At 43.5% G+C, this 72,089-nt stretch overlaps 3 protein-coding genes across 3 annotated transcripts; 1 reads left to right on the top strand and 2 right to left on the bottom strand.

Moving 5' to 3' along the window:
- Positions 1-13,064: 13,064 nt before the first annotated feature.
- LOC147427639 (uncharacterized) lies at positions 13,065-46,043 on the top strand. The gene is made up of 3 exons (XM_086497560.1): positions 13,065-13,375; positions 45,332-45,457; positions 45,604-46,043. The coding sequence occupies exons 1-3, from the start codon at positions 13,283-13,285 to the stop codon at positions 45,613-45,615; spliced, it is 231 nt and encodes a 76-aa protein (XP_086353686.1). The 5' UTR covers positions 13,065-13,282; the 3' UTR covers positions 45,616-46,043.
- Positions 46,044-47,962: 1,919 nt separating this feature from the next.
- LOC147427638 (dirigent protein 23-like) lies at positions 47,963-48,900 on the bottom strand. Its single transcript, XM_086496917.1, has one exon. It carries the CDS (start codon positions 48,883-48,885, stop codon positions 48,286-48,288), a length of 600 nt encoding a protein of 199 aa, XP_086353043.1. The 5' UTR covers positions 48,886-48,900; the 3' UTR covers positions 47,963-48,285.
- A 2,779-nt stretch (positions 48,901-51,679) lies between these two features.
- On the bottom strand, positions 51,680-67,522 carry LOC147427637 (nuclear transport factor 2A-like). The gene is made up of 3 exons (XM_086496293.1): positions 67,154-67,522; positions 52,107-52,186; positions 51,680-52,000 (listed from the first exon to the last, which is right to left on the bottom strand). The coding sequence occupies exons 1-2, from the start codon at positions 67,448-67,450 to the stop codon at positions 52,112-52,114; spliced, it is 372 nt and encodes a 123-aa protein (XP_086352419.1). The 5' UTR covers positions 67,451-67,522; the 3' UTR covers positions 51,680-52,000; positions 52,107-52,111.
- Between the last annotated feature and the right edge of the window lie 4,567 nt (positions 67,523-72,089).

The following is a 72,089-nucleotide window of genomic DNA, read 5'->3' as shown; positions in this document are numbered from 1 at the left end:
TGTCTTGGAATTTCAATATTGATAAACCTTGTCGCATAACTTGATCTGAAAAGTCACAGGCCTTGCATTGCTTGCCTTTGTTTCCAGACAACCTCATCCTCAAGTCTTAGCTTGTGGCCCATGACCTTGCCAACTCGAGGGCACTTGAACAGGTGCTCCCTGATGGTTTCCATACTCAAAGCATAAAACATTTACATCAATAGCGCAAACAAAGCACACCTGAGCCGCCATTTTTGTAAACAAAAACGATTAAGATGTCAAGCTAGTCCCCATGGTAAATTCTTCAAGCAGTCTCATGATGAAGCTTTGAGATCGTAAGTGGGTCTCCTTCCACGGCCATGTCCAATTGTTGACTTGTCGAACTATGATTACCCTAGAATTTTCTTTGCTTGCCTAACTTGGAATACAGAGAGATCGCAAACGAACGATTGAAGGTCTCATGCTTGGATGAATCTCAAGCCTTGCTCGACTTTTGGCACCTTGCCGAATTTGCTACGCTGTGAATAGGGTGTGTGTATCCCCCCTTAAGGTTGTCCTCCTATGGCTTTGGGCGTCCAAGTGAGAAATACCTAAAAAAACACAAAAAACACCGCGATTCCACAGTAGCTATGGCGAGCAACTGCGCTGTTGGAGAACTCACAGGCGGATGCGCTCCTCACCTAGTAGAAGAAACGGATTGTCTTCCTCTTCCCTGCGCGATCTCAAAGAGCCCGCCCCAGCCTGATTTGGTGGAGTTCAAGTTTGGCTCTCTTCTCGGTCCAAGCCTGCGTGCACGCGGGCCTTCAACCTCTTCCTCGGCTTGTCAAGCACCTTTGCACACGCCATGAACTTCGACCCCTCCCTCTTGCTTAGCCGCTTGCACACCACGGCTTGCAATACCATGCATGTTTTCTGCTGAACGAGGGAGAGAGGGTTGCCTTTGATTGAGAGAGAGAAATCGAGAGAGAGAGAGAGAGAGAGAGAGAGAGAGAGAGAGAGAGAGAGAGAGAAGAAACCGATCATGCATGCCTCATGCCATCAATCTCCTTCTCCCCTCCTCCATGGCTCCTCCTCCCCAAGCTCTGATACCAGTGAGCCGCCATTTTTGTAAACAAAAACGATTAAGATGTCAAGCTAGTCCCCATGGTAAATTCTTCAAGCAGTCTCATGATGAAGCTTTGAGATCGTAAGTGGGTCTCCTTCCACGGCCATGTCCAAGTGAGAAATACCTAAAAAAACACAAAAAAACACCGCGATTCCACAGTAGCTATGGCGAGCAACTGCGCTGTTGGAGAACTCACTGGTGGATGCGCTCCTCACCCAGTAGAAGAAACGGATTGTCTTCCTCTTCCCTGCGCGATCTCAAAGAGCCCGCCCCAGCCTGATTTGGTGGAGTTCAAGTTTGGCTCTCTTCTCGGTCCAAGCCTGCGTGCACGCGGGCCTTCAACCTCTTCCTCGGCTTGTCAAGCACCTTTGCACACGCCATGAACTTCGACCCCTCCCTCTTGCTTAGCCGCTTGCACACCACGGCTTGCAATACCATGCATGTTTTCTGCTGAACGAGGGAGAGAGGGTTGCCTTTGATTGAGAGAGAGAAATCGAGAGAGAGAGAGAGAGAGAGAGAGAGAGAGAGAGAGAGAGAGAGAGAGAGAGAGAAGAAACCGATCATGCATGCCTCATGCCATCAATCTCCTTCTCCCCTCCTCCATGGCTCCTCCTCCCCAAGCTCTGATACCAGTGAAAGGGCATAGGGAGATAGACATGCCAATAACCACCCAACCATACCTATATATAGGCCCTTTGCCCTCCTATATATAGCCCCTGTACTGCATGTGTATCCAGCCCTTGGCAAGGACCGTGCCATCCTATAGTCCTAGCCTTGGCATGACAGGTCCTCTAGTGCAATTGTGCTTTAATTGTAGCTAGAGTACCCATCTAAAAAGATATAAGCTTCCTTCCCTACGACTCTTTCAAGCACATGTTCCGAATATGGAAAGGGGTAATGGTCTCTCCTAGTGGCCACATTGACCTTCTTGAGATCCATGCACACTCTGAGTTTCCCATTCTTTTTTGGCACATTAACTATTGGAGACACCCATTCTGAGTGCTCAATAGGGTATATGAATCCGCAATTGACAAGATTTTCAATCTCTTCTTGAACAATCTTTGTATACTTAGGATTCATTGGGTAGGGTCGTGGTTTAGCCATGCTATTCATGGGGATTGTGTGTTGCACCACTGAAGGTGGAACACCTTTCATATCATGATATGTCCAAGCAAATATATCCTTGAATTCCTCGAGAAGCCCTTTGAGTACATATTCCTCAATTTCTGTCATATCTTGGGCAATGAAAACAGGTTTAAACTCCTCATTTGGGTCCGCTAACTCTATTTCCTTAACTATCACTGGACCATCATAGACTCCATTACTTCCATCGATAGGTGTTCTCTGGGCCTTTGTATTCACAACCTTACGCTCCTCCTTGGTGTAAGATTTGAAATGATGAGGTGTAGGGTGTCCGCGGGATCTTGTTGTTTTGTGGACAGTGATTCGTCTTCCGCTTCCTTTTGTTGTTGAGCTAGCTCTTGATTTTTTCGTCTCCTTACAATACGGCTCAACTTTGGCTTCTCTGTAGCATCACCGATATGACACTTCTCTGGGTTGAGTTGTCCCCCAAATTGATGGAGCCTCTTAAGCCCCTCTTCAACCTTTTGATTCGCTCTAGGAAAGGATCAAGCAATCGAGTTTGTACACTCCAAGTCAAGATTCTATCGCGACACCACAAGAATACACTTCAAAACAATTCACAGTTCACAATTGATTCGACACTGGCCCGGCGGAGTTCCGTGCCTAGAGATATTGGCCCCAAAGACTGGCACCCCTTTCGGTATTTCTTTTTGTATTTAATCCCTTGAATGTTCCAGTTAGAGTGCGCCTCTCATCGGCGATCACTCTTACCCTTTTCCTATTGGACCGACAAGCCCGGTACCTGACTCTACCGAATAAATAATACGACGTCCGTTGTAGGTGATAGGAATGCGTGTGAGGGTTAACATGCCCCCCTTCCTGATGTAGATTCCGTCCTCGAAAGCTATTGAGTTGAAGCTCATTCGTTGAGGTGGAAGAGCATCTGACATGAATGTCCTTAGCCTCCTTTAGTCACTGCAAAATCAAACAACATTGGTACTGTAATTGCATTCTCATAAGCAATTAAAAAGCATATGCAGTTGTAGGCAGACAATTTGATTGGTAACAGAATTTTAAACCTTTTGTCAGCAATAAACATTAAATTGCAATATAATCAAACGCATAAACAACTATAAAGGTAAAAAATTAAACAAGTCCGGGGTCGCTAATTTAACGATCGAAAGGCACTAAAGATCGACTATTAATCCCATGGGTAAGCTTCTTGATTTTCTCTGGTTAATTAAGTTGTTTAATCGCGAGAGCCAAGTATTTCATGTTCGAGGGCTGACTAGAGGCTATACCTAGAAGACATTGTAGTTAAGCTACGATAAAAGGATTTTCTCATGAAATCATTGCCTGACTGATTACCTTTTCTTTGACCCCCCAAAGTCTTTTCACAGTGATTCAATTTTGATGTGTGTGCTTATTTTGTATGCCTTGGGTTTTTTGCTTTTCAAAGGAAAAGCGCCCACACTGGGAATCTCTAGGGCTCTAGTACCATAGGCGATACATGTGAGTGAAGTACCAAATCAAGCTGAGATTTCTCTTCCAGGTTAAGATTTTACATTGTGGCACTTGATTTTTTTTGTTTTTTTTTTTGTTTGTTTTCAGCATTTTAATTTTGTAACTTTGGGGGGCCATATAACACTGTTACACCTCCCCAAGCTCATTACACTAGTAAAATCCCTTTATAATACTTAAGCTAAAGGTCAATAGGGTCAAGCCCACTAGAAAGCCCTAGTACATTTCACACAATGCTGCCTAAATCGGATTAAGAACCTAAGTAACCATTAATTATTAGGAAGGCATTCCCCATGGTATTAAGAGAAGATCTCTAACACCTAGCTTGGTCAAACTACCTTAGTCGGACTGCTTTCTTTTTAAACCTAGACAAGTGATTATGACAAAAAATTACATTGAATTTAATGTTTGATACTAAACAAATAGGTTGAATATTATGCCACCAATCACAATTAAAGCAGACAAACATGGATGCAAAAAGATAAGGGTCAATGCTAATGGACAAGAAACACCTGTTTGTGTTGATGATCGCACTTGATTTGAAGAGTGAGTCGAGATAAAGATTCCATGAAGGTCCAAATCCTAACAACAGAAACACGCTCTTGTACACACTAGGAAACACAAAGAATACCTCTAGGAGGCACATCAGTGGGAAAAAAGAACTTTGCTAATCACTAAACTCTAAAACAGAAACACTCCTATCGTACTAATCCTACCTACTCTCCATCAATCGAGTGATGAGACCAAAGGTGTTTTATGACATAGGTTTCTGTTTCAGTGTATCGGATGTGAATGTGTAGGTCTGGGTCAATGTTTTCACTTTTATTGTGCATACTTGTTTGCTAATTGCTCTTGCTCTTTATTATTTTTGTTTTTTGTGAGTATAAGGCTTTATATATACATTCCCTAAGATTGGGAGTTTGAGAGGTCAGGGAGGAAGGTTGAGAGAAGAGTAAGTGAATGATGACTGTCAGCAAACACTCCCCCTTTCGAACTTTCCCATAGGCGCTATTTAAATTAATAGGGTATCGTAGAGGTGTGCCAGAGTCCAACCAATCATCTTCTGTTTCAACGTGAAATGCATGTGTGACTCCAAGGTTGGCCTCTCGTTGGTGTCTAATACGTTGATGTCGCTCCTTAGCCTCAGCTTGAGCTTGTATCTTCTTCAATTCTGCTTGTGCCTTGGCTGCCTTTTTTTTATGGATGGCACGGAGCTCCTCTTGGCTTAAGGGATCATAATATCTTTTAGATTTACTCCCATTGAGGAATCCAATGGTTTCAACTCCATCAAGAGTTTCCACATGAATGGTACCTTGTGAGGTGATTTCGCATACTCTATATGGTCCTTTTCCCGCATATTTCAACTTTTTCTTCTCTTTGTACACTCCATACATAAGGACTTTATCTCTAACCTTGATATCCTTGTTCTTTAAATGACGGTCAACAAACCACTTCTTTCTCGTATCCATGTGTAAATGGGTGTCCAAGTGTAAATGGGGCGAGCTCATATAAAAGTCAACTAAACCTAAAATTCACTCATTCTCTCATTTGTGCAATCGAAGAGTGCTCTTGCTCCATCTCCATCTTCTTCTTCTTCATCTCCTTGTGTGTGTGTATATGTGTGTGTGTGAGAGAGAGAGTGTGTGTGTGTGTGATTGAGCATTGCGACGGCATGACTGCGGTGAGGTGGTTGAGCGCAGCGTAGCGGCGTCTCCCTCTTCTTCGCGGCGAGAAATCCTCCACGACAGGAAGCGTAGAGCGGTGAGTGACACACCATCTCCATCTTTGACCTTACTAGTTTAGGCTTGTTGTGTGCTTGGAGTCATTTGTGGTTCGCACACGGTGTATCGGCAAGTTCCTTGCATTAACACGTGCGACATACACGCACAACGGGAAGGGAAAGATCACAAAACACTATACACCTGATCCGGAGCTAGTTTGGGTACCAAAGCGAGAAAGGCTTGTTTCACTCAGCTCAAACATAGAAAAAACAAATGAAGCTTCTTGCTCTTCATGTAGTTCATATACGGAAATACAAGCTTCGACACAACCTCCACCTACGATTGTAAATATCCATACAAACAAGAAAGAATTTGCACCTCCCGTTGTAAGTTTACCACCTACAAAAATGTTGCAAGTAAAAGCATGGGAGAGTACCTTACCACCCTTGCAACTAGATGAAATGCCTAGGGCGGTCCAAAACTATTGGTCAAAGTCGGCATCCATAACAACTTGGAACAATTGGTTTCAAACGGTGACGACATCGTTTCAAAAGGTACGATCTACCCAAGGAAGGGGGGAGTGTTTGCTGACATCCATCATTCACTTGCTCCCCTCTTAATTTTCCTCCCTGACCTCTCAATCTCCCAATCTTAAGGGAATGTATATATATAACCTTATACTCAAGAAAACAGAAAAAAAAGTAAAAGAGAAAGAGCCACCAAACAAAAAGATTGAGACCTACAAATTCTAGTACAAGTCCCAAAAATCATAATAACACATTATGCACAAGGACACGACATTTTGACATGACCCGTAAAATATTTGCACACTAACCAGCATCTATCTGTGTGTACAAATATGGCTAGTACGCTAGAGTCATCCACTCCTACCTTGGGTGAGAGGTACCCTCTTTACTTTTCACAAGTGTTTCACATAGTCTACCCAGTGCTTGCCTGTGAATGAGATTTGGTAGATACACTAGCGTGTGAGAAGAATTTTGAGGAATTATGATGGCTAATATGTCTCTTGACCACGATTGATACCTACTTATCAGAGAACGTCTTTTCGATTTCACAAGCTTACCCTTTTGACCAAGATGACTATAGAGGCCTAGTGACATTCTTAGTGAACGTATATGCTTCTATTGATGAGGAAGATTTACATGATTACATGGATGGCACGTATGGTCTCATGGATGATAATTTGTTTTTTTCAACGATGATGAGGATAGGGATTTAGACCTAGGTTTACCCCCCCCCCCCCCCCCCCCCCCCCCATCTATTCAATATCTTGATTTCTTGACTCTCTAGGGGGTGCAAATAATTAGGTTAGGGTTCCTTATGTTGTTTGATTGTGTTCAATGAAGGTTGGTACCTCTTCCCACTAATGTGTCTCCTAGAGGTATTCCTTGTGTTTTTTAGTGTGTACAGAAACACATTGCAGTAATTGTGATTTCGAACTTCATGCAATCTTGTCTCGTTCACTCTTCGAATCGAGCGTGATCATCGGCACGATCAGGTGTTTCTTGTCCATTAACATTGCCTCTTGTCTTTTTTTTAGTATCCATGTTTGTCTGTTTTAACAATGATTGGTAGCACAATATTCAACACATTTGCTTAGTATTAAACATTAGATTCAATATACTTTTCTTTCATAATCCCTTATCTAGGTTTAAGAATCAAGCAATGTGACTAAGCTAGTTTGACCCAGATAGACATTAAATATCTTCTCTTAATACCATGGGAAATGCCTTCCTAATTGTCAATGGTTACTTTAGGTTCTTAATCCGATTTAGGCAGCATTGTGTGCAATGTACTAGTGCTTTCTAGTGGGCTTAACCCCTCTTGACCTTTAGTTTAACTATTATAAAGGGAGTTTACTATTGTGATGAGCCTGGGGAGGTTACAAAATTGAAAGGCAATGAAAAACAAAAAAACAAATAAAAGAGGGCAAGAATGTAAAATCTTAATTTGGTACTTCACTCACATGTATTAGAGCCCTAGAGGTTCCCAATGCGGGCGCTTTTCCTTGAAAAGCGAAAAGCGCAATGCATACAAAATAAGCATACACATCAAAAATTGAATCAATGTGGAAAAACTTTGGGGGGTCAAAGAAAAAGAAATAATTCAAGCGATGATTTCAGAAGCAATTCTTTTATCGTAGCTTAACTGCAAGGTCTTCTAGCCCTCGGACATGAAATACTTTGCTCTCGTGATTAAATAACTTAATTGACCAGAGAAAATTAAGAAGTCTGCCCATGGTATTAATAGTTGACCTCTAGTGCCTCTAGATCGTTAAATTAGCGACCCCTGACTTGTTTATTTTTTGACTTTTATAAGTGCTTATGCGTTTGATTTTATTACAATTTAATGTTTACTCATGACAAATTGTTTAATATTCTGTTACCAATCAATATGTGTGCCTATTCACTGTATATTCTTTTAATTGTATATGAGAATGCAATTACTGTGCCATTTTTGGTTGATTTTGCAAGGTTTGAAGAAAGCTATTCACCTCAGATGCTCTTCCACCTCGACGAATGAGCTTCATCTCAATAGCTTCTGAGGACGGAATCTACATCAGGAATGGGGACATGTTAACCCTCACCGACACCTTATCACCTTCAACGGACGCCTTATTATTTATTTGATTGAGTCATGGACCGGGCTTGTCAGTCCAACAGGTGTGTAGGTGATCGTCGATGAGAGGCGCACCACTTATTCCATTTTTACATGATTTTTACTATGATCGGCCACTGTGAACGCCCATGTGTGAATGGGTCAGACTCTTATAAAAGGTCCATTTGACCTAAAATCCTCAGTCTTTGAGGTGCAAGCTAAGAAGTGCTTTTGCTCTACCTTTGTCTTCTTCTCCTCCGTGTGCTCATGTGTGTATGTGTGTGTGTATGCTTGAGAGAGAGAGAGAGAGAGAGAGAGAGAGAGGGGGGGGGGGGGGGGGGGGGGGGGGGGGGGGGGGGGGGGGGAGAGTGTGATTGAGCATTACAACGGGATTGATGACGGCGAGGCGCTTGAGCGCGGCGGCGACTCCTTCTTCGTCACGGCACAGGATCCCACGACGAAAGAATTGAACGGTGAATGACACACCATTGCCCCCTTTGAGCTTGCTAGGACTGTCTAGTTGTGTGCTTGCAGCCATTTGTGGCTCACACACGATGTTTTGGCAAGTTCCCAGCCTCCGACATGTGCGACAAAGCGCACATAGAGGTTCCTCAACATCATGTAAGTTAGACACAGTCAAAGCATAACAATTTGATGCATAAGATGCATGGCGAGAACCTGAACGAGTACGACTAGACAAAGGTGCATCCAATTTACTATCACTCAAAGTATGCACCATCCATTTAGGCATACCTCTAGCCAGCTCATTCTCAGTCCTTTCCTCATCAAGTACATCATGTACATCTGCATCAGTAATATGCTTATCTGCAACATTCTCAGAAACCCCCATAGGCTGTACATTTGCCTCATTGGAATTTACATTTGAACTTCCACCATTGAAAAGAGGCAACAAAGTGTCATAAATGTCCTGTGAGCTGACATTATTGTCTTTAGTACATGACAAGAAGGGCTGAACAGAATCTTCCACAAAGACAACATCCCGTGAAACCAAAATATGCTTTGTTTGTGGATGATATAACCTGTAACCTTTTCTTTCAGCACTACAGCCAACAAAAATACATTTGACAACCTTATCATCCATTTTTTTGCACTGTGTTTGTTGCACCAAAGCATATGCCAAATAGCCAAAAACACGCATGTGCTCAATAGAAGGCTTTCTATCATGCCATGCTCAATATGTAGTAACAGACTGCAAAGCTTTCGTAGGTTAACCCTTGCAACAAGACCTGCAACATCGTCAACATTGCCTACATCCTCAGAACCAGGACATACATCAATGCCCTGCACAATATTCCAGACACTCTTTGACACAAGAACATGTTGCATCATGTAAGCCCACATAGGGTAATTGTCCCCATCCAATCTGTCCTCAACAACAAACATCTTGAACACATCTGTGTCGTTGTCAACCATGGCGAATGCATGCACCTTGTGTGAAAAGTGCTCGAAAAGAGGAGAAACGAAGCGAGAACAACATTTGCCGATGACATGGGATCTGTCGCTTCAAGAGAAAGCGAACCCTACACCTTTAAAACCTTACCCTCTCAAACAAGAGAACGAGAAGCTAAATAAAAAACAAGAGCCGTGCCATCACAATGGAAGGTGACTCCAAAAATGATAGTTCCATGAGTTTGTATGAATTGATGTCAACACCCATTTAATGTACCATAACGATGGCAGAATTGTTGAAAACGGGACCATATGTGTGGACGAAAGTGGGAAAGAATTTAGAAAAAATGGGCATAATTTTTCTCTTCAAAACCATCAAAACAAAAGTGAAGGAGTTAAAATGTTCGAAAACAAAACCCATTGAGCCTGTGTATATAAGTAAAAAAGGATAATATTCTGAAGGAGAAGAAGGAAGAACCACCATACTAGTAGAATATGAGAACGTTCAAATGACAACTATCTTAGATAGCAGAAAAGGAGTAGCCACAGCCATGAAGGAGACATGGGAGAGGTGGGGAAAAACCAGCCCTAAATGATCCATTGTCTCGCTTCTTCAAATTTTTAGCATGTTGTTTTAGTGTGTACACAAGGACCTAATCACTCACTGAAAACTCTTTGCTTTTGATGCTTTGGTCATGGAATTCTTTCATACATTGTTTTTTAGTATAAATACGTGCAATTGTTTTTTACTATAAATAGATGCAATTGCTCGTAATTGTGTTTTGTCAAGGGGTTCAACTTGATCAAGTCATTTTGAGAATTCATGTCCCGTCCATTCAAGCTATTTTGTTATTCGCATGAAATTCATGTCCCATCCCTTCAAGATGTTTTGCTATTTGGCATGAAATTCTTTCATATATTGATTTTTAGTATAAATACGTGCAATTTTAGTATAAATACTTGCAATTGCTTGCTTGCCAAGGGATTCAATTTGATCAAATTTTGAGAATTCATGTCCCATTAATTCAAGCCGTTTTTTTATTTGCAATATGGGAATCAGAAATTCCATATGGCATTAAGTCCAAAGACCATGTTAAATGGAGTCGTGTCTATAAAAGTTTTGAGTGCTATGCAATAAGCCCATACGTCAAAGTATACTTTTTTATCCCAATCGATGTGTGAGTCATTGACGATCTTGGTGGGTATGGTGCACATGATTTTATACTACTCTCTACTTGCCCATTTGCTTGAGGGTCGTATGATTTGCATTTTTTATGGATCACTAGAAATTCATCTAAGAGACATTTTATCACTTCGTTTGAAAATTGCGTCCCTAGATCACTAACTATCTCAATTGGTAGGCCATACTTAGTGAAAATATTTTAATACAAGCACTGCGATATTATTCTTACATCATTTTTTGGCGTGACCTTGGATTTTACCCATTTGGTAAGATAATTGTTGCTACAATACCCGGGGGATTCACTCTATATACAAAACGAGACGCCACCTACGAGCGGACAACTTTGATAAAACCCCTATATATGAATCATATTAGGAAATTTGACCCCCCTTTCTACACTTACACGACAGTCAATGAAGGAAACTATCATACCCCTATCTTACATATAAAATTTAGGTCTCACATGATCTAACTGAGTAAAACTAGTCAAAGAGTGTGTAGCATATTGACTGGCAACGCACTAAGAAACCACTTCTATTGATAACTATATGTACCCTCAATGTGTCTTAGTTTGACTTTCAAACTATGTGTCCGATCAGGCTGCACTCTTGCTACTTGTCCAATTCTGACCCATCCAAATCTGGTGTAAATCAACCCTTGACCTACTCCAAATCAGCCCTTATCTATGACCGGCTTGATGCAAAATTTGATATGTAACCTGATAACCCCCCCCCCCCCCTAAATTTATTCGAGTTCTAGTGCCCATCGCTGACCAATTGTTACGAGTAATCAACCCGAGTGAGTCCCCCCACACCCCCCCCCCAAATATGATACCCCCCTCCCTTATTTTAAGCTTGAGAGATAAATTATTGGGGGCCTTCCCCTAACTTATACGCTTATGTAACTTGTTAGAAAACCCCCCTCCGCTGCACTTACGTGGTGCGGTAGTTTTTCCATGGTGAATCCCCCGGGCTACAATAATGTACTCGCCAATATGATGGTGAGTTTATTAGTCCTACAAAATCAAATCCTCACTTGGTAAAAGCTCTTGCTCCTATAATTGTTTTAAGGAACATCTCGTGTATCATCGAGGTGGCAGCAGCCCATTGGGTCAAGAAAGGAGGTGCAAATTTTTGACCCACAAAGGAGACGGGTAGCCTTCCCCTTCAGACAAAAGAGTGTCCAATCATTCTTTAGTCTGCATCCACTAACCCAGTTTAAAGGTATCACTTGATGATATGTACAATGGGCAGATGGCTATGTCGAAAGACCCATGGGAATATTGGAGCAAGTGATAGTCACCTCTTGTGGAATAGAATATAAGCATACATTTACCATAGTCCATTTTGGAAAGGAAAACAATTTTGATATCATTCTGGGACGTCCTTCATTTGTCAGCTCAAGATGGTTCAAGATTGGTCTTATGAACGCATCCGTCGAAGGCATGACAAAATGACCACTAGGATGAATTTGAAGACAACTCCAATAAAGACATCACGAAGACACTTGTTGAGAAATTTGAGTCAAGTACCAAGGGCACTAACCAAAAGTTTCCATGTGGCTACAATCCAAGAAATCCATTTGGATGTGTGGTGCCTTTGAGTGTGAAGACTCTACATTGGAGAGGATAGTAGAGGACAAATTGTACATCCCAAAACCTTTTTCTAAACATCTCTTTGATGGGTTTAGATGGAATAGCTACTCACCACATTGAATGCATGTGTGAACGTAGTGACTCCTACCACATTGAAGACGGACATAATATACTTTCCCTACAAATGGTTCAATAGGGCAAGAAGACTTGAGTAACACACCAAGGGATTGCATGAAAAATGAAACATCCTATGCGTACAAGAAAGATGAAATCTCCATAAGAGATTTCTTTTAAATAAAGGAACCTTATATAATCTTAGTGAGCTTCCATTCTTACAAGAAGATGCAGACGATGAGATGACAAGTGTATCTGAGATGAAAAATGCAGTTTTGGGAACCAGAGAAAGATTCTATGATTTTCCTAACTAGAAATCCAAACACCAAAGACGATGCAAAGCAAAACAAACCAAACACAAGGAAAGAACTAACCAAAGACCAATGCCAATAATAAAAAGAAAAACTTATCACATGGTATTTGTAGGGGCAATGGACTGTGTGATAAGGCAAAATCTTTGGCCACATTGTGTCAGAAAATGGCATATCTATAGATCTGAAAAAGTTTCAGTAATTGTCAATTTACCTAAACCGACAACGATAAGGGAGGTACAAGCCTTCAAGGGCCATTGTGGATATTATCGCTAATTTAACCAAATATACACAATCATTACACAACCCCTTTACCAATTGATTACCAACTTTGATTGGACCAAGGAGTGTGACGCAACTTTTCAAAAGCAAAAGAACAACTCCAATCTTGAAAGCTCCTAACTGGTGGATCAGCTTATACTATAAGGTGATACGCACCTTCTCCTTGTGATGTTCCGGGGCCAGGTAGTCTGGACACTGCCTTAGAGCTGAGAGGGTGCGCTTTGTGGACCCTGTTCGGAGGTCCGGAAGGAGCCTGTGGGACACTTGCAGCTAATCACAGACCGCCATGTGGAGGTGATTCAGCTCGTCTGAACCATATCCGTCTGCTCGCAACTCTCGCTCTCTCTAGCTTTGGGAAGTATGGACCCAGTTCAAATGATTGCTCCCATCTTCGGTATCGCGGCAGCAGCTGCTGTCACCTTCTATGCAGTGAGCTTTCTTCAAATGAGCCAGGCAAGTGCGATGGTTTTCCTGCATTTGACAATTCTACTCGCTGTTTTCTGTTTTCCGTTTTTCCTACTCCAAGCTTTGCATAGGGCCATGTTGCCAGTGCTCAATGCAAGCTTACTTAAGATTTTAATAGCAGAGGTTTGTATGGTATGTACTATGACGGTCTCATTCTGTTGCATGTGATTTTGGATCGATAGGGGCTCTAATTATTGACAGGCTCTAACTCCTTATCTTGAATCGGCCTTGCATATGTGACACCGAAGGCATCTAGATTGCTTAAGAGTTTTATTTATTGTATTTTTTCCCCTTCTTAATTTTGTGTGTTTCTCGTTGAACAGCACCATCTATATTTAGATTGGGGTCTTTGTTATGTAGATTAAATTGCAGAACCCCGTCATGCATCCTCACAATACAAAGTTTGATCGTGTTTGAGCTTGTTTGAGCTTGTTTGCTGTGCATGGCATTAGCCCAGAAGCCTATTGCCATTCCTACAAAATGAAGAGCAAAGACCATCACTTGCACACATTAATAACTTGAGGAGCTAAATCACTTGATAAATGAAAAGAAACACTATCAAAGAACTTACCAGACTTCTCGAAAAGTGATATAAGGTTGCCATTCTTTACAATTTGGATATTGGAGTGAGTCAGGCAACTAAAATACCGAAAATAGTTGGCTTTCTTGTTGTGTCGGCAGGCAACAGGAGCATTTCCACATTAGTCTTTGTGTGCATTGTAGAGACCAAGTACCTTGTAGGATCTTGGGAGCCCATTTTATCTCTGACAACATACAAAAGGACACTGAGAAATTTTTATAACTTGCACATTGCCACCCTCTTCCTCCTAAGATCGTGCAGCCTCGTCGTCCCGGAATTGGAGTGTGTACCTAAAGTTCCTGCATAACCCCTCAGTTTTTGGGGTGGAGTCGGTCTTCACTTCTATGCTCGTGACTTGGAATCTGATGTTGAGCTCTCATGTATGTCTCCTCTTCTATGTAGCATACTTGATGTAAAACTGAAAGGCGAGTCCATTCCACTTGATGAAATCCAATCTTTTTAGTCCTTTTGGTTGATCTTCTTGAAAGAACTGAATGATGATCAAAGGTCAAATATGTCTGACCCTCGAAAAGGAACGACAATAATTTTTGCAAGCTCAGGCTCGCTGTTTCCTCGAAGGCTTACCAAGAGAGTTACCCCCTGCATGTCCTAAAGATCATACGATTGATTTGATTCCAGGCAGTACACCACCGAAGCGGCCACCCTACCGAGTTTGCCGAGCCCTTGAGTTTGTACAACAGTTTGACGTCGCCTTCTATGGAGGATGGTTCAGGGGACACTCCAAGATGCGAAGGGTGGCATCTTACTTGCAAGGAATTGCACAGACATGGTGGTCTAATTTGTTGTCACGAAGAGAAGTACCTGTGACGTCAAAATTCAAGAAAATTTTCACGTCAACTTGGATATCATATGAATATGAAAGAGATGTCATCACGGCTTGGCATCACTTGTAAATGATTGAGAAAGATACATTGGATGACTATTGCCAAAGGTTTTTGGGATACTTATTGAACGTGTCTTCGTTATGGAAGATTATTTAAGAGACGAGATTGAGCGGTTTTGTTGCGGTTATTCGAGAGCATTGTCTGTAATAGAAGTCTGACTCTATTCAGAAAATTATGGGACATGCTAAGCAAGGATTTGGGATGTATGTTGGCTCTGGATAGGACATAACTTATCTCATTAGGGCAAAAGTCTTCTAGTTAAGAGATGAATCGAAGAAGCCGGATAATAGATCATCACCGGATTTCGGAGTAGTATGAGAATCAGTTGGTAGCGCATCTGAGGGTTCCGACGAACTAAGGGAATCTGATGTAAGATCATTAGAGGATTTCAGAAAAGAAAGAGGGAAATAAGGAAAGAGCTTATAGAGAAGGTTTTTTCTCAGCCCCGTACACCACCTTATTGTGGCTAGTATTGTTGGTTTTGAAGAAAAATGGATCTTGGAGAATGTGCATTGACTATAGAGCTCTCAATAAAATCACCATAAAGACGAGATTTCCTATTCCAAGGATCGATGATATACTCGACAGTCTTCAAGGGTCTACTTGCTTTAGCAGAATCGATCTGAAGAGTGGATATCATCAAATTTGAATTGCTTCTGGAGACGTCTACAAGACAACTTTCTGGACAACTTTTGGTTTGTACAAATATTTGGTGATGCCATTGGGCCTTACGAATGCTCCAACAAAATTCAGTTGTATGATGGATAGAATATTCAGAGAGTAGTGATCATTTGTGGGCACCTTTTTTTGACGACATCATCGTCTTTTTGAAGAGTGAGGTAGAGCATCGACACCATCTGTTACAGGTTTTCTAGGCACTGCGGAAACATAAACTAGTTGTAATGAGAAAAAGAGCGAGTTTTTCTTGCGAGAGATACACTTTTTGGGACGCATCATCGCAAGGAAGGTGTAAAGATGGACTCGGCCAAAGTTGAGACCATTCGTGATTGGCGCGATTTGAAGAATGTTCACGACGTTCGAAGCTTTCTGGGCTTGTGCTCATTATCGGCGCTTCATTTGAAAATTTGCAGAGATAGATTCTCCTTGCATGTGCTGACTCAGAAAGGGGTTCCCTTTACTTGGGGACCGTCAGAGATTGCAGCCTTTCAGACTCTCAAGGAAAAGCTGACAACGGGACCAGTTTTGGCCTTGCCAGACTTGCAGAATCCCTTTGAAGTTTATTGTGATGCATGTGGTCACAATTGGGAGCAGTCTTGATGCAAGAAGCCCATCTCATAACTTACGAGAGCTGGATGTTTTCACGTCCTGAACAGGTTGCTCAAGTTCGCCCCGATCCTGATTTTGCAGATATCTTTCACCGGATACAGAGTGGGGAGACAATTGTAGGCTATTCCATACGGGACGGCTATTTGTAGACTGTTTGTTTCACAGATTTTTCGGTTACATGGCATGTTTGAGTCCATTGTTTCTAACAGAGACCCATGATTTACTAGTTTTTTTTGGAGCGCAGTCTGGGAGAACATTGACACGCGGTTGCAGTTCTCATCCTCATTTCACCCGTAGACAAGTGGGCAAACTGAGAGAGCCCATTCAGTGGTTTTGGATTTGTTGAAGTCTTATATTTTGGATCAGAACACTCAATGGGAAAAGTATTTGCCCTTGGTGGAGTTTGCCTACAACAACACAGTTCATTCATCAACGGGGAAGGCGCCATTTGAAGTAATCGAGGGTGCTAAGAAGGTTCCTCCATTTCTAAGCACCAAAAATAAGATTTTTGAAGCGGATCAGTATACGAGAGATCTAGACAATGCTTTTGCCAAGGTTCCCGAGGCTCTTGAGAAGTCTCAAGCATGGCATAAGAAGGTAGCCGATAAATATGGACGCGACTTGCAGTTGAAGGAAGATGATTGGGTGCTCTTATGGTTTGAGAAGGCACGCCCGAGGAAACGAAAGGGAAAGGAGCGGCTTTTTCCAAAGCTAAGTATGCAATATTATGGCCCTTTCCAGATTCAAGAGAAGATAAATGACGTATCCTTTAGACTGAAGTTGCCTGATGCTCGGAAAATTCACATTGCTTTTCATGTGAGTCTCTTGAAACCTTTCAAGGGTGAGGTGACAGTCGACAGGGAGCTTGTGGAGCAACTTGAAGTGGAAGAGAGCGAGGAGATTCTCGTTTTGGAATAGATTCTGGCTCACCAGGAAAGGAAAGTGAAAGGTAAAGTGAACGGCGGTTCTTACTTAGTCAAGAACTCTCCGACATCGGATGCGAACCCAAGAGGGGTCGCCTCGGCCGACCGCGATTGCGAAGCTTTTCTCCTTTGGTTCCCGTCCGTTCTCGGTCGGCCACGGACCTCACCACAAGCGGTAAGCTGCTCTTCAAGCCTTTTTCAGGTCCGCCCCTACGGGGCTCCCCTTCCAACGCCCCGGGTGCACCATGGACTCCCCAAAGGATGCTCTAAAGAGCTTATTCCCATACTCATCCCCCTTTTCCCGCGGCTTGCTACTCCAAGAACTCCAAGCAAGCCTTCAGCCCGGCGAGCCGGCCATCCTCGAGCTATAGCAAAGCCTTGACAACATTTCCAAAGCATATCAAAGGCTTGTGACATCAAAGCTTCAAGTTTATCCTTCGAGCATCAAGGCAAAAGCTTCAAAAGGCTTCATTGAGGATTGCTCAAAGGCTGTCAAAGAATATTCACGGCTTCAAATTTGGGGCAAATTTCGGCGCAAGCTTTAAAAGAAGCAAGTTTCCCTTGAACTCCCAGTCTCTCTTGAGATTCAAAGAATTTTTTCTCTCATTAACTCTAAAACTTTGTAGCCAAGCACAATTTTTGCAATGTATGTCATTATATCCATCATTAAGGAGGATAATGTCATTGTGCTATTATACGGAGTCCAGACACTAGCCTCGGAGAGTCTCCAAGTGCAAAGACCGCTCCAAGGCACCATGGAAAAATTTCAAAATTCACTTCGTGGGGAGGAAAAATCGGCAATAGCATCATTAGCATCCGGATTAGTAGTTCTTTTACATCAGTATTTTTGCATTGCACTTGTTTTTCCAATAAATCCTGATTGCACAACAAAAGGGGGAAAGAAGCACTTGTTTAAGGGGAGGATACAAAGACAAAGACCACGAAGAGTTGAAGACAAAGCATTAAAGAAGATGAAGGTCCTCTTGGATTAGAGCGAGGCGGACTTTTTTCAAGATTTTGCTCTTGGATTAGAGCTGTTAGGTGCAACGGAATGATTGTTTGCGCTTTGCTCAAGACGAGTGCTCCGAACTGTGCTCAAGGTTCCTTTTCGTTCTTATGGGAGGTAGAGCCTTCCGTTCTTAATGAGAGAATGCTATGATCACAAACAAGGTGAATGGACACTGTGCGTGCAAGTGTATGAGACTGAGAGATAGAGAGAGAAGCGAAATACGACACCAGAGACGTTGTAAAACCCTCCTCCGAAGGCCCCACTCTCGTCGGCGAGAGTGGTCTACTTATGATTGCACAATCTGGTACAAATGGAATGCATGAGACTGATGCAAGTCTAGGCTATGTCGACGATGACGACGGGAACGACGAGACCGACCTAAGGGCTGAAATCTGCAATCTTTCTATTGCTGTCCAAAAACGCTATGGGCTGAAATCTGCGGCTAGTCGTAAAACGCTGATTTTGGGGCTGTTTTCTGATGGTCTTTGTCGCTGAAAATCTGCAGGTTTAGGGCTGAAAACTGAGGTTCCTTAAAGCTGAAAACTGTGGTTCTTTCCGGGCTGAATCTGCTACTTCTTATGGCTGAATCTGCAAGTACTTCATTGCTGAAAAACACTGCAGGCTGAGGTCATAAATGCTGCAAATCTGCAATTGCTGGGACATGCAAAAATGCGAGTTGATGTGTTTCAAAAACGCTAGGAAAGGTTTTCAGAAAATGCTAGCTGATGGGGGGGTTCCTGTGGCGATGGATGCTGATGCAAAAACGCAAAGCTTGGGCTTACTTGCGGTGAGGATCTGCTGATGCAAAAACGCTAGCTTGTTGTGGATGAAGGAAACGCTAGGGGATGCTGCTTCTTCTTGCTTGGTGGGGGAAACCGCCAAGGTCTTGTTGAGAAGTTGCCTGTTGAGCTTGGCTCCTGAAACCGGCCTGTTCAATCCAAAAAGGGCGGTAGACTTTACTTTAAACCTTGATTTAGCTTTCACCCATTATTAGTCGTCTATTTTACCTGTACTTTCAAGACACAACAAAGGGGAGAGGGATACAGGCTGCTAGATTGCACCTGTATGAGTAGACGGACACCAGATTGGCCCCTAACTTAGGCGCCCCTTTCGGTATTTCTTTATTGTTCAAAAGAGGGAATAAACGCTGTGGTTCCTACAAGCTGCCCCGCACAAACTCGGCTGAATTTCCACTGTTCCAGCCCGATTTCGGCAGCATAACTGTACTAGAACCCTTCACGGTCAGTATTCCCACGCATTGACTGACTTTCCCGACGCCTACGGGCACTTTGCAAAACCTGGCGAGAATCTGCAGCACGCTGAATTCTCTGTTTTCAGCCCTGAAATTGCGCCAGATCACCTGTACAGCGGTCCCCTTGCGTCCCCGAACCTCCTGGGGGTATTAGGGTCCGTTTAGGGCCAAAACCCTAAACCTGCAAAAATACACAGCAGGCTGTAATTCACTGTTTCGGGCTCCGTTTCGCGTGCCGGTCGCATCCCTAGCAAGTCCTCGAGCTCCCGCACCTGTAGGGCTACTTGCCCTTTGAATCGGACGAGATTTCTGGCGTGAAACCTCTCCGAATTCACCTGTACCTGCGGGGGGATTAGCCGCTAGCTAATCCAGTACCTGTGCAAGAGGCTCTTGCCTCGGCAATCGCGCATGAACCCACACAACTGTACATTGGTCAAATGAAGAGCCCACTAGAGGGGCATAACATACTGCCAAAGGGGAGAGAGAGGGCAGTGCGTAGCGTGCAGGGCATCACTCCTGGCACCGCACTGTGCATAAGAGGGAAAGCAAGCACTCCATAGCTCTTAACCTGTGACAGAGACTTGCAAAATGAGCCTCCCAGCTATAAATCACGTTTTTGCCTTCTCTATAAGTAGTAAACTGGCCTCAGAGTGCCAAGTGTCACTCATTTGTGCATTTTCCCGCTTTAGACCCTCGGGTCTAAAAATATCTCACCTGCAGCCTCTGTTGACTTGGCCACAGAGTAACAAAATGATCCCCATGTCAAACTGCACGTAATGACGCGAAGACATTTTCAGGTCCCAAAATAGCAGTTCCCTAAATTTTAGGAGATGCTGCCATTATATCTTTCTAGGTCATCCGACCCTCTTTGTACACTGTGGCCACATCCAAAACTGAAATGTAGCCTCTGTAGCAAAGGATTCCACTTTGGCTAGTCAATGACCCCACTTGGCTAACCATAGTCCTTGTCCAACCTTAGTGCTCTCTTGCCCTCAGGCCTGGACTCCCTCTGGACAGTTCCACACTAGCTATGCAATGCAGGGCAGTTAGATTTCCCGAGGGGTGTTTCCAAAAAGTGAAAGTAAATAGATAATAAGAAAGAAATCAACAAAAAGGATAGATAGTAGTCACACGCTGGTGACATACCCCCCTCCTGAAATCTCAAACGTCCTCGTTTGCATCTATGTCGTACATGCTTACTGTCAACACTGATGTATTCAACACCTGTCGACACATATACGACACATACATGCTCATTGTCAACCCTGGTGTATTCAACACCTCGTCGACTCATGTATTGCCTGCGTGTGAACCCTGTCCCAATGACATAGTGGTAGCTTCGCACTCTGCCATTGCTTTGAGTCACGAACTTTCCAATGACAAAATGGTAGCTGCACATTTTGCCACTGTCTTATAGTACACGTTGGATCCCGTAACACTTGCGAGCATACCCAAACCGACAGTTTAAGAATGCAGTTACACATGTACTCTTTAATAGAAGCAATCACTGTATCCTTGACAGACTGACAAGAAATACTCACTTCTATAGCACTAACCAAACTTTTGGACATTCCATAAGAGCAATTGCCAAACTGATAATCTGTACAGCTCTAACATTCATGTAACAGGTATTTCATTTGAGCTCACTTTAAATACCATGTACATCATTTGTTTCAGAAGCCATTGTCACACTGACAATCCATTTAGCTTTGAAACTCAAGGGGTCAAGGTAGGTTGCAAATCGAAGGCTTCCAGGTAAAGTGATAACACAGTTGGTGACTCTGCAAGTTCACCTTCTTCCATCCACTTAGCATCCATTGGTGGATAGTTTTTGAACTTTGCCAAGTAACGCCTAGCAACCTTGCCTTTCACTTTCCTTTCTTTGTGTGCCAAAATCTGTTCAGGGACCAAGATTTCGTCAAGTTCCTCGACTTCCGGCTGATCTTCAGCTGGAATAGCTTCTGGCACATCACCCACATAGGGTCTGAGAAGACTCACATGAAACGCATTGTGAATCTTCCAACTGTCAGGCAATTTCAGCCTATATGCAACATCACTGATTATGTCGCACACTTGAAAAGGCCCATAGTAACGCATGCTGAGCTTTGGAAACAGTCTTTCCTTGCCCTTCATCTTCTTTAACCTTGCCTTTTCAAACCGTAGAAGCACCCAATCACCAAGTGAATATACCACTTCACGACGGTGACGATCAGCTGCTTTCTTTTGCTTTGCCTGAGTCCTTTCTAAGGCCACTTTGACCTTCTTGTACATTTCATCCATGTCCTGAACATACTTATCTGCTTCAAATATCTTGTCCTTTGTATGCAGTATGGGAGGAACTTTCTTGCCACCTTCAACTATCTCAAAAGGTGCCTTGCCAGTTGATGAATGCACTGTATTATTGTATGCATACTCCACCAATGGCAAATACTGCTCCCACTTTCCTTTATGTTCTGACACATAGCACTTCAGCAGATCTAGGACAGTAGAATTTGCCTCTTCTGACTGTCCATCTGTTTGAGGATGAAATGACGAAGAGAATTTGAGCGTGGTACCCATATTCTCAAACAAGCCTTTCCAGAACAAACTAGTCATGCGTGGATCACGGTCGCTAATAATCGACTGTGGCATGCCATGATACTTGAAAATATTGCTCATAAACAAGCGTGCCATCTGATCTGGCTTTATCTTCTTCCTGACAGGAATAAAATGAGCCTGTTTGCTGAATCTGCAAATAATGGTCCAAATACCATCATTTCCTGTCTGCGTTCTCGGAAGATCAAAGATAAAATCCATAGCAATACTTTCCCATGGTTTATCTGGAATAGGTAGTGGTTGCAATAACCCTGGTGCCTTTTGCCTGTCAAACTTGACCTTTTGGCATATTAGGCATTCTCGCACAAAGGCATCCACATCCCTTCTCAATGTAGGCCAATAGAAGAATGTCTCTACCGCTTTAACTGTAGCATCGATACCACGATGCCCTGCATAGGGTGGGACATGACTCTCTTCCATAACTTTGCGTCGCAATGGTTTTGTGACACACAATCTTCCATGCATCATCATGAACCCGTCTTTAAGAAGATAGTGTTCATGACGTTGTCCATCCATTAGTTGCTCGAAGACCCTTGCAAAATCTTCATCATTTGCATACTGTTCTCTCATATCATCAAGTTCATGATGATAAGGAATCGACACAGCTGAAATTTGTGGCTTCCTTGACAAGGCATCAGCCACAACGTTCTTCTTGCCTTCCACATGCACAATCTGAAAATGGAACATGGACAAGATATTTGCCCATCGCATATGCTTCTCAGATAACTTTGTCTGTGTCAAGAAGTATCGCAAGGTCTGATGGTCCGTTTGGACAACAAAGTCTGCACCTAGCAGGTAGTGTTTCCAACTTAAGAGCGCATGAATCACAGCCAGTAACTCTTTCTCATAGACCTGCATGGTCATCTCTGGCCCTTGCAAAATTCTGCTCTCATAGGCTACTACCCTGCCATCTTGCATTAGCACAGCACCAATGCTACTACCGCAGGCATCACACTGGACCACAAATGACTTCCTAAGATCTGGCAACACAATGACTGGATCTGAAGTCATCTTTTCCTTTAAGAGATTAAAAGCTGAAATCTCTTTCTGTGTCCATCTAAAGGTGACTGCCTTCTTTTGAAGAGCATGTAAAGGTGAAGCAATCTCAGCGAAATTTCGGATAAACCTTCTGTAATAGGAGCATAGTCCCAAGAAGCTTCGGACATCATGCACCGTCTTCAAATTTGGCCATGACTTGATCGCTTCAACTTTTGCAGGATCCATTCTGACACCATCCTTTGAGACAATGTGTCCCAGAAAGTGAATCTCTTCCAGAAAAAACTCACTTTTCTTTGCATTGATGAGCAACCTATGACTGCGTAGCTCTTTGAACACAATGGCCAAGTGATGCCTATGCTCCTCTTCATTCTTTGAGTAGACTATCATGTCATCAAAGAATGTACCAACAAACTGCTGGTGTGGACGGAAAATTCTGTCCATCATCCTATTAAACGTAGCAGGAGCATTTGTGAGACCAAAGGGCATCACTAAAAATTCGTAAAGGCCAAACGTTGTTCTAAAAGCAGTCTTGTGCACATCCTCTGATCTAATGCGGATCTGATGATACCCACTCTTTAGATCTATCCTGCTAAACATAGCTGCTCCTTCTAATTTGTCCATAATATCATCAATTCTAGGTATAGGGAACCTATTCTTGATGGTATTCTTGTTCAGTGCACGGTAGTCGATGCACATACGCCATGAGCCATCCTTTTTCTGCACCAACAACACTGGAGAACAAAATGGAGATGAACTGGGCTGAATCAGCCCCTTTTCTAACAGCTCCTGTACTTGGGCCATTATCTCTTTCTGCTGAGCCGCACTAACCCTGTACGGAGGCTTATTTGGTGGGCTACTGCCTGGCACCAAATCTATCGCATGGTCCTCGGGTCTCTCTGGCGGTAATTGAGACGGTAATGAATCGGAAAAGCAGTCACTATACTGTTGTAAAAACATTGACCTTTCTTTATCTAGCACAGATAAATTTGATTCATCACAATCTGACACTTCACGTGCAAAAACCAAGTACGCAGAAAGATGCTTTTTCATTACAGAAGTAATAGCAGAAGCTGATACAGTAGGAATAGACTCCCCTTTAAGCTTTACATCCAGAATGTGAGTCTTTCCCCTACTCTGTACAGTGATCTTTTTGTTGTAGGCATCCATGATTCCCTGTACACGAAACAACCAAGGAATACCTAACAACACATCACATCCGTCCAGTGGCATGATGTAAAATTCTTCAGCATCTACATAGGACTGGATATGTAGACGCAACTTTCCAATGATGGGTGTCACAGCCTCTGTATGGCCAGGACATGCCAAACCTGCCTCTGCTGTATACCCCATCTCTTCAGGTCTGATTCCCAACTTTGAAGCCAATTCTGGGGAAATGAAGTTGGCTTTGGCACCTGGATCAAAGAAGATAAGCACTGTTTGATCCCTAACCTTTCCCCATGCTCTGCAAAGCTCACTTGCATCTGAATTTGGCTTGTCGCCCACCATATCTGGCACTAGACCAGCCATGGGCTTCTTTCCTTTCTTGTCTTCCTTGTCTTCAGAATCAGCTGGCCTTTTCTTTGTAGGACAGTTGTAAGCGATGTGGCCAGGCTGCTCACATATAAAGCATTTGTTCTCTGTCCTCAGGACCTTCTTTTGCTCTTCTGACTTGGGAGGAAAACGTCTTTTCCATTTCTTTGCTGGTCCTTTTTCTGATTCAGCCGTAGCTTTGTCTTTCCCTGCGTTGGCCGACTCCTGAGTCCCTTTAGGAGCCTCATTGGGAACGTGCTTCTTGGCTGAATTTTTCTTGCCTGATCCTGCCTTGACGCCAGTGTTAAATTCACAATCTTCTCCCTTGAGCAAACCATTGCCAGTGTTTGCTACCTCGATGAGCTGCATCAAAGTAGTGACTTTTGTCTTCGTACAGTACTTTCTCAATCCTTTAGGTAGGCCACAACAGTATTTTTCAATCTGTTCTGTCAATGGCACAAACCTATAGGAAGTTACTGGAAGTAGAGCTTTCCAAAACTTCCGATTGTAATCATCCAGATTTCTGCAAGTGGCAGCATTAAGCTGGTGCCATTCTGTCATGACATCTGCTTCGAAATCATCAGATAACCATGCTGCTGCAAAAATCTGCTTGAAGTAAATCCATGTGGACGGAGCTTGCCCTTGAAGCAATAAAGTTGTCCACCATTGTCCCGCATTCCCTGTCAAGAAAGTGGCTGCCTTGCGGACCTTTGAAGCCTCTGTAAAGTTTCCCCCTGCATAGGCCTTGTCAAACTGCTGGAGGAATGAAAGAGCCTTCTTCCTGTCATCAAACCCTGTAAAGGTCGTGAATGACACTCCTTTGCCACCTTCTTTGTACGGAGTTGGCCTCTCCAGCGGCGTTAAATTGTCATATGGAAGTGACTGAAACATGGGAACACTATTAGGGTTCATTTGTGTTCCTTGGCCGCTATTAACTTGACCTGGAAATGCCATATTTGGCTGCTGATTTGTAATTCCAGCCATACCAAAACTTGCTTGTGGCATCCCAAATTGTCCCTGAGTGCTTTGAAACCCTGGTTGCATACCCATGACACTGTACATGGGGTTAGGCATCATCGTTTGAGCACCCCCAAACACTGTTCCTGGCGTATAAAACTGATTTCCAGGTGCATGACCAGCCATGCTTTGGAATACGGATCCACCTCCAAAATAGCCAGGGTGTACTGAAGGTGGTGGGAAGACCTGTTGCATAGCCTGTAGGTTGCTTCCCTGCCCATTAGAACCAGCTATAGGCTGCTGAAAGGTGGCGGGCTGAATTGGTACAGCTTGAAAAACTGGCATCTCAGCCACCTGTTCTTGCACCTTAGGCATACGTTGTGGAGACTGCATGTTCTCCGTCAAGTGTACAGGTGTTTCCATTGACTGTGCGGTATGAATCACCTGTGTTCGAGCCTTAACAGGCTTTTGAATATGATCCAGTGACCCAACTTGCTGAGACGGAACCGCAGGTTGCAGAAAGGCTAAAAACCTCGGATTCTGCATTACTTGTGTGAACATAGCCACAGCAGTAACCAACTGGGTCCTGAATATATCATCATCAGTCTGTGGTGGTCTTGAGGACTCACCCACTTCATGTGTCTGTTGACCCTGTGAAGAGGAAACCTCTTCAGTCACATCATCTGGTCTGTCAGCCATAATTACAATTCCCTGTGTCTCGTCTATGATCCCCTGTGTCTTCAAGCCCAAAACTGACCAAGGCTCACTTCTATGGGAAAAAGTGATTTAATCCCGTCGATGGAACCATGAAACCGGCCTGTTCAATCCAAAAAGGGCGGTAGACTTTACTTTAAACCTTGATTTAGCTTTCACCCATTATTAGTCGTCTATTTTACCTGTACTTTCAAGACACAACAAAGGGGAGAGGGATACAGGCTGCTAGATTGCACCTGTATGAGTAGACGGACACCAGATTGGCCCCTAACTTAGGCGCCCCTTTCGGTATTTCTTTATTGTTCAAAAGAGGGAATAAACGCTGTGGTTCCTACAAGCTGCCCCGCACAAACTCGGCTGAATTTCCACTGTTCCAGCCCGATTTCGGCAGCATAACTGTACTAGAACCCTTCACGGTCAGTATTCCCACGCATTGACTGACTTTCCCGACGCCTACGGGCACTTTGCAAAACCTGGCGAGAATCTGCAGCACGCTGAATTCTCTGTTTTCAGCCCTGAAATTGCGCCAGATCACCTGTACAGCGGTCCCCTTGCGTCCCCGAACCTCCTGGGGGTATTAGGGTCCGTTTAGGGCCAAAACCCTAAACCTGCAAAAATACACAGCAGGCTGTAATTCACTGTTTCGGGCTCCGTTTCGCGTGCCGGTCGCATCCCTAGCAAGTCCTCGAGCTCCCGCACCTGTAGGGCTACTTGCCCTTTGAATCGGACGAGATTTCTGGCGTGAAACCTCTCCGAATTCACCTGTACCTGCGGGGGGATTAGCCGCTAGCTAATCCAGTACCTGTGCAAGAGGCTCTTGCCTCGGCAATCGCGCATGAACCCACACAACTGTACATTGGTCAAATGAAGAGCCCACTAGAGGGGCATAACATACTGCCAAAGGGGAGAGAGAGGGCAGTGCGTAGCGTGCAGGGCATCACTCCTGGCACCGCACTGTGCATAAGAGGGAAAGCAAGCACTCCATAGCTCTTAACCTGTGACAGAGACTTGCAAAATGAGCCTCCCAGCTATAAATCACGTTTTTGCCTTCTCTATAAGTAGTAAACTGGCCTCAGAGTGCCAAGTGTCACTCATTTGTGCATTTTCCCGCTTTAGACCCTCGGGTCTAAAAATATCTCACCTGCAGCCTCTGTTGACTTGGCCACAGAGTAACAAAATGATCCCCATGTCAAACTGCACGTAATGACGCGAAGACATTTTCAGGTCCCAAAATAGCAGTTCCCTAAATTTTAGGAGATGCTGCCATTATATCTTTCTAGGTCATCCGACCCTCTTTGTACACTGTGGCCACATCCAAAACTGAAATGTAGCCTCTGTAGCAAAGGATTCCACTTTGGCTAGTCAATGACCCCACTTGGCTAACCATAGTCCTTGTCCAACCTTAGTGCTCTCTTGCCCTCAGGCCTGGACTCCCTCTGGACAGTTCCACACTAGCTATGCAATGCAGGGCAGTTAGATTTCCCGAGGGGTGTTTCCAAAAAGTGAAAGTAAATAGATAATAAGAAAGAAATCAACAAAAAGGATAGATAGTAGTCACACGCTGGTGACAGCTCCTGTTGCCTCTTCTGCCAAATAGTGTTAGCTCTAGTGTGCTTATATACAAACTTAGCAAAATTGCCCTACCTACTTTTGTTGGAAAGTCACTTAAATTAATAAGTGAAAAATGCCAAAAATAGGTAAAGTAAGCTAAATGCACTGGAAAATTCCCCTGACTAATTCTGATGGAATCTGATGGGAATGCTTATGGTCATGCTGTGTGCAACCAAAGGATATGCATCTACACTAAGTGCCTGGGCATGCACGGTCTACGAATAGACTCACAAAAGTGCCAGATCACTTCTAATCTAGACTGAGTGGACTAACTGAACCCTAATCATGCTATAGCTTGTCCACGGACACAAGGTTGGATGTGTCACGTGACATCCCCTCCTTTTCAAAGTGAGGTACTGGTACCGAACTGTATGGCGTCGAGGGAGATCGCCAATAGCATCCGGAATCTTGGAAGGGACTCTTCGCCGGCCCACTCTGATGTGTGGGTCGTGCAGTACTTGAACTTCATAAAGGTCTTCAACGCTTGCTTCTTTGGACCGCACCGAAAGCGACACAAAGTCTTCTTTGGCTCCTTCAATGCTTCAACTTCGTCGAGAGTCATGCTTCTTGCTTCTTCAAGAATCTCCATGGCTGAAAATTCCTGAAACCATTTCCAACACAAAACCATGAACATACCTATTCCATGTAAAGTGAGTGGAAAAAATCTTGTCGTCCTAATAGAATGTGCATGCAATGTAGATGAACAAAGAGACGAAGTGCTAAACCGTTCACCACACACACGCAAATAATGAGATCGAATCTTGTCTTTCTGATCTAAAGCAATGAACTGTGGCAATTCACAATGGAAATGCCCATGCTTGGTGCTCAAACTTTCATGTGCTCGTTCTACGAATGTGTCATGCCAAGGAAGAGACATGGAATGTGACTTCCTTGAATGCAAACTTTTCAGCTTTTCATGAACAATCCGCATACATTCGTGCTCATTCATGAGTGAAACGTGCTCAATGTACAATATGTCATGCCTAGGAAAAGGGATCACATAAAGACGCCGACTAAAGTACAGGAAACGATCACGAATAAAACACTCGAACAATGCGTGTTGACCAATCATGCGAACACATAATACTTCGTGTGAGGGTTCCTTGGACCTAGGCTCCTAGGCTCGAGAGCCAAGATCGCTTCTTTCTGAATGATCGAATCGTCTTGTGGGGGTTCTTTGGACCCCACTAACACATCATCCTTATGAACAATCACATCATCTTCATGCAACTCATCATGTTTGTGAGAAATCACATCTTGATCATGCAAATCATCATGCTCATCATTATCATTCAAAGCATCATGCTTATCATTGTCATTCAATTCATCATGCAAATCATTATCATTCAATTCATCATGCTTCTCATAATCATGCAAATCCTGTGTGTCATGCTTGGGAGAAGAAGAGACTGAGAGAGTCTCCGTCTCCTGAATCTCTTGCATCTGTGCCGGCACTTGAGAAAAGAGTCGCAAGAACTCTTGCATGTGTCGCTCGCGCTGTTCTTGTCTTGCCTTTCTTTCTGCTTTGTTTTCTGCGTGCCTGCGATCCATTTCTGCTTTTCTTTCTTTGCATTCACGATCAAATTCTGCCATTCTTTCTGCATTTCTTGCTTCGCGTTCTAACTTCCTTTCCATAAACATCTAGTCCAAAATCTCCATAGGAGTTAGTGCAATCCTTGACGTAGATGGGGAAGGGTCAGAAAAACCTCCTGGTGGGGAAAATTCTTCTTTGCCTCTTTCATACTCATCACCTCCAAGTGAAGTATCCATTCCGCTTTGAGTGATGACCATTCTGAAGTCGTGGGTTCTTGTGGTCTTGGGTTCTTAAGTTCACGAGGAACTTGGGTTCTTGAGGGTCTTGGGTTCTTGGGTGCTTGAGGTTCTTGAGGTTTTCTTTCGCTTGCAAACCGTGTTTGAGAAGGATCTTCTCTTCACCCGAGTTCTACTCCTTTCCGCGGGCGCACCCCTTGGCGGCCTTGCGCTCACACCAAGGTTGCTTTTTCCCACCTCACGTCGATTGGCCGGCCGCTAAGTGCACGGTCCACTCTCAATGAGTGAAAAGAGACACAAGGGGAGGTTGGACAAGCCCTTCTTTCTTGGGATTCCTGTCACTCTTCGAAAACACGATTAGGAATCGACACGCCCAAGCAAACTTGGGTTCGTGCGACCTCAACAAGCAAAAAAAATTATGTGATTCTTGTGGTTCTTTCCTTGAGTGATGCAGAACACTGCCAAAGCTCTGATACCAATGTTAGGTGCAGCGGAATGATTGTTTGCGCTTTGCTCAAGAAGAGTGCTCCGAATTGTGCTCAAGGTTCCTTTTCGTTCTTATGGGAGGTAGAGCCTTCCGTTCTTAATGAGAGAATGCTATGATCACAAACAAGGTGAATGGACACTGTGCGTGCAAGTGTATGAGACTGAGAGATAGAGAGAGAAGAGAGATACGACACCAGAGACGTAAAACCCTCCTCCGAAGGCCCCACTCTCGTCGGCGAGAGTGGTCTACTTATGATTGCACAATCTGGTACAAATGGAATGCATGAGACTGATGCAAGTCTAGGCTATGTCGACGATGACGACGGGAACGACGAGACCGACCTAAGGGCTGAAATCTGCAACCTTTCTACTACTGTCCAAAAACGCTATGGGCTGAAATCTGCGGCTAGTCGTAAAACGCTGATTTTGGGGCTATTTTCTGATGGTCTTTGTCGCTGAAAATCTGCAGGTTTAGGGCTGAAAACTGAGGTTCTTTCCGGGCTGAATCTGCTATTTCTTATGGCTGAATCTGCAAGTACTTCATTGCTGAAAAACACTGCAGGCTGAGGTCATAAATGCTGCAAATCTGCAATTGTTGGGACATGCAAAAACGCGAGCTAATGTGTTTCAAAAACGCTAGCTGATGGGGGGGTTCCTGTGGCGATGGATGTTGATGCAAAAACGCTAGGCTTGGGCTTACTTGCGGTGAGGATCTGCTGATGCAAAAACGCCAGCTTGTTGTGGATGAAGGAAACGCTAGGGGATGTTGCTTCTTCTTGCTTGGTGGGGGAAGCCGCCAAGGTCTTGTTGAGAAGTTGCCTGTTGAGCTTGGCTCCTGTTGCCTCTTCTGCCAAGTAGTGCTAGCTCTAGTTTGCTTATATACAAACTTAGCAAAATTGCCCTACCTACTTTTGTTGGAAAGTCACTTAAATTAATAAGTGAAAAATGCCAAAAATAGGTAAAATATGCTAAATGCACTGGAAAATTCCCCTGACTGATTCTGATGGATTCTGATGGGAATGCTTATGATCATGCTGTGTGCAACCAGAGGATATGTATCTACACTAAGTGACTCGGCATGCACAGTCTACGAATAGACTCACAAAAGTGCCAGATCACTTCTAATCTAGACTGACTGGACTGACTGAACCTTGATCATGCTGTAGGTTGTCCACGGACACATAGGGTTGAATGTGTCACGTGACAAGAGCATTGTTTTTGCTCGTGGATTGGAGTGGATGTATGTTGTTTGTGCTTCTGGATTGGACTGTTGGCTTTCTTCATCAAGCTGTAGCCCAAAGTTCAAGGGGAGGATTTCTCTTGTATTGACATCCTTAGTGGATACCATGTGTCATCCTAGTGGATAAAGAACCTTCATTGTATTGTCCTAGTCCAAACCTCAAGGGGAGGATTGTAAGGTGTGAGCTTTGTCCTAGAGTCACTAGAGTGTGAGTCGATGAGAGAAGAGGGGGAATTATCCCACATGTATTGGTGCAAGGCTGTAGAGCTACTTAAAGCTCATTTCATGAATAAGCAAACATTTTCATTTTGCATTACATCTCTCTTGTTTATGGTGAGCTTGTGATGGCTTAGCAACTACTCAAGATCGTGTTTATGAGTCCAAGTTAATTCATCTTGGAACCTAATTCGATTGAGTGATAATCTAGCCTACACACACTCACTTGTGTGCACAATGTTTCTCTTTCATACACCCTAGCTAGCACGATCCCATTCCCTTCAGAACTTGTCTGCAACCGCGAGCAAACCAGCTCTCTATGCCGGGCAGCCAATAGATCTCGTATCTATCGCGATGGATCTCCTCGCCGTCAAGGTCCTAGCGCATACCGCCCTCCGAACGGGCACGAGCACACACCACGGGATGTGGCACACCGAAGACGGTGTGCACACGCTGTGGAAGGGGAGCACTAGCAAGGGAGAGAGGTATCACAGCGAGAAAATGCCAGCAAGAGAGAGATTGATGATGATGCCAAATACGCTAGATAGAGAAAGTGCACGAACACAAAACACTAGCAAAGCTGAAAAAGCTAGAGAGAGAGAGTGCCCAAACGCTGGATCTCTGCACTGAACAACATGCTAAAAGTACGAAGGGGAGGGGGGGGCACCTATATAGGGAAACTACAAGTTTGCCCTACCTCAGCCAAAAAACCCCACGATCCCATAAATGGCTAAAATGTGCTAATAAATTTGTAAACTCACTAAAAGTGACCTTGGACACGTATTTAATAGCAGAACTGCAGAAGACTCAAGACTCCGACCCCAAGAAACCCTAGGAACGGGAGTCCCGCCTCATGCCAACCTATCAGGTGAGCAACATAGTGAAGTGCACCGCTGCGAACAGGTACGTCTACCTCAAGTACGGCTGGGCACAACCACAAAACAACCCTCACTTCCTAATCTGCTCCTAGGAGATACTAGAGCTACCACTGGACAGGGAACCTGAACTCTAACTCCCCCTCTCAGCTCCTCGACGGAAAACTAGTCCAAGGGAGCTGGCATGAGAGGATATTGTCGCCTGTGGAAGAGGTTTGGTGAAGATGTCAGCTAGGTTATCCGAAGTCGGAATGTATTCTAGTGAGATAGAGCCATCCTTGGTCTTCTCACGAACAAAATGGTAATGTATCTCTATATGTTTGGTCTGGCATGAAACAACGGGTTCTTCGGAATGTCTATACAACTCTTGTTGTCTGAGTACATAATGGTCGTATGTTGTGGAAACTTGAAAGCCCATATCTAAAAGTAGCCTCCGAATCCACATTGACTCACATGTAGCACTGCAAACAGCAGGGTACTTTGCCTCCTTGACGACAAGGCGACTGCTAGCTGTTTCTTGCTGCTCCATGAAACCGCTCCTAAGCCAAAAGAAAAAGTATAACCAGGGTCGACCGTCGTCCGTCTAGATCACCTTCCCAATCCGAATCACTCCATCCTCGTAGAATATCTGGGAGTCCGCACCTCCAGCTGCATAGTGAATGCCTAGTGACTTGGTGGCCTTCAAATACCACAGAGAAGGGCCTGCTCCAAATGTAACTTGGCGAGTTTCTCCATGGAGGAATTGAGAAGACCCACTGGGAAACTGACATCAAACGGGGTGTTGAGAACCCAAATGAGAGGACCAACTAGTTTCCAATAGTGTGTAGCATCTGCTACAATAGGGAGATCAAACTTTGACAATTTTTGCTAATTGGGATCTTGGGAGTAGAGATAAATCTGCACTCGGTCATACCAAATGCTTCCAATAATTCCTAGATATACCGCTCCTGAAAGAGGAAGATGCCCCCCTTTGTCTGCCGAACCTCGAATCCAAGAAAATGATGAAGCAAGCCAAGATCTGTCATCTCAAACTCCTTTGCCAAGGTTGCCATAATACTGTGGATGTGCTCAACATGGCTACTGTAATCACAAGATCGTCGACGTAGAGGATAATAAGTGTCAATAATCCTCCCTCCCGGTAAAATTTGACCCCAATCACTTTCCGCTTGGCGGGTCATGTAACCAACACCCATGTGTTGTTCTTTTTGATGGAATTAAGTTCTTTCTGCATAGCCAACTTCCACTTTGGTTGTGAAAGTGCCTCCTCAACGGTAAGAGGAACTATGTCCTTGATCACTGTAGACATCAATGCATAGTTCAGTTGAAGTAAAGGCTTATCCACCTCAGCAAGTCGAAGTCGCTGAGAGCGTCGTGTGGTACCGACTTCACACCAATCAGGTGGAAAATCTGAGGTTGCTGTATCTCGCAAAGTCTCCAATAGCCACTTCAGCAACTTGTCGGGCTTGCTCCTCGTGGGAGGAGCTACTGGTATATCTGGCTCTAACTCGTCACTATGATGAGAACCAGTGTCATCTGCATCATCGGGAATGGGTGCATGCTCCTCCGTAGCATGAGGGACAGGGGTAGGAGAAGAGGGCTCATTAATCGGCAAATCAAAATCTGGGTCTCCAAGTATCGGCAAGTCGGGGGTCATCGTGGAAGGCGTGGGAGCGGAAGCCCCCTCTGAAGGTAAGATCACAGAGTTGTAGCCGACAAAAAACATTCTCCGGGTCTTGGGGTCAAACTTCCCCCTTTACTCCTTCGATACATGGACATAGGCATCACTCTCAAAAATCTGAAAATGAGAGACGTCGGGCTTCTTATCAAAATAGGCTTCAAATGGTGTCTTCTTGGGAACGGAAGAGGTTGGAGATCGGTTTACAGTGTGGATAGCCGTTGCAATTGCCTCAGCCCATAAGGACTTAGGTAAATCTCGATGCTCAAGCATGGTCCGTGCCATTTCTACCATTGTCCTATTCTTCCGCTCCACAACTCCATTCTCTGAAGGTGAATTGGTATTCGCAAGCTCTTGCTTGATACCACGGTCCGAACAAAACTGAACAAAAGCATTGGAAGTAAACTCCCCATGTTGGGGTTCATCAACACAAGAATCCTACTCACACACATACTTGTACACAGAGAAATGAACATTGAATTCATAATCAGAATATTGCATAAGATAGAATAAACAACTTCAGACTGAGTAGAAACAGAACCAAAGCGAGTTCAGACGTCAGAAAACTTCATTGCTGAGAGCGTGTACATCTCCTCTCTCTCGTACACACGACTACTTCTATCTCTAGCAAGTCATAACTGCGCTAACTGAAACCTTCTTGACATGAACATCCGACCTAACCAAATTCCGACTGAGCATAATCCGATTCAGATCTGATTCAGCATAAATTCGACTGAGCATCAATTTAGCTAAGTAATTACCCTTTCAACACATGGCACGTCCCGGTGGTGGATTTCGTAGAAATCCGATTCGGACTTACATATCCCTTGATCAAAAAAGAACATGACCACAAAACAAGTTCCAAAAAACTACATATGTTGCTCAGTCTGAAATGCCAAATACTACATCATTTCTGCATAGCCTGAGAACCAGCATCAGCACCAGCCTCAGCCTCAGAAATAGAAACTTCTACTGGATCAGAAGTTTCCACAGCTGGTACTGCAAACCCTGCTAGAACATCTTCATCAATCTCCAATTCTGGCTCAGCACTTTGCTTCTTTTCCAATTCTGAATTTTCCATGTCATGCAATGGTTTATCTGAACACTCAGCTTGTTCTGCACACTGTGGCTGCTCTTCAATCACCACTTTCTCCTTGTGCTTTGCTTTAATCTCCTGTACCTGCTTAATCCAAAATTCTCTTTCCTTCTTAAGTTGAGCTACCTCTGCCAGTAAATCAGCTTCATGTGCACTCACAAAGCCAGTTTTCACTATTTCATATGGTTGCTTCAACACAGTAGTCAATCTAGCTCTGATGGATTGCTATACCTCTTCCATTGTATTCTTGAGCTGCTGCTTAAGGACCTGCACATCCCCTCTTGACATTAAAACCCTAGTCACATCCAACTCCTCTTGAGACAACACCTGTTTCTCCATATCCAGCAAAGGCTGGAGACTTTGATCAAACATCAAATTCTGGACTTGCAGTTCTACATTTTTGTCAGCCAGCTGCTCTAACTCATTGCTGACCTTCTCTTCCAAGGTCATGGTCCATTCTTTGAACAGCCCTAAAGACAGTCTGACCTTGGCCAATTCATATTTATGTTGCCCCAAAACAGTCTACATCCCATCCTTGTGCTTGATCTTCAAACCCTCCATCTCCATTGTCAAATTCTTGACCATTTCAACCTGCTCCTGCAATAACACCTGAGCTGCCCCTGTTTTGGACATTGCATGCATGTGATTATCTACCTGCAGCTGCTGTTTTTGAACAAATTGATTAACCTGTGCTAACATGTGTACAGCCATGTCAACATCCTCAATGTCAACCAGTTCCTTAGTTTTCTCAACAGTGCCAGGGTCAAAATCCAGCTGCCTAACTACCTTGAACACTTCACTGTCCACTTTCCTTTTCTTTGACAAAGTAAACAGCTTCCCCAATTTAGTTGATGTCTGCACTTTGACATCAAAGCTCATAATGGGCATATCCAAATCCTGCATCGAATGAGCCAGTTCTGAATTCTGCACAGCTTTTAAAGCTTCTTCCTCTGAGTATCCAGCTTGCACCAAGAATCTAAAAGAAGACATCTGTTGCTTATTCTCCTGCATATGTGCTGGCAATTCCAACTTCAAACCTGAAGTCTGATTCACCTGCACCTCTGAACTTCTGCCCAAGAAACCTGTAAGGACCTGATCACCTGCATCCTTATATGCACTAGGAGCTTTAGAAGGAAAATTAAACAATGCTGCCAAAAAATGCAGAGAGCCTAGTACAATTCTGAGCTTTTCTTTTGTCCGACATGTATACCTCAGCAGAAATCTTATCATATAACTAGTGAGCCCAATTTACCTTACCCCCTTGTTTTGCAAAACACAGTGGCCCATAGTTCTCTTTGGACATGTAGTCGAACTTAATCAAGAAACACAATCTTTCTAGGTACCACCTTAACTGCTCCCTTCGGATATAATTCACATTTTTAAGCATGTAGTACTTCCCACCACCCTCAGTGGGACCAAGTTCCTTATTCAACAAAACTTCAGAACACTTGGGGATGTTGATAATTCCTTTTGATGGCAATTGAAACACTTGGGCTACCAAATAAGGAGTAAGAGACAGATTGCTTGAAATCATACCCTTTGTTTTTCTCAGGATGTCAAGCTGGGCCTTGGCATGATAGTTGTTCCGCCAGTCCTCCCATGGCAACAAGGCAAATTCCTGCAATCCGATGATTTGCAACCATGCCACATTTGCTTCCATTGTTAAGTCCAAAGACACTCTGAAATCGGTGAAGGGCTCCATCAGGGATTGTTGCAGCTTTGCCGCGCTAAAGCCTAAGGGGAGTTGCCATGTGTGTATCCTCGTCATCGGAAGCCTCTTCCTCTTCCGGGCTGCTCACATCAACGCTTACCACTTGCCCTTTGCGTCGCAAGCGTTGTGGCGGCTCATCCTGCTCCAACTCCGGATGCATGGCGTTGCCTTGTTTCTCGCGTACCATGGCTGAAGGTGAGCACAGAGGTACCGTGTGTACTTGAAAAAGTCAGGCGACAACATAAGGCACGTTTGAGGGCGATAGAGGTGATGGATGGTACCTTCGATTAGCGTACCCTCCACTAATAATACCCGCTGCACAAGGGATTCATTCAATGGGAAATCATCCTGCATATCAAAATATCTTTTCAAATTACCTTCATTAAAAATTCTGACCCAGGAACATCCGACCTGAGAAAACCCGATGTGAAAAAATCTGATCCAAGAGAATCCGACCTGGCAAAGAGATCGGATTTGAGAAAATCCGATTGCAAATGCCTTACATAACCAACTACTGAGCCTTGAACTCTGACCCTTGTGACCTGCTTTTGCACCAATTTGTATTGCACAATGGGATTCAACATACTCTATAAACAAATCCTTTGGAAAAGTTTGACAAGCCCCAAACCATCTTTCCATACTGCACCCTAAAAACTGGTCAGGTTGAATCAGCCCTGCTAAAGGCTAGTCCAAATGAGGTGGTTTTCTTTGAAATTTTTTCAACCTGAACCCCTTAACAGGTTTCTCAACTCTGGTACCAAAAACATCAGCAACTATGAATGTTCCCTGGCCCATGTCTTGGACAATTTTATAAGGACCAATATATCTCAGAGTCAGCTTGCTTGGATGTGGCCCTAATGTGGAGTTATACAACATAACCCAATCTCCAACCTGAAAAGCTTTAAACTTAACATTCATGATTACCCAAGCTTTCCTCCTTCTTTGAATCACTTCAGAGATATAGGAGCTAATCAATCTGTCTTCTTCTAAGTGCATCAAATACTTTCTCCTGTACTTGACTGACAACTTGGGACTCATTTTCTCAGCACTGACTCGAAGACTTGGAACCACAAATTCCATAAGGACCACAGTTTCCAAATTATAAACCAATTTAAATGGAGTCATACCTGTCGTCGCCTTGAAAGTTGTCCTAAAAGACCAGAATGCTAAATCAAGCTTTTGATCCCAATCTTTCTTGTTGTCCTAAACAATTCTCTTCAATATCCTTACTAAGGTCTTGTTTGTACTTTCAGCCTGCCCATTAGCTTGAGGATGATAAGCTGTGGACTTCTTGTGCATAATCATATGAGTTTTGGTTAACTCAGCAATCACCTCATTGAGAAAATGGCTACCTCTATCACTGATCAGCTCCACAAGACATCCAAATCTAGTCATAATGTTGTGATAGAGAAACCAAGTAACACTCTGAGCTTTATTGTCTTTCAGAGCTACTGCTTTAGTGCAATAATCTGTAGCTACCAGGATGTACTTGCATCCTCTACTAGTGGTGGGCTTTACAGGTCCCACAAAGGCCATTCCCCACTTCTGAAAAGGTTCCAAAGGTAAATAGGATGGTCTGTCATTCTATCTCTAGAATCTGGCTGTCCTAACTTCTGGCAAATTACACATCTTTTAGCATACTCATGAGCATCCTTTAACACAGTGGGCCACCACAATCCAGCTTGCAACACTTTTTTGCCTGTAATGTCACCTGAAAAATGTCCTCCTGCTGCTCCTGAAAGGGCTTCCTGCAGAACAGCTCTCTGTTCAAAATCTGGAATGCATCTTCGAATTACTTGATCAATTCCTTTCTTGTACAATGCTCCTGCTATTACCAAAAATGGTCGACTCTCTAAAGCAAACTTCCTTCTCTGGTCTCCTGAAAATCCGATTGGCATTGTACCATCTGTCAGAAATATGAGTATCTGGTCATACCATGATTCAGAGACTGAATTCTGAAGTTCAAACAAATCAGCATCAGGTAAATCATCTGAAACCCCAATTGGTTCCTCAATTCTACTTAAATAATCAGCTATGGTATGCTCTTTGCCAGGAGCATGAACAATTACAAAGTCAAACTCCTGCAACAACAACATCCATCTCGCTAATCTCCCTGTCAGCAATGGCTTCTTAATCAAGTAAAGTAATGCCTGATGGTCCACATGAAAAATGACTTTGTTGCTCAACAAGTAATGCCTGAATTTATTTAAAGCATATACCATGCCAAGAGCTTCTCTTTTTGTCACAGCATAATTCCTCTCAGTTGATGTTAACACCCTACTACCATAGTAAACAGGTCTGAACCATCCCCTAACTTTTTCCTACATAAGGACAGCACCAATAGCCATATTCGATGCATCAACAAATACATGAAAAGGTAATGACAAATCTGGAGGTTGTAATATTGGTGCTACAGAAAGCATTTTCTTCAACATCTGGAAGGAATTCTCTTGAGGTTCAACCTACACAAAAGGTACATTGTAACAAACTGATGACGTGTCGAAACTCTAATTCTGTTGAAACCTTAACCCTAAAATCAAAAACCCTAATTCTGTCCAAAACCCTAATTGTGTTGAAACCCTAACCCTAAAATCACAAAACCCTAATTTTGTTGAAACCCTAACCCTGAAATAAAAAACCCTAATTTTGTTGAAACCCTAACGCTAAAATCAAAAACCCTAATTTTGCCCAAAACCCTAACCCTAAAATAAAAAACCCTAACCCTAACCCTAACCCTGATTTGCTGACATGGCGGACTGACACGTGCCCAGCTGTACGGACACCGCGATTTACGAAAAGCTGGCAGCTTTTGGCATTGCTTTTTGAACCAGGAGCTTTTGACTTTTGAAGGCTTTTCACTGTAATTGCTTTAGGGCCTTTAAATATGAGGTTAGGGCTCATTCTCTGGCATGCTTCCTGAAGAAGGTGCAGAGTCTAGAGTACCGGCTTGTACTGTGTTGATGTAATATAAAGAAATACTGAAAGGGGCGCCAAGGTTTGGGGCCAATACTCTCTGGGGTGGAATTCCGCCACTCCGTGTCACGTGTCGTCTCTCTCTATTTCAATTCAATTGTTAGTTGAAGTGCTTAAAGTTGTTCAGTCTGTTCTTTTCTATTGGCACGTGGTGCCCGTCTTGTGACAATGGTATCAGAGCATCAGGCGTGTGCTTTTCTGAAAGCATACCGGTCCTACAAAAGAGCAGACAAAGCTATTGATGGAATTTTATTTGAGAGATCTTCGCCCTCCAACCCGGACCTATTAGCGACTCCCACCCTTACTTCATCGCGCATTGGGCGCGCTCTCGTCTTCACTACTCATGTCTTACAAGGCATAAGCCAATTAAGATCACTTGCAAGAGAAGGATCCAGATTTGTTTCAAGTCACTGTTTTTCTCAAAAGCAGTGCCATGCAGATGTTTATGTCTACAGCTACCAAGCAACATACTCCAAGTACTTGGCAAGCTTTCAAGAAAAAAGAAAAAAAATTGTCCGAAGTTATACGGTTTCTATCATCTTTCTTCAGAGTGCAACTTCTGGTAGAGTGGGGTATCCTGAAATGCTTGCCATGGAAACCCTAGCAGATTATATTTTGAAATTTCTCAGTAGATGTCTCTTCACGAGCAGATGACCTTGGAGGTTTAGTGCGATTGCTATCTTGGGACTACTATCGCCGCCAAAGCAACACTGTTTGTCCAAGAGCTGGCGGACCATGCTGTGCTCGGCTACGACCTCATGGAAGGAACCTAACCCTAATTTTTTGTGCAAGTTTCAAGATGGAAAGTCAGTCTGAAACCGGCCCGTGGTGGGGCGGTAGGCGTTGGCTTTCACCCGAAATTCTTTACTTTAGACACACACACAGAGCACTTTGCCAAGGAGACCTGTAACGGGAATTAACACTTAATCACACACACGGCTCGAAAGCTAAAATGCTCCGAGTAGACGCCGACAACCTGTAGGCCCCAAAATTGGCGCCCCTTTCGGTATTTCTTTATTCTTTGAGAGGGTAAATTACAAAGTAAGGTCCTGGGAATCCTTTACATGTATCACACTAGATACCACTTGATTTGGCCAAATTTCGGCAGCATAACAGCCCCAAAACTTGCGCGAAACCGATTCCCCTGTTGGAACTCACTTCCACTGGCATAAACCCTCTGATTCTTGCCCAAAAACAATAAATTCAGCACGCTGTATTTACTTGTTTTTGCCCTGTTTTCAGCCCCAAACAGTCCCCTAACTGTCCTCTGCCAGTGGGGCACTATTCCCAATGGTTTTGGCATCCATATGGCTGAAAAACAGTCAATTTACAGCACATACGCAGCGCTGAAAATGCACCTGTAAGGTGAGGTTATGACCCTCACCAGTGCTTGCTTTGGAGCAGCAGCTAGCTACCCCTGTTCCTGCTCAAGGAGGCTCTTGCCTCAGCACAAAAGCATGAACCCACACAGCTGTACATCAGTCAAATGAAGAGCCCTCTTGTGGGGCATCACATAACTGCACGTAGGGGAGAGAGAGAGAGCAGTGTGTAGTGTGCAGGTCATCACTCCTAGCACCACACTATACCTTCGGGTCCCGAGAAAAAGTTTGCTCTGATACCATTGTAAGGATTCTAGGTACTAATCCTTAATTAAGTACTCAAACTCATGATTCAGACTTGAGAAACTTGAACTGAACTTAGATGCGAGACTCAGAAGACTCGTATGTTTGATTGATAGAATGTGTGATACAAGGGCTCCTTATATAGGAGACGAAGAGAAAAAATGAACAGACACGTCTCTTGGTGAAGAGACATGACTTTAGACGTAAAGACACATCCTTTCGGCGAAGAGCTGCAACCATTGTAATACTGCAACATAGTCACAATCGTGACACTCTTGAAACTCCCGCATCTTATTGATGTGATCCTGCATAGAAAAGTGGTTCGCACTCAATTGCACCTCGAGGGCTATCCGCTTCATTGGAGAAACTCGATCATAAAGGGAAAAAAGCCGATCCCAAATCAACTTCGCATCTTTCATCAACTGTATATGGCTAATCATCGATGGTGTACTGTTGAGGAGAATAAAGGACCAGATCCGAGCATTGACGCTCACCCATAACTTTGTTCTCTTCGGTTCCTTTGGCTTTTGAAAGTTGCTCAAGACAAAACCTCCAAGCTCGTAAAAGTCAAAGACCGCCATCATGGTGGCTTGCCAAATTGCTAGTTGTCTCTTGCCGATCCGAGGGAAAGGTAGGGAGTGTAGGTATCTTGATTGGTTGATCACCTATGCCGGAGTAGAACGGGGACCAATCTCTCCATTCTTCGTTGACGGTGTTGTCACCGTCGCCGATCCCATCCTCATGGTTCACTTCATCACCATGGGCTGAATAGGTTTCAGAATCGTCGCTCTTCTCCATGGTGTTGGAGAATCTAGGCATGTGATACCGCTAGGTTGAGGTAGAAGGTAAAATTTGAAAATCTGCCCACTACAGCCGAAATCCATCCCAAGAGAGTGAAAAATGCAGAAAAAACAGTAAACCGTCTCTTTTCGTTGCGACAAATCAGCACCACCAACTCGCAAAAATCACCGATCCGATTCGAGAGCACGCCGTGGCTCTGATACCATGTCAAAGGTGCAGCGGAAAAGGGTGAATCAGGTGATGAGTTTGTCTGCAACCGCGAGCAAACCACCTCTCCGTGTCGGGCAGCCAATAGATCTCGTATCTATCACGACCCATGGGTCTCCTCGTTGTCAAGGTCCTAGCACGTACCGCCCACCAAACGTACACAAGCACACACCAGGATGTGGCACACCAAAGAGGGTGTGCACACGTTGTGGAAGGGGAGTGCTAGCAAGGGAGAGAGGTATTGCTGCGAGAAAACGCCAGCAAGAGAGAGATCGACGATGATGCCAAAAACACTAGAGTGAGAAAGTGCACGAACACAAAACGCTAGCAAAGCTGAAAACAATAGAGAGAGAGTGAGTGCCCAAACGTTGGATCTCTGCACTGACAATATGCCAAAAGTACGAGGGGGGGGGGGGGGGGGGGGGGGGGGGGGGGGGGGCTACCTATATAGGGAAACTACAAGTTTGCCCTACCTCAACAGAAAACCGCACGATCCCATAAATGGCTAAAATGTGCTAATAAATATGTAAACTCGCTGAAAGTGAACTGGGACACATATTTAGTAGTAGAACTGCAGAAGACTTGAGACTCTGACCCCGAGAAACCCTAAAAACGGGGGTCCGCCTCATACCAGCCTAGTGCACTGTCGTGAACAGGTACGTCTTCCTCGAGTATGGTCGGGCACATCCACAAAACATCCCTAATTTGCTCTTGGGAGATACTAGAGCTACCACCGGACAAGAAACTGAACTTTAACACCATGCTCGTACCGAGCACATAGATGTTTGGTACCATTGTACACGACGGGTCTTGGATGATGGTCTCATCACACTGACTAAGATCAAAACCCAAGATAACCCTGCAAATATTCTCACTAAAAATCTTGCAAAGGCTCAGCATGAGCATTGCATCCGGTTAGTGGGAGTTGGTTATCTTAAAGGTACCATTTCGGGCCTTTAAGTGGGAGGCTGTTGGGTGTAAAAGCCCTCACCTCATGTATAAACTCACACAGGGCTATGTAAACCTTATATACCCTAACACATATAAAATACATTTGTTATGCTTTGTGTACTATCAAACAGTACACGCAATCACTCTGCATTCGTTTTCTTTGTCTCATGCTCGCTCGTACTTCTCTGCCATACGCTGCTCTACATCGCCTACTACACTTGCAACCCCTTGCGCTCCAACATAACCCTATGTGCATATGGACAAGCTAACTCCTACTTCTAGGGTTTAGGATAGCCTAGGAAGTATTTTGGCACCCTTGTGAGCTTGTATGTAGGACCTGCCTGCTCTACACCGCCTACTACACTTGCAACCCCTTGCGCTCCAACATAACCCTATGTGCATATGGACAAGCTAACTCCTACTTCTAGGGTTTAGGATAGCCTAGGAAGTATTTTGGCACCCTTGTGAGCTTGTATGTAGGACCTGCATGTCCAGGCCCTTCAAATTAGTTGCATACCCTTTGATTGCACATGAGCATAGCCAATGTCTGCTACGTGTAGGCATGGGGGAGTGTTCCCATCCATTTGCATTAGTACGCAGCATAGGTATTTATCTGCATGTGAATCACCTCTAATTAATATTTCACAACTTATTAATAAGTGACATTTTTGCGTCAATTAGAAATCGTGGGATTGTTAAGTGGCGTTGCCCTACCCAGCTTTTATTTCATATATAAGTGACCCTAGGGGTCACTCCTCAACCATAAGTTAGTACCCGCAGTACAAGTAGCAGTTTCGTTGTACCTCAACATCTCTCTGGTGTTTTTGCACCAAATTAACGAGTGTTTCTAGAATTCAGCCCATCGTACTAGATCAGCCAGCGGTTTCAGATTCAGCCCTGAGATGAGTGTGTTTTTCAGTTTTCAGCCCATCGCCGACATCGGCGATAGCAGATCAGCCCATAGCCTCGTCACCATCTTTGTGTGTTACCTTCTCATAGGAAAGCCATATTACACGATGCACATGATTCACTCACTGATGAGCACAGAAGCATGAAGATCACTTTAGGAAAGGGAGAAAGTTTGCATTCAAGGAACACACAATGTTTCACCATTGTAGGTCATGTCAATAAAATTTGCACACTCACTCCTTCGCAAGACACGGTCACAGCAAAAGCATTAGTACGATTGTCCATCAAGCATTGGTATTCCCTTTATGGTTTGCCAGAGTCTATTGTTTTAGGTAGAAAAGTCAATTTTAGATCACGTTTTTGGCATTTACTTGTTGAAAGGTTTGGCACTCGTCACATTTTTCATTTTGCATTCCATCCACAGTCTTTTAGGAAGCATAGTCCTTTTCTAATCATTAGAAAAGAAAAAGATGTGTCTATAAAGTGTGGTTAAAGTTGTTTCAGAGAGATTGCCCAAAGGAGTTTCTTGAAGAGAATGAACTCGAGATCGTAGAAAGAGAAAGTGGAGCCGGAGCATATTATTCTGCATGGCTTTCAGCGCGGCCCAAAGAAGCAAGCATTGCAGTCCTTTTTGAAGTTCAAGTATCGCAACACCCACACAGCAAAGTGGGCCAGCGAAGATTTCTTCGCAGATTGTTGGCGGACTACACGGAAGCCATGCAGCTCGGTACCAATACCTCACCTTGAAAAGGGGAACCCTATGTGCATGTGGACAAGCTAACTCCTACTTCTAGGGTTTAGGATAGCCTAGGGATTGTTCTCACCGCCTCATGATTGAGTATCTTATCCTTTGATGTATCCGGTGGTTGTATGGGTATTTTTCTCCATGATCTCGTAGGTTGTCCTTCAAGGTTTTCCCCATATTTTTGGTATACGGACCTTTGGTCAATTTTATGTAACGTCACAAGCCACTTGAGAGAGAGAGAGAGAGAGAGAGAGAGAGAGGTGATAGATGTCAAAAGGAATTCTCCTCTGTTGCTTTTATTGCAGAAATCATTTGAGGACCTTGCAATCAAGGATTGGGATAAGCCGCAGCTGCGCTCAAGTCTATCAGCCAAAGAAAGACGCAAGTTAAAGCAAGCAAAGAAGGAGCAAAGCAGAAAATCAACAGAAGAGGTCTCTCTCTCTCTCTCTCTCTCTCTCTCTCTCTCTCTCTCACACACACACACACACACACCCCACGCACATTTCCTCATATTTTCTACCTTTGAGAGGAGGTCTTGTCGGTAATGATCACATACTTTTGCCAAAATCTATTGCAGGATCTAAGTTGATATGGGATTGAACAGCCAAGGATGCCCTTAATATGACTTGTGTACATAGACTATGTTTTTTTTTTTTTTCCTGTTATATCCACTACAAGTTTAGGAGCGGCGTAAACACGATAAAGACATGTTGATGAGCTATCTGTAAGAAGCAAATTGATGCAAGATGCTTACAGAGATGATGAGCTATTTGCAAGCAATTTACTGGAGAGCAAAGATGTTGATGCAAGATGATTCCAGAACTTTGCTGTGCACCTTCAAGGACATGATTGAGCTCTTTTTAAAGATGTTGATGAGCTATTTGTGAGCAATTTAATGCAAGATTCTTCCAGAGTTTTGCCCTGCACCTTCAAGAACATGATTGAGCTCTGAAAGCAACAGTCTGCCTTCAGTTATTTGTTGTTGTATAATCGAATGAAGCTATTTCAAGGTCGAAATTTGAAGGGTGTGCTGCTTTTTTTACAACTAAGAAAATTTAACCAGTTTTTTTCGAAGCAAGATTGTCGTAGCAAATTACCCACAATCTTCTTCTACATGGTAGCATTCTCAAGCACATTATCCACATCAGCTCAAATTTTTTGATATAAGGGCACAGGAATGTTCTTTCGTTTACTGAAATCTCAATTGACTTCTATCTTTTTCTCAAAGGGCGTTGCCAGACAAATCTAGTCAAGACATTTGCATTTTAGCCAGTTAAAAATACACCAAAGGCGGGTCTTTGCAAACACCGACTTGTATGATGTTTCTTAAAAGTAATTCTCCATCTTTTCTTGATTGTAAGATGATTTCTGATGCCTGTCCAATTGTATTGTATAAAGGAGGGTGAAATGTTCTCCAGTATTTTTTGTCGAATGCTTCTGTGGCAAAGGAAGCTTGCTTTGATGAGGAAAACAAACCAGCTAAGTGTCCTGTCTGTAGTAACTTTAAAGGGTATGTTGGCAATGAACAAAAGAGAAGAAAATAGGTGGTTTTGACTTTTGGGAACAAATCCCTAGAGTCCGACTTTGATTGATCTGATGCAGTGTTTGGGAAAAGTTTGTCTCAATTTACACTTGTGCTGCTGAAAGTTTCAACGATGCCAATTAGAAGCAAGAGGAAAAGGATATATCCAATGCTCGAAAAACACTTTTTCCCAAAAACTTGGCAAACCTACGTATGCGTAACAACATAGGTAAATTGACAAAATTTGAAGGTTTTTACACCAAATTACATTAATTTTTTCAAAAGTTTGTAGGTTTTTCCACCTTCAAATATAAAATTTAGAGGTAAATTTTAAAATTTGTAGGTGGGATTACACTAAACCTGGTTTTTTTTTAGCACTGGATCATCATCATATATCTTGCCTAAAATTTAGAAAATAGTTCGAAATTCCTTAACGTAGCTCTAATCTCTGAAACTTCCTCTTTCATAGGCAAGGGCTAAATAGACTAAATTGGATCCTTTTCCAAGCTTTGTCACGTCATAGACTCGCCCATAACAGTGTAATCTAGGCGGGGTTTTTCCTTTTCCTCTCAATTGGCACTTTTGCCTTTTAAAACAACGCGGTTGGATGCCTTTTAAAACAACACGGTTGGATGTTGAGACACACTTTTCCCAAACCCTGCAAGAGCCACCCATTGTTAGGAGTGCTAAGATTTGAAGGGCTCCCTATTGTGGTCCAAATATAGGCACAACAAAGCTGACAAAATATCACAAAAATGAAAAGTCAATTCTTGTAATTTGGTGTCATGTGGAGAAGAGTAGAAGACGGTGGCGTATTTGGTGAGCACTATAAGTAAATTTTTAATTTGCAAGTCTTATTGGAACATGAAGAGTAGGAGAGACTCCTATTTTATAAGTTTGTTCTTTCTAGAAAATAGATGAGAAGCTTACCCTACTTTCCTTCCATTTAATTACTGGTACCCTATTTTATTCCCCTTTCCAATAGGACATTTTTTTAAGCAAGCCCCCAGAATTTTGACCTTCATATGACAAAAAGGAGTGCGTTAAGAAGAGCATTTTCTTTAAAAATTTCTAGATTTAAATTATAAAGTTTGTAGATCGGTTCATAGAAACTTTTTGGATGACTTCTCGTAGAGTCCCAGTAGTAGGGCCCGGGAAGCCCGGGGGGGGGGGGTTGCTAATAGTTTGAAGAAATAGGAGAAGATGGATGTCCTTAACTTGAAACTTTAAAAAAAAAATCAAGAGACAAACCTTGAGCTTTGACATGTAACAATTATAGTAACAACATGAGGGCTCAGTGATCTTGACATTATAGGATGTACTAAATTCAACAAAGATTGAGCAAGTATTAGAGAGCATGCCATATTCTCTTCAGCAGACAAATGATGGATCATCTCCAAGTGTGAAAAACGAATGAGACTTTGAACACTCTTTTCAAAAAAAGTAGTAAAGAAGAGGCCCAAGGCGCAATTACAATCATAGCAAATGCCAAATCGCCTAAGATAGAGGAGCCGGTTTAGGAACACTCAAATTGTATGGGCCAATTTAAGGAACTTCAAAGCTTCTCAGTTAGATCTCCTCCGATACTCCATGATCTTAACTCAAAACTATCTCAAACAATAGCTTATGTGAAACTCTTTAAATGCAAAAATGTCTACTTCATCAAGATCCTATGGATTTATTCAAACCTTGTCTTAGTTTTGGAACCCATCCTATCCTTTTATTGGCTCCTATACACTAGTATGTCAGGTTGATGACAAAACGAAACCAAGAGACAGTTTGTTGGTCCACAATTTGAGAAGACACGAGGGTTTGTGTCGCAACACCCCGAGCACAGGAAAAATCGCCGGTGCCGCCGACTATAGCACCATACTTAACAGTGTCAGTGGCAACGTCAACACCCATAAGACTTAAGGTGCCATTGTTTGGGCCGCTCAAGAAGGAGAAGGTTTGCACAAGGAAGAGGGTGAGGACTTCTTTCCCAGTATTGCCATACCAACCTTGCGCGCGCCCGAGGCTTGCAGAGGTCAAGGAAGCGGTGGAGTAGAGAGGGTTGTCAAATGTGTGGATAGTGCCGAAAGAGAAAGGCTGAATTGGGTTTGGCTGAGCAGATTGCACTGCCGTGAACGTGGCAATGCCGCCTAAGTTGCTGTTGTTTTGGACGGCGATATACATGTAAAAGTCGAGAGATTTGGGACGGGAAGGGGATGTCTTTGTTGCTCTATAGGTGGTTGCCATCACTCCTTGGAGGCGAGGGCCAGGTAAGGTACATGGAAGGAGAAAGAATATAAAAGAAAGCCCCAACTGCACTAGCACTGCCATATCTGTGGAAGGCATCAATGCGCCTAACAAGGATCTATTGGGCCTTTATAGAAGTGGTGTGTGTGTGTGTGTGTGTGTGTGAGAGAGAGAGAGAGAGAGAGAGAGAGAGAGTGCCATCAATCATTATGAAAAGAAAATGGAAGTCGCACTAGCAATGCAGCAATGAGTCAGGACTCCATCGAGGTAAGTGGGCAAGGACGCACTAGCGGCCACCGTTTTAGCTCTAGGGGCTGTAATTCAATCGTAAGGCTTGTTGAAAACTGTTGAGCCCTTATCCATATAGGGCCTACATCTAGGACAAAAAAATTTGAAAAAATTAATTAAATTTTCCAAAACAAAAGGACTTGGTTGTAATCTCAAGAAGTTTTGGGCAGATTCTCACAATAATTCTCACATTGTGACTTACCTCAACATCATGAGCTTCTGCTCGGGAGGCACGGGACCGCCGCTCGGGAGGCACGGGACCGGCGGTCCCTTGCCCCCAATCGTACCTAGCTAGGTATGTGGTGCCTCCCGAGCAGAAGCTCATGATGTTATGCATTGTATGAAAAACACTAAAAAAGACTTCCATTTTCCTACATTAGAAAATTTCTGAATCTTCTTGTGAATGTGCCTTACCCTATACAAAACTTTGATATTGACTGGTTTAGTACAGGTACTCTTGCTGTTCTGGTCTAAGGTTTCTTTGAATTATTAGTTTTCTTTGTGTTACTTATGTTTATGTTAAAAAACACCACCCCCCCCCCCCCCCCTCTCGACACAAGAAGTTTTGGACAAATTCCCACATTGTGACTTACCTCAACATCATGAACTTCTGTGAGGGAGGCACTGCATACCTAGCTAAGTACGATTGGGGGTAGGGGACCGCCGGCCCCTCCACTTGCCCCCAATCGTACCTAGCTAGGTATGCGGTGCCTCCCGAGCAAAAGCTCATGATGTTATTCATTATATGAAAAACACTCGAAAAGACTCCGTTTTCCTACATGAGAAAATTTCTAAATCTTCTTGTGCTCACACCCACAGAAAAAAAAAGTATCCTCATTGCAAAGTTTCCATAAGAAACACTAAAGTTTTGTATAAGAAACACTATAGTTTTGTATCTATATGAAGCAAGCTTATAAGGTACTTGCATTTTTCCAAATGCTAAGATCCATCTATTTTGGCTTAATGTGTTCACATTGCTACAACTTGTGATTTTTTAAATGGGCACCATTGCCCTACAAACTTCCTGGATTTCTCGGTTTTTGGGCATTATATTTAAAGCGTAGCCCACATTTTCACCCATAAATGGAAAGGCTAAATACCCCAAAAAAAACCAGTAAAATACCCGTTGAAAACCAACCTATGATGCGTCTCACCATTTGCCAATGGTAGGCTTGACCATCAAGTTTACTCATCTAGAAGTGAATGATGTCACCTTCAAAAGTTATCGCCTCACCCACACACAAGCAAGTGGTTTGAACATAATCTTCGAGTTGTTCACACACCCCCAATTACAGACGATTGAAAGCGTCCATTAGTTCTTTCTCACGTCTATTCAGACACGATTGAATGGTGCTACACATTCAAAGTAACATATGCTTTTATCGACTTACTTTACATCAATGAATATGGTCAAATTAAAAGAGGAACTTTTCTCAGTCTCTCTCCCAAAGAAGAATCATGTGCCTCTAAAATTTCCCAACTAATGTTCATAAGCATCTCTCAACCGCTTCAAGATCCCCGGGAATAACGCTCGTCTGTGTTGTATCATGTTCACCTCATATTAACAAACATGTGTGCAACAATAATACTTGGCAAATTTTAAAGACAGATCTGGCAACAGAGAAACATAGAAACAGCTTTTGGACACTGCTCTTATCCTAATTATGAGAACAGCTTTTGGATACCGGATTCATGTACTTTTCTCCCTAACAATGTGACGATGTGAACAAAAGCTATTCATGCCATCAGCCTTTATTAATACTCTTAGACCATGGATGCAATCCCTACAAAAGAACATTAAGTAATCTCTGGGGGAAGCGGGGGGGGGGATTGGGGGGGGGGAAGATTCCCGGACTAATCAATATGGGGTGTGGTAGCTTGAGAAAGAATTGTGCAGGTACAGAAACACCCTGATGCACTACATGATAAGTGGCTGAATCATAAGTGCCAGTATCTTCTAGAATCGGACGAATCAGTAAAAGCTCTAGCCGGATAACCCATTGCAGGACTCTTTCAACGTGTGCCGAGAAGTTTGAGGTAGTCGCTATCCTTCAGCTCACATAAATTACACAAACTCTTTTCTCTGTCACAACACTCCACAGATTTTAACTGAGAACATTTGATTGGAAACATCCAGCAAAAGCTAGGAAATCCAGCTTACGCCCAAGTTCCTGATATCAGCAGGAATCTACCATATCATCAAATCCGCCATATCACAGTTATTACCCAAACAAACATATGAACGTTTAAGGAAGGTGCCAAGCACCCAAAGAGCGTGCTCAATTGGTTAAGCCGTTGTGATGTGACCAAAAAGGTTGGAGGGTTTGAGGGTCACAGACTGCACTCAATGGTCGTTACCAACATCTCCATTGGTGAAGTTGTTCCCTCAATATGGCCCCACACGAGTGTTATGTGTATAGCAAGTCCGATTGTAAATACACAGATATGTCAGTTCTCCCTACTACCTTCCCCCGCATTGATAGTAAAAAAAAGGTGCCAAGTTCCTTTACAACCATTTCCTATCCAGACCACAGGACCAGATTAAAAACTTCAAAACCTATTAAGATACCACAGACCAAAAATGCCATTTCTAACACCGTCAAGAGATCAGGAAATTACAACATTCAAAACAAAAAGAGCAACCTCGTTCCATACAATAAGACTCAAGAGTTCCAGATTCAGATATAGCTAAACTTTCATCTAACAAGATTTTTAGGTACGTTGATTGTATAATCAACATAATATTCAAAATCACATCTTGCTAATGTTCACAACAGAACACAACTGAGACACGGAAAAGGCCTCAAATGGGAATTTTTTCTACAATGCAGTGACTGCAGGATGCGCCAACAAAAAAGGCTATCATCATCAAAACCACCACCACCATAAGCCATACAGGTTCAGAACTAAGGCTCAATGTGAAACCCTGGTAACAAAAAAGAAGTAAAACTGAGCTCCGTTTTTTGGCCAAAGATCACCAACAGCAAAACCGATAAAACTAATACATGCTCTAGGAATATATGCAAGCGTACCTGTTCTACGAATAGTTCAATCGGAAGATATCATTGTGAACATAAAAGCTTCCTGCTCCATTCGGTAGCAAATGAAACATCTGCAAAAAAATTTATTCCTTTAAAACAATAGTTAAGAAGTGCGACAATACAACTCTGCACTTCATCTGATGCTTTAAATGACTTTTAACGAACTATGCATACTGACGCATAGAAGGTACGAGCATAAGACTACAGAGCCACAAGCTCACAAAGCGGAGAATCAACCATTTCCACTTTCTTACTGTCTACGCTAGCAAATCTCCACATCAAAAGACCCAGAGAAAAAAGGGCACACTCGCAAATCGTTTACTAGCGACATGAGCTCTAAAATACATATAGTCAACTTAAAATCTCTTAAACAATGCAATTCTTGAGCACGACCCCTCCTCTACCCCCTGCCCAACCCCCCCTCCGCAAATGTGCCCAAATCAGCAAAGGCAGCTTCTAAGACTGCCACCCAAATGGACCCTCTAGAGGCTTTAATGCCGATGGCCTTCAATTTTGAAACAGGGACACACCATGCACAGCGCATAGCGGATAATCCAGAGACCTGTGGGCCTTTCAATTTGAAACAGGAACATACCGAGAACAGTGGAAAATGTGCATGGTGTTCAAAACCACTTCAAGCTATACAAGTTCTGAAATTCAAAAGAGGTGCGCGTTTAAATGCAAAGTTAGAAGCTTCATTGCAAAGGCTATTTTCTTGAAGGGGCCCCTCTGGAGTATTTTAACAGGGCCTATGAGGTTGGAGCTTTTATCCAGGGTCAAAAGAACAGATTAACTCAATCTTGCCTTGTCATGTCATGTTGTAGCATTGGGCTGCCCAATCTCCATATACAGAAAGTAAAGATAATTGCCTTTCTTTCATCTGGATAAATGGGAAGGCCTTGGTTACAGAGTTTAGAAAACTAGCCCACTCCACATGAGAATTAAGGGCATTGGAAATCCCCACTCCACATGATTTTGTGTTAGAAGAAACTCCGATCGAGCAGGTAGGTGTCACCAGCGTGTGACTACTATCTATCCTTTTTGTTGATTTCTTTCTTATTATCTATTTACTTTCACTTTTTGGAAACACCCCTCGGGAAATCTAACTGCCCTGCATTGCATAGCTAGTGTGGAACTGTCCAGAGGGAGTCCGGGCCTGAGGGCAAGAGAGCACTAAGGTTGGACAAGGACTATGGTTAGCCAAGTGGGGTCATTGACTAGCCAAAGTGGAATCCTTTGCTACAGAGGCTACATTTCAGTTCTGGATGTGGCCGCAGTGTACAAAGAGGGTCGGATGACCTAGAAAGATACAATGGCAGCATCTCCTAAAATTTAGGGAACTGCTATTTTGGGACCTGAAAATGTCTTCGCGTCATTACGTGCAGTTTGACATGGGGATCATTTTGTTACTCTGTGGCCAAGTCAACAGAGGCTGCAGGTGAGATATTTTTAGACCTGAGGGTCTAAAGCGGGAAAATGCACAAATGAGTGACACTTGGCACTTTGAGGCTAGTTTACTACTTATAGAGAAGGCAAAAACGTGATTTATAGCTGGGAGGCTCATTTTGCAAGTCTCTGTCACAGGTTAAGAGCTATGGAGTGCTTGCTTTCCCTCTTATGCACAGTGCGGTGCCAGGAGTGATGCCCTGCACGCTACGCACTGCCCTCTCTCTCCCCTTTGGCAGTATGTTATGCCCCTCTAGTGGGCTTTTCATTTGACCAATGTACAGTTGTGTGGGTTCATGCGCGATTGCCGAGGCAAGAGCCTCTTGCACAGGTACTGGATTAGCTAGCGGCTAATCCCCCCGCAGGTACAGGTGAATTCGGAGAGGTTTCACGCCAGAAATCTCGTCCGATTCAAAGGGCAAGTAGCCCTACAGGTGCGGGAGCTCGAGGACTTGCTAGGGATGCGACCGGCACGCGGAACGGAGCCCGAAACAGTGAATTACAGCCTGCTGTGTATTTTTGCAGGTTTAGGGTTTTGGCCCTAAACGGACCCTAATACCCCCAGGAGGTTCGGGGACGCAAGGGGACCGCTGTACAGGCGATCTGGAGCATTTTCAGGGCTGAAAACAGAGAATTCAGCGTGCTGCAGATTCTCGCCAGGTTTTGCAAAGTGCCCGTATGCGTCGGGAAAGTCAGTCAATGCGTGGGAATACTGACCGTGAAGGGTTCTAGTACAGTTATGCTGCCGAAATCAGGCTGGAACAGTGGAAATTCAGCCGAGTTTGTGCGGGGCAGCTTGTAGGGAACCACAGCGTTTATTCCCTCTTTTGAACAATAAAGAAATACCGAAAGGGGCGCCTAAGTTAGGGGCCAATCTGGTGTCTGTCTACTCATACAGGTGCAATCTAGCAGCCTGAATCCCTCTCCCCTTTGTTGTGTCTTGAAAGTACAGGTAAAATAGACGACTAATAATGGGTGAAAGCTAAATCAAGGTTTAAAGTAAAGTCTACCGCCCTTTTTGGATTGAACAGGCCGGTTTCATGGTTCCATCGACGGGATTAAATCACTTTTTTCCATAGAAGTGAGCCTTGGTCAGTTTTGGGCTTGAAGACACAGGGGATCATAGACCAGACACAGGGAATTGTAATTATGGCTGACAGACCAGATGATGTGACTGAAGAGGTTTCCTCTTCACAGGGTCAACAGACACATGAAGTGGGTGAGTCCTCAAGACCACCACAGACTGATGATGATATATTCAGGACCCAGTTGGCTACTGCTGTGGCTATGTTCACACAAGTAATGCAGAACCCAAGGTTTTTAGCCTTTCTGCAACCTCCTGTTCCGTCTCAGCAAGTTGGGTCACTGGATCATATTCAAAAGCCTGTTAAGGCTCGAGCACAGGTGATTCATACCGCACAGTCAATGGAAACACCTGTACACTTGACGGAGAACATGCAGTCTCCACAACCTGTGCCTAAGGTGCAAGAACAGGTGGCTGAGATGCCAGTTTTTCAAGCTGTACCAGTTCAGCCCGCCACCTTTCAACAGCCTATAGCTGGTTCTAATGGGCAGGGAAGCAACCTACAGGCTATGCAACAGGTCTTCCCACCACCTTCAGTACACCCTGGCTATTTTGGAGGTGGATCCGTATTCCAAAGCATGGCTGGTCATGCACCTGGAAATCAGTTTTATACGCCAGGAACAGTGTTTGCGGGTGCTCAAACGATGATGCCTAACCCCATGTACAGTGTCATGGGTATGCAACCAGGGTTTCAAAGCACTCAGGGACAATTTGGGATGCCACAAGCAAATTTTGGTATGGCTGGAATTACAAATCAGCAGCCAAATATGGCATTTCCAGGTCAAGTTAATAGCGGCCAAGGAACACAAATGAACCCTAATAGTGTTCCCATGTTTCAGTCACTTCCATATGACAATTTAACGCCGCTGGAGAGGCCAACTCCGTACAAAGAAGGTGGCAAAGGTGTGTCATTCACGACCTTTACAGGGTTTGATGACAGGAAGAAGGCTCTTTCATTCCTCCAGCAGTTTGATAAGGCCTATGCAGGGGGAAACTTTACAGAGGCTTCAAAGGTCCGCAAGGCAGCCACTTTCTTGACAGGGAATGCGGGACAATGGTGGACAACTTTATTGCTTCAAGGGCAAGCTCCGTCCACATGGATTTACTTCAAGCAGATTTTTGCAGCAGCATGGTTATCTGATGATTTCGAAGCAGATGTCATGACAGAATGGCACCAGCTTAATGCTGCCACTTGCAGAAATCTGGATGATTACAATCGGAAGTTTTGGAAAGCTCTACTTCCAGTAACTTCCTATAGGTTTGTGCCACTGACAGAACAGATTGAAAAATACTGTTGTGGCCTACCCAAAGGATTGAGAAAATACTGCACGAAGACAAAAGTCACTACTTTGACGCAGCTCATCGAGGTAGCAAACACTGGCAATGGTTTGCTCAAGGGAGAAGATTGTGAATTTAACACTGGCGTCAAGGCAGGATCAGGCAAGAAAAATTCAGCCAAGAAGCACGTTCCCAATGAGGCTCCTAAAGGGACTCAGGAGTCAGCCAACGCAGGGAAAGACAAAGCTACGGCTGAATCAGAAAAAGGACCAGCAAAGAAATGGAAAAGACGTTTTCCTCGCAAGTCAGAAGAGCAAAAGAAGGTCCTGAGGACAGAGAACAAATGTTTTATATGTGAGCAGCCTGGCCACATCGCTTACAACTGTCCTACAAAGAAAAGGCCAGCTGATTCTGAAGACAAGGAAGACAAGAAAGGAAAGAAGCCCATGGCTGGTCTAGTGCCAGATATGGTGGGCGACAAGCCAAATTCAGATGCAAGTGAGCTTTGCAGAGCATGGGGAAAGGTCAGGGATCAAACAGTGCTTATCTTCTTTGATCCAGGTGCCAAAGCCAACTTTATTTCCCCAGAATTGGCTTCAAAGTTGGGAATCAGACCTGAAGAGATGGGGTATACAGCAGAGGCAGGTTTGGCATGTCCTGGCCATACAGAGGCTGTGACACCCATCATTGGAAAGTTGCGTCTACATATCCAGTCCTATGTAGATGCTGAAGAATTTTACATCATGCCACTGGACGGATGTGATGTGTTGTTAGGTATTCCTTGGTTGTTTCGTGTACAGGGAATCATGGATGCCTACAACAAAAAGATCACTGTACAGAGCAGGGGAAAGACTCACATTCTGGATGTAAAGCTTAAAGGGGAGTCTATTCCTACTGTATCAGCTTCTGCTATTACTTCTGTAATGAAAAAGCATCTTTCTGCGTACTTGGTTTTTGCACGTGAAGTGTCAGATTGTGATGAATCAAATTTATCTGTGCTAGATAAAGAAAGGTCAATGTTTTTACAACAGTATAGTGACTGTTTTTCCGATTCATTACCGTCTCAATTACCGCCAGAGAGACCCGAGGACCATGCGATAGATTTGGTGCCAGGCTGTAGCCCACCAAATAAGCCTCCGTACAGGGTTAGTGCGGCTCAGCAGAAAGAGATAATGGGCCAAGTACAGGAGTTGTTAGAAAAGGGGCTGATTCAGCCCAGTTCATCTCCATTCTGTTCTCCAGTATTGTTGGTGCAGAAAAAAGATGGCTCATGCGTATGTGCATCGACTACCGTGCACTGAACAAGAATACCATCAAGAATAGGTTCCCTATACCTAGAATTGATGATATTATGGACAAATTAGAAGGAGCAGCTATGTTTAGCAGGATAGATCTAAAGAGTGGGTATCATCAGATCCGCATTAGATCAGAGGATGTGCACAAGACTGCTTTTAGAACAACGTTTGGCCTTTACGAATTTTTAGTGATGCCCTTTGGTCTCACAAATGCTCCTGCTACGTTCAATAGGATGATGGACAGAATTTTCCGTCCACACCAGCAGTTTGTTGGTACATTCTTTGATGACATGATAGTCTACTCAAAGAATGAAGAGGAGCATAGGCATCACTTGGCCATTGTGTTCAAAGAGCTACGCAGTCATAGGTTGCTCATCAATGCAAAGAAAAGTGAGTTTTTTCTGGAAGAGATTCACTTTCTGGGACACATTGTCTCAAAGGATGGTGTCAGAATGGATCCTGCAAAAGTTGAAGCGATCAAGTCATGGCCAAATTTGAAGACGGTGCATGATGTCCGAAGCTTCTTGGGACTATGCTCCTATTACAGAAGGTTTATCCGAAATTTCGCTGAGATTGCTTCACCTTTACATGCTCTTCAAAAGAAGGCAGTCACCTTTAGATGGACACAAAAAGAGATTTTAGCTTTTAATCTCTTAAAGGAAAAGATGACTTCGGATCCAGTCATTGTGTTGCCAGATCTTAGGAAGTCATTTGTGGTCCAGTGTGATGCCTGCGGTAGTAGCATTGGTCCAGTGCTAATGCAAGATGGCAGGGTAGTAGCCTATGAGAGCAGAATTTTGCAAGGGCCAGAGATGACCATGCAGGTCTATGAGAAAGAGTTACTGGCTGTGATTCATGCGCTCTTAAGTTGGAAACACTACCTGCTAGGTGCAGATTTCGTTGTCCAAACGGACCATCAGACCTTGCGATACTTCTTGACACAGACAAAGTTATCTGAAAAGCATATGCGATGGGCAAATATCTTGTCCATGTTCCATTTTCAGATTGTGCATGTGGAAGGCAAGAAGAACGTTGTGGCCGATGCCTTGTCAAGGAAGCCACAAATTTCAGTTGTGTCGATTCCTTATCATCATGAACTTGATGATATGAGAGAACAGTATGCAAATGATGAAGATTTTGCAAGGGTCTTCGAGCAACTAATGGATGGACAACGTCATGAACACTATCTTCTTAAAGACGGGTTCATGATGATGCATGGCAGATTGTGTGTCACAAAGCCATTGCGACGCAAAGTTATGGAAGAGAGTCATGTCCCACCGTATGCAGGGCATCGTGGTATCGATGCTACAGTTAAAGCGGTAGAGACATTCTTCTATTGGCCTACATTGAGAAGGGATGTGGATGCCTTTGTGCGAGAATGCCTAATATGCCAAAAGGTCAAGTTTGACAGGCAAAAGGCACCAGGGTTATTGCAACCACTACCTATTCCAGATAAACCATGGGAAAGTATTGCTATGGATTTTATCTTTGATCTTCCAAGAACGCAGACAGGAAATGATGGTATTTGGACCATTATTTGCAGATTCAGCAAACAGGCTCATTTTATTCCTGTCAGGAAGAAGATAAAGCCAGATCAGATGGCACGCTTGTTTATGAGCAATATTTTCAAGTATCATGGCATGCCACAGTCGATTATTAGCGACCGTGATCCACGCATGACTAGTTTGTTCTGGAAAGGCTTGTTTGAGAATATGGGTACCACGCTCAAATTCTCTTCGTCATTTCATCCTCAAACAGATGGGCAGTCGGAAGAGGCAAATTCTACTGTCCTAGATCTGCTCAAGTGCTATGTGTCAGAGCATAAAGGAAAGTGGGAGCAGTATTTGCCATTGGTGGAGTATGCATACAATAATACAGTGCATTCATCAACTGGCAAGGCACCTTTTGAGATAGTTGAAGGTGGCAAGAAAGTTCCTCCCATACTGCATACAAAGGATAAGATATTTGAAGCAGATAAGTATATTCAAGACATGGATGAAATGTACAAGAAGGTCAAAGTGGCCTTAGAAAGGACTCAGGCAAAGCAAAAGAAAGCAGCTGATCGTCACCGTCGTGAAGTGGTATATTCACTTGGTGATTGGGTGCTTCTACGGTTTGAAAAGGCAAGGTTAAAGAAGATGAAGGGCAAGGAAAGAGTGTTTCCAAAGCTCAGCATGCGTTACTATGGGCCTTTTCAAGTGTGCGACATAATCAGTGATGTTGCATATAGGCTGAAATTGCCTGACAGTTGGAAGATTCACAATGCGTTTCATGTGAGTCTTCTCAGACCCTATGTGGGTGATGTGCCAGAAGATATGCCAGCTGAAGATCAGCCGGAAGTCGAGGAACTTGACGAGATCTTGGTCCCTGAACAGATTTTGGCACACAAAGAAAGGAAAGTGAAAGGCAAGGTTGCTAGGCGTTACTTGGTAAAGTTCAGAAACTATCCACCAATGGATGCTAAGTGGATGGAAGAAGGTGAACTTGCAGAGTCACCAACTGTGTTATCACTCTACCTGGAAGCCTTCGATTTGCAACCTACCTTGACCCCTTGAGTTTCAAAGCTACATGGATTGTCAGTGTGACAATGGCTTCTGAAACAAATGATGTACATGGTATTTAAAGTGAGCTCAAATCAAATACCTGTTACATGAATGTTAGAGCTGTACAGATTGTCAGTTTGGCAATTGCTCTTATGGAATGTCCAAAAGTTTGGTTAGTGCTATAGAAGTGAGTATTTCTTGTCAGTTTGTCAAGGATACAATGATTGCTTCTATTCAGGAGTACATGTGTAACTGCATTCTTAAACTGTCGGTTTGGGTATGCTCGAAAGTGTTACGGGATCCAACGTGTACTATAAGACAGTGGCAAAATGTGCAGCTACCATTTTGTCATTGGAAAGTTAGTGACTCAAAGCAATGGCAGAGTGCGAAGCTACCACTATGTCATTGGGACAGGGTTCACACGCAAGCAATACATGAGTCGACGAGGTGTTGAATACACCAGGGTTGACAATGAGCATGTATGTGTCGTATATGTGTCGACATGTGTTGAATACATCAGTGTTGACAGTAAGCATGGACGACATAGATGCAAACGAGGACGTTTGAGATTTCAAGAGGGGGGTATGTCACCAGCGTGTGACTACTATCTATCCTTTTTGTTGATTTCTTTCTTATTATCTATTTACTTTCACTTTTTGGAAACACCCCTCGGGAAATCTAACTGCCCTGCATTGCATAGCTAGTGTGGAACTGTCCAGAGGGAGTCCGGGCCTGAGGGCAAGAGAGCACTAAGGTTGGACAAGGACTATGGTTAGCCAAGTGGGGTCATTGACTAGCCAAAGTGGAATCCTTTGCTACAGAGGCTACATTTCAGTTCTGGATGTGGCCGCAGTGTACAAAGAGGGTCGGATGACCTAGAAAGATACAATGGCAGCATCTCCTAAAATTTAGGGAACTGCTATTTTGGGACCTGAAAATGTCTTCGCGTCATTACGTGCAGTTTGACATGGGGATCATTTTGTTACTCTGTGGCCAAGTCAACAGAGGCTGCAGGTGAGATATTTTTAGACCTGAGGGTCTAAAGCGGGAAAATGCACAAATGAGTGACACTTGGCACTTTGAGGCTAGTTTACTACTTATAGAGAAGGCAAAAACGTGATTTATAGCTGGGAGGCTCATTTTGCAAGTCTCTGTCACAGGTTAAGAGCTATGGAGTGCTTGCTTTCCCTCTTATGCACAGTGCGGTGCCAGGAGTGATGCCCTGCACGCTACGCACTGCCCTCTCTCTCCCCTTTGGCAGTATGTTATGCCCCTCTAGTGGGCTTTTCATTTGACCAATGTACAGTTGTGTGGGTTCATGCGCGATTGCCGAGGCAAGAGCCTCTTGCACAGGTACTGGATTAGCTAGCGGCTAATCCCCCCGCAGGTACAGGTGAATTCGGAGAGGTTTCACGCCAGAAATCTCGTCCGATTCAAAGGGCAAGTAGCCCTACAGGTGCGGGAGCTCGAGGACTTGCTAGGGATGCGACCGGCACGCGGAACGGAGCCCGAAACAGTGAATTACAGCCTGCTGTGTATTTTTGCAGGTTTAGGGTTTTGGCCCTAAACGGACCCTAATACCCCCAGGAGGTTCGGGGACGCAAGGGGACCGCTGTACAGGCGATCTGGAGCATTTTCAGGGCTGAAAACAGAGAATTCAGCGTGCTGCAGATTCTCGCCAGGTTTTGCAAAGTGCCCGTATGCGTCGGGAAAGTCAGTCAATGCGTGGGAATACTGACCGTGAAGGGTTCTAGTACAGTTATGCTGCCGAAATCAGGCTGGAACAGTGGAAATTCAGCCGAGTTTGTGCGGGGCAGCTTGTAGGGAACCACAGCGTTTATTCCCTCTTTTGAACAATAAAGAAATACCGAAAGGGGCGCCTAAGTTAGGGGCCAATCTGGTGTCTGTCTACTCATACAGGTGCAATCTAGCAGCCTGAATCCCTCTCCCCTTTGTTGTGTCTTGAAAGTACAGGTAAAATAGACGACTAATAATGGGTGAAAGCTAAATCAAGGTTTAAAGTAAAGTCTACCGCCCTTTTTGGATTGAACAGGCCGGTTTCAGTAGGAAATAGTAGAAGGTCAAAAAGCGATACCTAATAACACACCTCAATTCAATTCTAGGACCAAAGGTCCTGGTTTTCTCGGCCATAGCTACAACACTACTAAATTCTTTCTAAGGTTTCATGCGGTCCCGTACGGGGGTACGTTTTGTACCCCCATGGTCTTTTGTATTTTGTTTTGCACATCATAGAGCCGCTCTAGAAGTAGCCACATGGCGGCAAAGCGAGTGGCCGATGGCTTCTTCAACTCAAGGTCGGAGTAGGTGCGGTAAATGGCAAGCACCCTCACTTTGCCGTTGATGAAATTGATGATGGTGCTTGGTTGAGGATATCTTTCACCCAACCTAGCTCCCCTATGTCTTCAAAGAGAAGGTCAAGGCAATGAGAGGCACATGGAGTCCATACTATGGATGGAAATTCCTTCTCTAGCCTCTTACTCATTGCCTTGCAATTTGAAGCATTGTCGGTAATCACTTGCACGACATGCTCCGCACCAACCTACACAAGACGCATTTGTGACAAGAAGAGTTAAAACTTAAAAATTAAAACATAGGACTCATTGGCAATTGCTCAAGACATAAAGGCTCGATTTACGGTTTTACCTCAAGAATGGCTTGGCGGATGTGCTTCCAAATGAATGCCCCGGTCACTTTCTTCCCTCTCGAACCCGCATCCACCGCCCGTAAGAAGTACGTGCCAAGAGGACAAGAAACAAGAATGTTGGTGATGCCCCTCTTCTTGCGGTCGCTCCATCCGTCGGAGAGGATAGAGCATCCATACTTTGCCCAACCCGCACGTACGGGCTCAAGTGACTTGTCAATCTTTGCCCTCTCTTCACCAAGCTTCTTTGTTCTCATGTCATGGTATGACACACCCGTCCACCCTTCGCATGGACCAACCGCCGCAATTGCTATGATCATCCTCTTCCATCGCTCCAACCGAAGAATGTTGAAGGAGAGATTGCATTCAATCACCGTGCGGGCAATCTCTATTTCCGCGATTCTTTGTCTCTCCTTGAGGAAAGACAAGGGGCCGGAGCATCCACCCATCGATTTCGCAAGAGAAGTTTGCTTTGCCATCTTTGGAGGCCGGCCACCATCACTTGAAGACCCCTTGGACTTCTTGGACTTCTTGGAGGAGGCACTACCATCACATGAGGCCGCGGTGGCACCGGTAGCCATGGACATAGTTGGAGAGGCCTCTTCCTCCGAATCGGAGCTATCAACATCCGACGACACGAACTCATCCGAGGTGACTCTACCCTTGCGTGTCTTCAATGGAAGATACTTTCTCTTGCATTCCGCAAGGATATCTTCGGGGATATTAGGACATGGCCCCGCTTGTCCTCCCATCTTTGTCAAGTGGATGATGAGACGGGTGACGGAAGAGGTCATAGCTTTTGGGTAATATTTGCACCACCACTTGCAAGAGTTTTGCTTGCCCCCCACCCGCTCAAAATATCGGCAATGCTTCTCAAAGGCTTCATGAAGAGGAGGCGGCATTATGTAGTATGTAGCTAGTAGCTACTAGTATGATGTATGATGTATCAATAGATTAGAGAGAGAGAGAGAGAGAGAGAGAGAGAGAGAGAGAGAGAGAGAGAGAGAGACCCAAGGAAGCTTGAAGGAGAGACCCGTCATGGTGTCACCCAAGGGAGCTTGAAGAAGAGAGATGGTAGACCCAATGGAGACTCGAGAGCTTGAGAGCTTGAAGCTTCAATGGAAGCACATGGAGATGAGAGGGTAGAGCATTGAGAGGCTTAGGGCTAAAGCTTGTAGCTTGTAGTTGTAGGTTGTGTTGGATAACAAAGGGGAAGGGTTGCTTAAATAGGAGAGAAAGAGCATGTGAGGCTTGACATTTGAGCAATGGGCATTGGCCCTTGGGCAATAAGCATGGCAATGTGCCAATGGCCCATGGGCAATAAGCATGGCATTTGGCTTCAAAACTGCCCGCAAACGGCTCCAAAAGACCTACAAACTGGACGTTGCAAAACGTTCAAAAAGCTGCCAACGGTCATAAACTGCCGAAAAAAGTCACCGGACTAAACGAACGGAACGCACGGGACGGGACGGGTCCGGCCGGACGGAACGAGAGGTTCCGTTCGACATACGAAAACTACCCTGGCCAAAACCACAAGTAATGACACAAGTGTGGAATACTTGCTTCAAGCACCCTTCCCCTGTGATATAAAAACCCGTTGCATGGGTATAAAACCCCAAAACCAAACTTGTGAAACATTTGGATTTAACTTACCAAACGCACAACTTCTATGAAAATGAAAAATCACTCTCTACATGCACTCGAGTCACAGAATGTCTTTCATTCACAAACACACACACACACATATATCACACATGCACACACAAATATATACTTGTTTGTATACATTTATATCTATATATATTTGTATGTGTCCATGTGTGATGATATAAATATATATCTATACACACACACGCATGCACACACGCACTATACATAAAAATTCATATATGAACATATACATACATGTTTTAAGTATACATTATTAGACACACAGAAAGACACACATTTGTTTATTTATTTTTATTATTCTTATTTTTATTGATAAACATATATATCCATTATTTGTTTCGCTTTTTCAATACCTTGAAACGAAATGTTTGAAACCCTCAAAACCCCGAAACGGCAGAAACCTCGAAACCTTTCATGTCACATTGCACCGTTCTCTATTCAATATCTCCAAACAGAGTATGAATAATGCACAATTGCATATTCAACCCATAGCATATGGAAAATAGCTCAACTAGATCGACATCGTGGGTTTGCCGTCCCTTGTTTATAAGCTACTAGGCATCAAGTGTCAGGCTCCTTCATTCAAGTTTATGAACTTTATGAATCTTACTGCTTGGGCTTCAATCCCTACTTTTGCCCAATCTGCTGATTCATTCGTTTGTGTCAGCCCTAAATAAGCAACAGTCTTCACCAGATCTAGTTGGGTCAAGGAGTTCAATCTTGACGGTTATATAAACAGATAACCCAATTTTTCTCCGACACCAGTACAAACATCTGCAGACCAATTTAAGCTTCAAACAGCAAAGCATTTGGATGAACTACAAAAAGGCACTCCATCGATCTTGGTGGAATAGCCAATGAGGCCAAGTTTTGGAAAATATTTTGTGTTGCCCAAGTGTCGACTAAATGGACATAATATGACTCGAACATACACAGCAAAAACCTGACTTTTCAAAATTGATCACATAACAAGGGATTGGTAGCAACCCTTGTCATCCCCCTTGAGTCTAACCTCTCTCTAATAAAGCAGGGCCAGATTAATCGTGGCAAATACTTGACTACCAGTGCGCAGGCTTTCTGTAGCACTATGAGCCAAGGTGTGTGGGAGAGTGAGTGTTGTTTTAAATCAAAGGTCAAGTAGTTTTTTATACAATCTCCTCTTAAGCTTTTCAAAAGAGCTGTTCTTTTCATCCTTTCCAGTGGCCAGCCCTGTCAGCTTGTTACATAATCTCCTCTTCCTATCCCTTGACATAAACTTCAAGATGCATAGATCTAATACCCCTCTTCCTATCCCTTGGCATAAACTTCAAGATGCATAGATCTCGTACCCCTCTTCTGATCTTGTAGATCATCCATTGGCCTGTTTACACATGTCTGTGTGCAACAAGGTGTTCATTCATGTGCTTCCTTGGCCATCTATAGAAAACACTTTGGCAAAAACTAAAATATCCTGGTTCTTAGCTACGAAGGGCTCACACTCCAGGAATGTATTCTTATATCATCACCTAGTAGGACAAGAAACTTTTAATCGAAAAAAAACAATAGGAACATCCAAATACTAAAAGTTTGATCAGCGTATTCATGTAGAACATTGAATATAAGGTGCTTAGTTTGGTGTCAAGTGCAGTGATCTGTGATGCCAAAATTGTATTCCTTTGTTCTGTGTGTACAGAGGATCGTTCTGCGCTCATCAAATAGCTGAGGCGAAGGCCTTTCACATGATGTTGGCTCTGGCCATGGAGATGGCGCTGAGCACCAAAAAATTGATGGACTTAAGCTAAATCAGAGACATATGCAACCGGTCGTCCCAGACAATGAGCAGCCTGCACATCACACAAATTGCGCAAGGGGGTTTTCCTCTCATTAGGAGCAACCTTGTCTTTAAGATCTGCCTCTAAACTAAGACCCGACTTTTAACTGGCACCTCTACCGTGATTTTTACCACCTCCATACAGAATCAGGTAATGCAAAACATAACATTTTGAATGATGTAAACAACATGGTACAAGTTAGTAATGTGACTCTTAAATATGAAATGCTTAAGCAACAGTAGTACAGTCCAAGATTGCATTAGATTTTCAGATAGGCAAAGATTACACATTGAATAAAAGATTATATATCCCCACATAAATACAGGAAAAGCCTAGATTCACCCATGAAGGAAAGCACAAGTTGTAGACTCATGGTAGTCACGTTTCAAAACAGGAAAATACTGAATACAACCACCATTCAACTGATTATTCTAAAACTGAAGCAAATGTCTAACCCAGACGTCACGACATCCAAATTTGGCTTCATAGAAAGCTACATACACTAGTCCTCCAACTTTAACATGTAACTCACATGTGGTAGTCCTCTTAGCCCCACGCAATACAGTCTTCATGGTTCAGAAGAAAAGAAGAGCAAAATCAATCTGGAATAACTTCTTGATTTGACTTATGCAATACCCTTGATGAGAGCACAAAAAATAAATACCTGGATCTCATTGCCTAATCTCAAATCTAAAGAAACAGGCCTACAGATTTCCTTTAAAGGGCTTAATTCTAAACTTTGGGCTATCGAGCATGTCAGTGGCCTGTGCAGTCAATGACCCTACACCATAAGATCCAAATATTCAAATTCTAGATCACTAAGCTTCAACAAAGATGCAAAAAAACAAGATGCCAACCAAGAACGGTATACGGTAAGCGACAACAAGATGCCAATAAAGAAAGGCATAGGATAAGCAACTGCTGTTTCAAAAACTCCATCTTTACCACTCAGAAAAGAGCAGCATTTATAAATTTTTTAAAAAATCAGATAATGCGCATGATTAGAAGAATGCAAAAGCAAGATCCTGAAGAATTAACTGCTGTCAAAACTCCATTTTTAAACAAGACGCCAATAAAGAAAGGCATAGGGTAAGCAACTGCTGTTTCAAAAACTCCATCTTTACCACTCAGAAAAGAGCAGCATTTATCAAAAACAGAAATAACCTTCAGATAACGCATGATCGGAAGACTGCAAAAGCAAGATCCTGAAGAATTAAACGTGAGAACCAAAGTGCAAAGATCCATGACCTGACTGAACTTGAGAGCGTGCTCCTCGCCAGGAAGCTGCATGTTGCCGTTGACAAAGACGAGCATACCACCACCTGGGCCAGAAAGCTGGCAGTCTACTGTTGAAACATTGTGCTTACACTGCTGGAAGGCGAGGCTTGTGAGCTTGCTCACGATGGCCTGCGCGCCCGCGAGCTTCTGGCCCTCGAACGTAAGCATGGACCCATCCTGGTAGAGAGACACCAGGCCCGGCCGGTTGGTGTCAAAGATGGAGTAATAGTGATCCACAAACGCCCTCCCTATCTGCTCCGGATCCATCTTCTTCCCGCTCCTACCTCGCTGCCTCTTTCTCGATTCTTCTCTTGGACCCAAATGCGAGCGTTCCGGTGTTCAAAGCCAGCATAACATAGCTTATAAAACACGTTGGAACCTTCATTATTGGTGGGTCAAAGAAGCATCAATCTGAAGTGTGTGTGTGTGTTTTGGGGGGGGGGGGGAGAGAGAGAGAGAGAGAGAGAGAGAGAGAGAGTGTGTTGGGGGGGAGCATCAATATTATCATATGTGTTTTTGTGTGTGTGTGTGTGTGTTTTTTTTTTTTTTTTTTTGGGGGGGGGGGGGGGGGGGGGGGGGGGGGAGAGAGGCCTCTTTCTCGTGCAATATCATTAGAAGAAAATTGCATAAAGATGTTGTGGCTCTGCCTAAAGGTCAACATACGGATTGTGTGATATATTCATTGGCATATCACACAATGTAAATAGAGACTCCTTTTCTCCGAGAGAGAGAGAGAGAGAGAGAGAGAGAGAGAGAGAGAGAGAGAGAAATGAAATGTTATATTAACGTCTTCAAAAGGCCATAATGACCTATGAGACCCGAAAGTTACAAAGTGGTGGATCTGATACAAAGTCAGAGTAACAAAATAACCTAACAACAGTACAAAACAAAGATATATACTATGGGGTCCTAAGTTGATCGATGTGAACCAAGCAAAAGACCAAGCAAAAAATGGGCGGCTTGTTGGGATAGCTGAATCACAAGAGATCTAGCATCGGTCGTTGGTGAATCTCATCAATTTCCTCCATGGTTAGTAGTCTGACCGGGCGTCGTGCATGCCTGGCCAGCGTGCTCTGAATTTTCTATCGTAGCCTCCGTCGATGCTGTGTAGTTCTTCGCAATCGCGGCGGGCGCCTGGATTTCCCAGTTCAATCGCTCGGTCAATCAGTGTGCCTCTGGTATGAGACGAGGGGGAGCTCTGCTATGGGAGTGGCTCTTGCGGCTGTCTCATGTCTGCTCTGAAGAAGTCTGTGATCTGTCTTTGAGACTGGCTAGCCTCGCCATTCATCAGGCTATCTCTGTGTCTGCGCAGCTCGAGCAAGAACAAACCCATACATCTCTGATCTTCGTATCCCATGACTCTTGAGAGTGGTCCAAAACCTTCTCTGAACAAGCAATGGAAGCAGCCTCGTATCTCGTAGTAGACGGGGCAGCGACATGTATAGTGTAGCTCTGTCTCAGGTTCCATGTTACACAAGGGGCATGTCCTGTCCTCTGCTGGTACTCCGCTGTATCTCCCCGTCTCAATCCGCAACTGGAGAGAGAGAGTCTTTCAGATTACTGTGATGAGCGAGCACACCAAAGTAAGGCATCAAAAGAGACTCTAAATAAGGATTAAAAGAAGTGTCTAGCTGGTGGTCTAAGTGTGGTGTATGTGTATGCGGGCAGTACCTTCCAAATGGATGGAAGAAATACCTACAAAATGGATATAAGAGAATATGGTTTGTGATATTTCTTGGTATTTTTTGTGAACTCCTATAAAGTTTTTTGTAGCAAATCACCCATATCCCGTGTGAGGCGATACAAACGTTCGTGAGGGCTACCAGAATCACGATGGTCGAGTGTTCAACCAACCAAGCTAGCTCCTTTGGACTGAACTCTTGTAAATTTACCAAAAGGAGGCCTCAAGAGGTTATATAAGAAAGACTAGGTGCCTATCATAATTTATCTATGGCATCCCTCCTTGTTTCTACCAGTCTCTTTTAGTGTTGATGTTAAGAACTTCAATGGTGAACACTATGAACTTTTTTCTCCTCTCTCTCACCAACCACACAAGAGGGGTTGATGGTTAGAAATCTTATGGTGACACTAAAAATTTTATTCTCCTCTCTTCACAATAAGAAAAGAGTTTTGGGTGCTCCACATGCCTTTAATGAGATTTTCTAAAGTAACAAATCTTTAAAGCTTCTACTAAAAGAAGAGTGAGAATGATGGACGTATAAGAGAATGCATGCATAAATGAATCCATAAACTTTAAGAATCAGATCATTATTCCATGGCTTTAGCTTGATTAAGATGCCCACAAAGGATGGAAGCCACTCCCATCAGATCTTTAAGAAATTATCAAATACTAGTCCATCAAATTTTATTCCATATGTTTCTCTCCCCATAATAATCAATTAACTCTTGAAAAAAGAAATTATTTCAACTTTTTCAAGATTTTTTGGCAGCTTCGCCCCACAATATACTATCAACATTTGTGGCTGCAAATAAAGGTTTACATCATACTCATACTGTGTCACAATGCTGTGATAATCAGTATGAGTCACAATGCTATGATAATCAAACTGTCTCTTTTGTAATGCCCACATTGTGAAATTGAAACCTACCGCAAACCTATGTGGCGTTTGGTCAAAATCTTGTTTGGAATAATTGACTAGATGCTGCGAAGACTTTTAGATTTTTAGCCCCTTTCCAAAAACATCAATGATGGCACCTTTTGGACTGTGTTCTTCTTTAAACCAGTTTAACACCATTCCAAATTAAGTTTTGTTTTTCTAGCTCATCAATAACGGAATTCTTTTAATTGAACAATCAAAAGGAAGATTCTGTGCATTCTTTTCCCATTAGTAAGAGTTAGGGTGACATGCTTTTTGTCTAGAATTGGAAAAAGGGATGGGTTAGGGTGTAGGGTCTTTGATATTTATATATAGAGTGAACATTTAATTGGAGTTAGTATATGTTTGTGAGATGATCACTTAGTTGACTGCCAGTGTTTGGCAACTAAGAAGTAGAACGACATATGCAATTGATTACATCCATACCAAAAGCTCAGGCGGTAAAACTATATGCTATGGTTTTGAGACTTCATCTTGTCACAAGATGTGAGTAGTTGTGTGGAGAGAGAGAGAGAGAGAGAGAGAGAGAGAGAGAGAGAGAGAATTACGCATAAACAAGTGGGACAACAAAAAGGAGGGACAACGAGATGGTTAAATTCTAATTCCACGATCTTATGGGAAAATAAAATTAGATAACTAACTCTTTGTATTTTCATGGTTGTGTCTTTTTATGCTATTTGTAAACCCATAAGCAAGTTATGCCTACACGGTCCCAAATTGTTCGTTTCTAGCCCAAATTGGGTCATTAAGAGGGGTTGATCTTATTGTAAAACATAATTGAAAAGCTAAAATGCTAAAGATAGCACTATTTTTGTTCTAAAACTAATATCTAACACTCCCAAATGATTTCTCATGTTAAATTGATAATTTACTATGGGGAAGTACCATGGGAGTAAAAGCTAGAATATTGGTAAGGCTGCCAGACCGGTCTCTCTCAGGGATCCAAAGGGGGACAGCCTGCAAAAGAGCATTGTGCTTCAATGGGGCTTAAAAGACCTAAGGTTCAGCTCCATTAAGGCTTCCATAGGCTAAGGTTCCAAAAATTAAATCTTTTAACCAATGGCCAAATCAAGGGGAAATTGGGTGGTCATGGGAAGACTAAAAAGTCTTCCCACATCCCTAGAAAGGAGGGGGCGAGCCCATATTGTAGGGGATGAGAGAGAAACACACACGCACACACACTCCAAGGCTCCCCTTTTACACAAAGGGAATACTGGACACATGTCAAGCACCTAGCCCAGTTGCCCCCAACCTCCCCTCAAATCTTATTGGATGACCATAGAGGTGGACCAATGAGGATTAGGCTAGAGTAAATTTAGTCTAATCAATTTAAAAATCCTTGATAAAAAAACCAATAGAAATTAAGCTCCCTAGAAGACTATTGGAGGGGTCCAATGAGCATCCAGTAGCCCAATGGCTTGCTTGATTCCTATTGGCTAGAAGACAAAAAGGTCCAATGAGAGTTTAGATGAGTTATTTTAATACCTAAATCTCTCACAAAAGGGAAAAGGGGGACACTTGTCAAAAGGCTATCAACTATGCTTCTAATTTGTGATTGGCTAAGCTTTGCAGGAGCCAATGGGAGGCCAGCATGAGCATTTAGCAAGAGGGGTCGACCAAGATGAAAGAGGGGGCTGCATTTTACTCTAATACAATGCTACACACACACACACACACACACACAACTCATATGTGCAAGAATAACTCCATCTCCTTCTCCAAGCATTGCAAAGTAGAGGCCTACACCAACAACTCTTGGCTATGGAATGCAAATCCAACCAAGAGCCAAGCTTCAATGGCATGCTCATCTCCTCTACCATGCTAATTAATAAGCTAAGCTATGCTATTAGAGTGATTATGTGAGGAGAATACTTCTTTCTCCTAAGATATCTCTTCTTCCTCTCAATCTATCCTCATTCCCTGCTAGCTCTCACCATTTTTGAAGGCGTGTGAGGTCTTGGGACTGAGGCTAGGGACACTAGGTGTGATTTTCAAGCATAAATTGGTGCATGAAGCTTCCATCTTCATTGCACCAACAAGATTTGTCAAGGAACACAAGAATTGTATTGTACAAAGGTCTCCTTGATGGGAGAAACTATAATACGAAGCGTTTATGGAGGGGGGACCGGCTCCATGTAAATCTGGTCCTCAAGTGTTTTCAATCATTCTATTTCTCTCTCTTTTCAAGTATTGTCAATGCCAGATTAGCTAGGTGTAAATTGCTATGTTGCTTTCTCAATTAAGTACTCTCTCTATGCTCATTAGGAACTTGTTCTTAATGAAATGCT

The sequence above is a fragment of the Adiantum capillus-veneris genome, chromosome 23 (genome assembly GCF_014529385.1).
Source record: "Adiantum capillus-veneris isolate H3 chromosome 23, ASM1452938v2, whole genome shotgun sequence".
NCBI classification, from domain to species: Eukaryota; Viridiplantae; Streptophyta; class Polypodiopsida; order Polypodiales; family Pteridaceae; genus Adiantum; species Adiantum capillus-veneris.
Note: the sequence above shows the minus strand (reverse complement) of the source record. Positions and strands in the feature narration are given on the sequence as shown.

Excerpts from the sequence above, each read along its gene's own strand:
- LOC147427637 (XM_086496293.1), bottom strand. The coding sequence starts at position 67,450 with ATGGATCCGGAGCAGATAGGGAGGGCGTTTGTGGATCACTATTACTCC. Across the intron at positions 52,187-67,153 it reads ACGCTCTCAAGTTCAGTCAG|ATGTTTCATTTGCTACCGAA; the intron begins GTCATGGATCTT and ends ATTTTTTTGCAG.
- LOC147427638 (XM_086496917.1), bottom strand. The coding sequence starts at position 48,885 with ATGCCTTCCACAGATATGGCAGTGCTAGTGCAGTTGGGGCTTTCTTTT.
- LOC147427639 (XM_086497560.1), top strand. The coding sequence starts at position 13,283 with ATGGACCCAGTTCAAATGATTGCTCCCATCTTCGGTATCGCGGCAGCA. Across the intron at positions 13,376-45,331 it reads GCTTTCTTCAAATGAGCCAG|AAATCATTTGAGGACCTTGC; the intron begins GCAAGTGCGATG and ends CTTTTATTGCAG.